Source organism: Uloborus diversus, chromosome 5 (genome assembly GCF_026930045.1).
Source record: "Uloborus diversus isolate 005 chromosome 5, Udiv.v.3.1, whole genome shotgun sequence".
Classification (NCBI taxonomy): domain Eukaryota; kingdom Metazoa; phylum Arthropoda; class Arachnida; order Araneae; family Uloboridae; genus Uloborus; species Uloborus diversus.
In genome coordinates this window covers 129,448,254-129,520,342 of record NC_072735.1, presented here as the reverse complement: position 1 = coordinate 129,520,342, position 72,089 = coordinate 129,448,254, and the positions used below count along the sequence as shown (strand labels likewise).

Genomic DNA, 72,089 nt, shown 5'->3' with positions numbered 1-72,089 from the left:
GAAGGAAAAAAAATAAATTATTGACATTTCTGGAAATGTCAGGGAATTACTTCCCAATTTTTTGATCTGATAAGATTTGGGCAAAAATGCTGAAGTACAATAAATGTACGCATTCCAGACATGCGAATTTTCCTCATAAGCGAGAGAAAGAAAATTCAAGCTCAATTTTTGAAGACTGAATGTTATAAAGTTACAAAAAAAAAAAGAAATATTCATATGAAAATCATAAAGTTCTTATTTATATCTTATGTGTACATTTTATTTTGCTTCTTTTGAAAAAAAAAAAAAAAAATCTTAGCCATGCTTAACTAGAAATTACTAGTATTTTCGGCAATGCATCCATGGCCTTATTGATATTTTAAAGGACTTCACTGTGCATTTTTTTTCTATGAAATGAATAATGTTTATAAAAATTTAAAGTCGAAAAATTTTTGCTTTTATTAGACCTCAAGATTCAGAAAATTTTCAAGTGGCCAATGGCCACTAGACTCAAAAAACTTGGTGGCCACCAGTTTTACCGGGTTTTGAAAACAGCGCTGTAGTACAAGAATGGGGGGGGGGGGGGTTTCAATTTGTATTTTTTGAAAACAAATATTATGAAAGTGATGTTAAAGGAATGCTAACAAGAAATATAAATTATATTAATCATGGAAATATAAGAGGTATTGGGTGAAGGTTGGGAGCTCCTGAAGCAAATGATTCATTCCACCCATTTTAAAGTTTCATAAGAAAAAAATAACATTAAACCAAAAATAAAGTAGTGTACACAGTACCATGGTCCCACAGTGAAAAAAAAAGTATTTCCCATAAAAATAACAACAAATTCCTTTAAAATCTTTTTGTAAATCATTGCAAACGCCATGGTAGTAAAAATCAACATGCACTTTTCAGGTAACTAGTTTAATGAAAAGAATTAACTGTAAGAAAACTAGCACGAATGGAATCGAAAAAATATTAGATAAACATATGATTTGAATTTTTTCAATAATTAAGATTATTGTTTTTTTTTTTTTTTTGGCATAAATATAATTAACTACAAACCTTCTCCGGTAATAAACAATTTGGCATTTACCAAGAATATATTTCCAAAAAAATAGAAAAACATTCTTTTTGCATTATTTGAACTAAGGGTATGACCAAACATGGCGACTACGATCCATACGCAGCATCTCCATGTTAGGATGACTATAAAGGAAAAACGATCAAAGGACTGGCTATTTGGCTTATATTTTAATCTGATACGATTGAAGATTAAAAAATTACAACAGTTATTCGAATAAATAGAAACTAGCCTCCGTTGTTTAAACGATTTTCAATGGAACGTATTCCTAATATCGATTGCGAGTATTAGCGTCCACATCACAGCAGAAATATAAGATATAGTTTATAGAAGTATAGTTTTTTTTCTTTCTATTTTTAATGATGTATAGGATTTTTAATGAAATACAGGACTTATGAGACAACATGGAACATTGTTTATGGCGAAGGAATGATAAAACGGGGCGCACGGGGGGGGGGGGGGGCTTTCTGCAGTCAATAACAAGTTGCCTTTTCAAGTTTTAAATTAAATAATTTGTCTTCCTATTTTGCCGATTTTTTCAGAATAAAGGCTGTTAGAGTTAGTTGGAAATCAAATAGGATCAGAACGACCTTCAAGGGTTTATGTAAAAAAACATACAAAAGGTTTTTTTTTTTTTTTTCACTTTTAAAGAGCCAAAATTTGCAAAATATTTTTATACTTTCAGTACAAGATTTAAAGTAAAACATAAAACTGTTTTAGAAAATGATCAATAATTAATCCTTAAAAAACTACAATTAAGACAAAATAGTCAGTTTTTAGCACAAAAGTGTCTAAATCAATTAGAATTAAAAAAAAAAAAAATGCTCTGAAGATAAAATTTCGCATTTTTTCCAGAAAATAATTACGAATTACCCGGGGGGAAAAGGGCACATTTTGCGCTGTTATCAATAGTTTGCACTGCAATGAAACATCCAATGTCATTTTCGGAAACTTGGGCTCTTAAAAAGTCTTGTGTATTGCTATCTTCGGAATGACCAAATATGGCGGCTACGACAAAAATTAAGAAATAATTTTTGAATTTGTAGTGGGGAAAACAATTTAAAAATAATGAATCTTCTTGAAACTACAATTCAGTTGAAAAGTTTTTTAGCACATTTGCGTCCAAAGCAATGAGGATAAGATTAAGTTTTAAGAACAAAATTTTTCATTTCTCAAGAAAATTACATATTTAAAATAAATTAAAGAAAAAAAAAACAAATTGCAGCACATTTTGCGTTGATTTCATTAGTTTGCAGTTAAAGAAAACATCCAATTCTGCTTTGTTTTTGGAAACTTAGGCATTTAAGCATCGTGTCTACTTCCATCTTATAAATGACCAAAAATGGCGACTACGTTTCATTTGTAGCTGAAAAGACTTTTCGGTTAAAAAACGATTTTTTTTTTCTTTGGAACTTTTGAGGGGCAAAAATAGCGTCCGCAGTCCTTTTTTATTTTATTGACAGAGTCATTTTGCCTCAAAACTTTTATATATTTTTTTTCAAAAAACATCGATGAAAACGAAGAATTAGAACTCAAGGTGCAAAATTCCCTGGGAAAAAATAGGAAAAAAAAATTTTTTTGGGAGGCAAAATTTGAAATTTCCCTGACATTTTTAACTATGTCGTTTTCCATGACAATTCCAGGTTTTCCGGAGCATATGAACCCCGTTTAATAACCGTATTTTCCTGTGTATTATCAGCGGGCGGCCTATAATCTGCAGGTTCTAAAATGGGCCTGAAGAAAAACAAAGTTTCGTATAATCGGAGGCGGTGTATAATACGATGTAAAAAAATAAAGTTTGAATTTAATATACCATTTGAGCAACTAAACTAAAAACGTGAAAAGGTAATTACTTTGAAGAAATAATCAAAATTAATCTGAAATATAATCTAAAATACAATGATTTCTTCTTGAAATCATGGTTATAGTACGCTAATTACTTGAAAAACAGAGTCATGACAAAGGAGCAAACGCTCTAATCTTGTGCAAATGGCTTCCTAATTCACTGTACTCTTGCTTTTTTTACATGGCCTAAATCGCTTAAGAGGAGCATTCAAGCATCGTAAAATAACCAACATACAGGCAGGCAGTGAGAAAGAACATGCAAGCTTTGTAAAATAAACAACATTCAGTCGGAGTACGGTCTCGATCGGTGAATCCTTATAGTACTGATGCATTGAAATTCTTTTTTTGGGACCTAAATTAAAAATAACCCCCAAAAAAAAGTTGGCGACTGTAGAAATTTTTTGGGGTCGCCAATTGAGAAAACTGAGTCGCCACGTGGCGAGTGGCGACCGTAAATCTTGACCTTTAGCTTTTATTGGTTAAAATTTTTTTTGGAAACATAACAACATTGAAATTGTGGCTTTGCTGAAAAATTACTTGGTGTGTTTGAGATTTCAGTCCTTTTGTATTCAATGTATTTAAATTTTTAGGTTGTCTTAACGTAACCCAAATATGGATTACAATTATTGATAATTTTTTAAGCATGATTTGGTTCATAAATTAGGTTTACTTGCATTAAAAATGCACTATATTGGTATTTAATAATGTAAGTTGGCATTCATTAACCTGGAATTTTTTCCAAAAGCAACTGGAAAACCTGGAAATGTCAGGGAATTTCATTTTTGAACTTTTGTGGCAACCCTGATCAGTATGTACTTTTATGCATAGCTAGATAATGTAGACGCACACCCGCACGCCATGCTTGGATACATTTGCTGCAAATATGTACTTTGCTCAAAAATTTTAAATCAATATCAATATTAAACAATGATCATCTTGAAAATCAGTAGTTAAATTAATGAAATTAATCTCTTGCTTTCATGGATCAGGGGTCTGTCCAGGATTTTTCACAGGGTCTGTTTTTTCTGAAAAATCAAATAACTTTTTGAAAAATCAATTCATTTTGTGAAAAATCAAATAATTTTGCAAAAAAAAAAAAAAAAAAAAAAAAAAAAAAGAAAGAAAGAAAGAAAGAAAAATTTTGTAAAAACGAAAGTTTAGACTCTTGAGATGGTGGAAACTGCATCATTGACACTTAAGTTGAGTGTTTTCCCTCTTTTCTGTTGAGAATATCATTTTTGAGTGTTTTTCTAGTATTTGGGGAGGGGGGGGGGGAGGCATCGCTCACTGGGAGATGGGCACCCCTCAAGTATCAATATTTATATCTACCATTCTACATCATGTTAAATTATACCAGAAATGTTATTTGTATTGTATTTAAAATAACTGTAAGAAAAAAAATTCAGTCAGGGGTTCAGCATTTAACTTTTTAACCCAAGACACTGTTTAAGAGAACAGAGTTTCGTTTAAAACTTATAAATTCCGTGATTTTTACAAAAATAAAAAAATATTTTATTTGTTTACCTCTTAACTAAGCATAGGAAAATTCGAAAAATCAGATTCCCATAGCAAATGCAAAGAGATTGCAATTCTCAAACTCAAAGTAAGATAAGTACAAACTCTAAGTAAGTATAAAAACAACTTGTAAAATAAATATTTTTGATAAAATTATTTTAGAATTGCATTTTAGAGTCCTATGATAAATATATCATTAATATCTGGACACAGTTGAAGCAAAAAATGAAATAAAATAAAATAATAATAATAAATAAATAAATAAAATAAAAAAAAACCCATTGATTCAGCATTTTAATTATTGATTCATAAAAGAAAATGGAATTCCGCTTTAAAAACTTGAAATAAGCGCCCCACAAAAATAAAGAGCCTTTTCATTTATTTGCATCCTAATAAAACGAAGTTAGCTTGAAAAAGAGAAGAAAATATGATTCTCATATCGGATGTAAAAAAGATTGCGTTTTTTCAAAATGTAGGCATCTATAGAAAAAAAACGGTAAACAAAAGAGTTTATTTAAAATTAATTATCCTTTTTAGCATCGAAAAACCAAACCCATATAACTTTCTCCCAAAATAACAGTTTAACATGGCACCACCAGACGCTAAGTGGCGATTAGTTTGAGTTTGGTAACCCTATCTGAAGCAATCACATCCCCCCCCCCCCTACTATCCTTTGCAGTTCTAAGTTCATTTCGCTGTATATTATTGATTATTAAATCATGAGTGGGGAGAAAAGTGGCGCCTATTCAGAGAATGTTGACGCCTTTTCAAAAAAATTTACAACAACACCGCTGTGTAAAACAAACAAGCAAAATTATAAACCAAACTGATTTTCAGCTGTTAATTTCTTTCAAAGAAACCAACAACAGGCATTATATTTGTTTGGCCGTAGTAATTATTTATGGCGTGCAGGAGCATCACAAGAGTTTTTTTTTTCTTTTGCAAAATTAGAAGATTTTGTATAAGTTGATTCCTCTAATTTAACTTTAAAAAAGGTTCCAAACATTATCGTTTTTACTCAGGAAATATGCTGTATTATTTCAATTTGAGATTTGTTCTTTCAATAAACAATTTGTGAAAGATCCGTTTTTGTTTATCAGAATTTTGTGAAGGGTCTGTTTTGGTTGACCGGGATTTTGTGAAAGGGCCGTTTTGGTTGATTGGATTTTTGTGAAAGGTCCGTTTTGGTTGATCGGATTTTTTGTGAAGGGGTCCGTTAACAGACCCAAATTAGCTCTGGCCAGACCCCTGTGGATATATGATTGAAAGCAAAATAAGCATTGTATTACTGAAAATTTTACTTCCCCACAAAAAATTGTTTTAAACCTGTAGAAAGTTTTGAGTTGTGTACATAAATACAGGGCCGGATTAGTCATAAAGCAGAAGTAGCAAATGCTACGGCCCCTGCGTTTCATTTTGAAAATCTGTAATTAAATTAATGAAATTAATCTCTTGCTTTCATGGATACATGATTGAAAGCAAAATAAGAATCATATTACTGAAAATTTTACTTCCCCACAAAAAATTGTTTCAAACCTGTAGAAAGTTTTAATTTGTGTGCTTAGATACAAGGCCGGATTAGCCATAGAGCAGAAGTAGCCAGTGCTACAGGCCCTGCGCTTCTGGGGGCCCAGTGCCATGAGAAAAAAAATCCTGAAAAAAAAATTAAATTACTTTCCTCTTAACACTCCTCTGTCTATCCCTCTCGTGATTTAGATCGTTTTTCTCAGATAAAATAAATGTTCATGTAAATTAAAAATCTTATTTTTTCATTAAGCATAAACGCGTAACGTATACGGGATAATATCATTCTGTCCATTATCATCGATTTTGGGAGGGGGAAGGGACTTTTTATGTCCTTTGGAGACGGTAAGAGCCTTCAAACTTACTGAGAATCAGGGCCCAATTAAGATATTGGGAGATCCTTTGGCCAAACACTTTTTCGGAACCCCAGTTTTGTCAACCTTTACAACTTAAGACATTGGCAGAAAAAAAAACCATTTGGGGCCCTTGAAAAGTGGCCTATTCAGTAATCAGGGCCTGATGAGAGTAATCATTACTTTAGCTTCATATGTGTGTACTTAGTGGGTCTTTCCATGCGAAATGAGCAAATCAGCTGTGGCTGACATGTCACAGATTTCAATGAAAATTTTTATTTAGGTAGACCATGCATATCTATGAGGGAATGTAAAGTATGGAAGTTTAAAAACGGTTTGTTGCTTTGTTATTGAAATTAGAAGTTGATGCTTATGCTAAGTCTAAATTTTCAGAGTGCATGGCGGGACAGTTTGTGACTTAATAACTCCATAAGTTATAAACGTACACTTGAAAAATAAATATCTCCATATTTTACAAACAAATCTCTATTGGGAAATAGCAAAGTAAAATTTATTAGGATCTTTTTTTTTGAATCTGAGATATTAACAAATATTGAAATTTTGCCAATTTACTTCAGATTTCAATTCACTCTTCCAGCTCTTTTAATGAAAAAATAACAGTAAAAATGATTCAGATTGAAAAACTATCTATAACTGACTATCTGCTCTAATTTCGTAATTGTTTATAAATTTCTTGATGACGAAATCGTACTTTAAAAAATCGAAAATTTCCGAAAATTTCAATTTTTCCTCTATTTCAGATGTTTTTTTTTGAAGATGAGGGAATGCTCTAAATTTACTCAATTTTTTTTACATAACACATTGAAGTGTCTTTTAGATGCTACTAAATTTTAATCATTGGTATCAGCGTATTTTTGTTGCTAGAGTAACTTGAACTAAGGTAAAATTTCATTAGTTACTTCTTTTTATTGTAAGTTTAGCAAAACTAACCATTTCTTTCGTGTTTCATTTTCTCAAAAGCATGTTTATGAAGTACTTGCTGAAATGTTTCCTTAATTATTGTGTTGAATTTTCCTCTCTATTCGTGACATAGGAAAAAAAATAGCTCTTAGAGAACATACTAAGTTTAAAGATATGGGCAGAGGACCATCTCGTCTAATTCACAATAGCATTTGAGATTGGGCTGTGAGTTTGAGGAAATTTGTTTTATCCATGAATAAGATATTTGACGAAATACACTTCATCTCCTTTTGGTTTACAGGGGTCTAAAAATGTCATTTTTCCGATTTGTGAGGGGCTATAATCTATAAAGGGTACACAAACACACAGCAACAGTTACATATTCTTTTTAGCATGGTTCCAGTAATTAGTTTTTGCTGTATTTCAGCTTGTGTTTCCGTCCCCTACACGAGTTATCCCCCTTTGAAATGAGTAAAATTTTTACATTTGACCTTGAACTTCAACCTGTTGCCATTATTTTAATTATTAACTTATAGCTACGTAACTCAGCATGTAAGACTATCAACTTATGCACTTTAACATCAAAGCTTTAAATTAACTATCATAAATGTAATTCAAATAGATTTTGGCCAAAATGCAAAAAGTCCTTTTTCTGACTACGAAAATCCCTTTTGAAGACCTCTAAAAATCAAAGGTCCAGTTGAGAGAAAAAATAAAAGTGGTTTTAAAACATCTTTCACATGCAGCTTTAAGGGATATGAATTTCAAAAAAAAAAAATTTTTCAATGGTCGAGCGTACGCATTTGTCAAATCTATATGGATGACCCATAAAACACAAAGAAAATTTTATTTTTCTGAATTTTATTTTAAGTATGGAAATTGAAAACCAATTTCGAATTTCTTCAAGCAAATAGTAGAAACACAGCTCTATATTCTTGCAAAATTTTAAAGTTGTCTGAATTTTCCCTCATTTGAATTTTTGTGTCTTTGTGAAGGAGAAAGTCATTATTTTACAAAATGTCACTAAGTTTAAAACTGATTTTGAAGACAAAGGAGTTAAAATACAACTTCAAAAGTAAGGTAGTTTTTTTATGATACTAAGCACATTATTGGGTATTAATTTCAGCAAAGCTAATGCATTCCTTAAAGATTGAGATTGAAAAATAAAATGCTTAATTATGAGAAAACTGAAATATTTTTAGTTTTTGAAACTCGGTTAAAAGTCAACTATAATAACTTTGAAAATTTTACTGATAACAGATTAATTATTCTACTCCATAGATTGCAACAACATATAGCTTTTATGTTTTCATTAAATAGTTAATAAGATACAAGCCTTCAAAAATGCAACATTTAGCATTAATGAGAAAGCTGTTCAATTTGACCAATTTTCAATCGCATGTAACTATTCAAATAAAAAATATTAAGCAAAAATATTTTAGATATTTTTATACAGACATAAAAGGAACCTGTATACCAAATTTCATAAAAATCTGTTACCATGCGGCCACCACTTTTTTGTGAATTTTGCTCATTTTGTATGGAATGACCCTAGTGATAAAAACTATTTTATGATTACAAGTCAAACTTTCATTTATTTAGATTTTGATTGAGTACCGGGGCTCCACTAAATTCAATGGACTTAGGCCTTAGCTTGGTTGGCCTCTTGCGGACCACCAAATGACTTATATTTCTACTTTTCTTTGATTAAAATATCGAAGCGCAAGTCATAGCAAAATGTAAAAAGTAATGGAATGGCGGAAGATGTTTCAGATTGCATAAAATTTAAATAGGCAAGGCCGCCACCAGGTGCATTCGTTTGGGGGGGGGGGGTGTTGAAACTGATTTTGCCGACTGACTTCAAACTTTTTGCCGACAGCAGTGGCAGAACTAGAAAAAACAGGGTTCGTACGGGTCATGGAAATCCTGGAAAGTCATGGGAAAAAAATTAACAAATTTCAGACCTAGAAAAGTCATGGAAAATTAATATTTTCATTATAAGTCATGGAAATTTATTTAAACTCATGGGAAAATGTCTTGAGCAGTAGTAAAGAACAGTAGAGAATTAAAATTTAGAATGATTTAACCGTATTGCATGTAAAAACTAATACTTGAAAATTGAACGATCTCAAAAACAAATCTGAGTTTAGGAATCCTATTGCATCCGCTTCTGTAACATTTTCCCGCCTTTTTTTGTAATGTGATTTTACTGCTGGGACATCCTTAATTTTGAATTCACCATTATTTTTAGAACTTGTTTTATGTTATATTCTGTAGTAGTGGGCTTAGTATGTTCCAGATTTTACCACGCCCACTAAAAAAGTGCAATTGAATTGCATCCAAGTTTATTTCAACCACTTTTAACTGTCAGAGTTTATCTTAATTTGTGAAAGCTTTAGAAAATGAAGACTTTAGTCAGGCGATAGAACGTACAAATAGGGGAATTCTAATAGTCAAACAGTAGTGCCCAACGTGAAGCTCTCAAAATTGATCCATGTGGCCAGCTGTGATATCACTGGTTCAGAAAAATGAATTTACTGACTAACATGACTTTACTTCAATGAATGAAAATACTGTCAAATTACATGGATGATTAGAAGCACTGTTGACACCAAATGGCAATTCTTTTTTTAAAGTAAATTTGCGATTGGAAACTAAGTAATAACTCATTCAATTCTGTCCCATTCATTACTATTTTGCCTTATTTATTAAATTATTAGGCATTTAAACATCAGTATATTGCATTCACTATATTTTTTTTTCTGTAACTTAAGTTTATATGCTAAAGACAAATTATAGTTTATTAGGTTCTGCTGTGTGCACTGATATTTTTTTAGTCAAGTAAGTGCTTTGATGAGGTAGTGGCATTCATGTAAAAGTTTTGCTAATGACCACTTACAAAAATTGGCAGGTTTGACATTAAGTAGTACCATTCTCTTCATTTAATGAGGTCATGAAAATTTTTATGAAGTCATGAAAAAGTCTTGGAAAAGTCATGGAATTTTTTCATCCGAATTGAGTATGAACCCTGAAAAAAGTTTTAGGGGAGGGGGTTGGGGCACATTTGAAAAAAAAAAAAAATGAACTGATAAGGAAGAGCGAGGAGGGAGGGGGGTCCAGGGGTTCTCCCCGGAAATTTTTTTAAACTTGTAGTTATAAAACGCAATTTTGGACTTTCTTTGATGTTAAGTGGAAAAAAGGTACAGGGGTCTGAGCAGAAAAATCTAGAAATTGAAGTCGAAAAAACAAGATTGCAGGCCATTTTAGTGACATTAGGGAGAGGGATGGAGCTCAGGGACTGTCCCCTATCGATTTTGATTTAAATAGATTTAAATCACATCCTCCTCCCCCTCCAAATTTTCAAAATGAAGTTTTAAAAACGTAATTGCTGACAAACTTTGAATATTTTACGTGAAAAAAATTATGGAGTTCTTCCCTGGAAAATTTTTCAAAATTATGATCCTAAAAAATAAAGCAATATTTTATATTCAGGGGCTATTCCACTAAAGTTGTTTGTAAGTTTAGCTTAAGCAATTTTCCATATTGTTTGGCATTTGGGAGGGTTCTCCAAGAATTTTTCTGAAACTGAAGAGCTGGAAACGAAATTTCAGATGCGCCATAAGGCTTTCGGTGTTTGTGTGTGATGTGGGGGGCTTCGGAGGAGTAGCATTTTGAAGATTTTTGAAGCATATTTTCAGACGAACCAGAAAAAAGATTTAAAAAAAAAAGGAAAGAAGTAGCGTGTGGGTGGGGGGAGACTTAGCTGAACAATGAGCAGTAACTATTAAACATTTTTAATTCAAAGATTTCTTTGTAAAAGGAATTAAGATTTTCTCCTAACATTTTTTTATTATAAAGATCACTTTGTTTTCACAAGTTGTGGTCTTTTCTTCTCTTCAATAACTAAGAATAGTTTTTAAAAACATTCAACTTATCATCTCCCTCCCCTTCTAGATGCGCCACTAGCCGTCAGGAAAAGAGGAATCATGGAACCCTTTCTCTTTCTTTAACGTCACGAAACATAGCCTAAAAGTGTAAGGCCTTCAATTTCGAAAAACATTTCCCTCCTCTTAGGTCTTTGCACTTGAGGCAAAACTGCGCTTTAGAAATTTCAATACCAAAGACTCTGTGGAGACATTCCTCAATCAAAAATTAGCCTCAAACGCATTTTTAAGATTTCAATTTAAGAAAATTCCGAAATTCTCGCTTTCCCAAAATAGTACAGTAAAATTAGCTCAAAAAATAGCCAAACCTAAACATCCAAAAAAAAAGTGAAACCTGTTGTAAATTACTTCTTACCCTTCCAGCAAGAAGGGGTAAAAAGTCCCAGCACTTTGCGCGTCGGGTTTTGGGGGGGAAGGGGGGGGGGGCGAAATAATCCTCTATTTAAATAAAAATAATTTCTATTACTTAAAAAAAATTCTCAAACCTCGCAGAAACCACTCTATAATAGTAAAACAATAAACTCTCACAGCAAAAAATTCTAATTAGCAGGGGTGCACAGGTGGGGGGGGGGGGGGGGAGGGGAGTCCATGGAGCAGCTTTGCGTCATTGAAATTTTTAAGGCAGTTTTTTCAAGGGGTATTTCTTTTTTAAGGACTTTTATTCTGGATGGGTACTCCGCCACACTTAAGGGGTGCGCCATCGCTTTGAGGGCGGGGGGGGGGGGGGGGGTAACCCTGAATTTACATTCTAAAATCAACTATTGCAGTGAAGTTCACGAAAAAATTTCCCTGACTTAAACTTTTCCAAAGTACAAAATGCCTCACAATGATATGGTAATGTCAGAATGATAATTCTAAAAGATCTAAGCGAGCTCAGTAACCAAATTATTTGTGACAGGAGTTATTAAACTGTTTAGATCGCTGGAAAACAAAATTCCTGTGCAGCATAAAAAAAGTCCAAATTGACCAAAGTTTCCCTACTTCTTCCTGATTAACTTACTACAACTTTTCTACAATCTTTTGCCATCTCCGTAAGGGTGGGACAAACCGGAATTGCCAATAGAGGCAAAACTAATGAAAATAACTTGAAAAGTGCAGCAAATCGTTTTTATTTTTATTTTTTAAAACATTTTCTTGAGAAATGAAAAATTTTATATTTAAACTTCACCTTATCCTCATTGCTTTGGACGCAAAAGTGCTAATAACTTTTCAACTTGTGTAGTCTCATAAGGATTTTTATTTTAAAATTTGTTTTGCTACAAATTCAGAAAATTTATATCTTAAATTTTGGCGTAGTCGTCATGTTTAGTCTTTCCGAAGATGTTGGCGTGCAAGGCTCTTTAAGTGCCTACGTTTTCATAAACAGAATAGAGGATGTTTATTGCAATGCAAACTGTTCAAAATTATGCAAAATGTGCCATTTTTTCGGATAATTCTTAATTATTGTCTTTAAAAATACAAAATTTTATCTTTAGAATATTATCTTCATTGCTTTAGATGCTAATGTGCTAAAAACTGACTATTTCATCTAAGTTGTAGTTTTTTAAGGATTTTGAATTTATTATTACTTTTATGCAACAAATTCAAAAATCTATTTATAATCATGAATTTTTCGCGTAGACGCCATGTTTGGTCATTCGCATGATGGAAATAGACAAGATTATTACTTACCTAAGTTTCCAAAAACAGAATTGGATGTTTACCTCAAAACAAACTATTGAAGACAACATAAAATGTACAATAAATCATGTTTTTTTTAATGATTTTCATGAAAATTGTAAGTTATCTGCACAATTGTATTAGATCCTCATTGATTTGGAAGTTTGCTATAAACTGAAACATTGATCTAAAATGCAGTTTCCTGCCTTCTCATTTACTAATTTATTTGTTTATTCATTTAAAAAAAAAAAATCAAAAACCTATTTAAACTTAAATTTACCACATTTAAATAAATATGTATTGAATAATTGTTTCTCATAGCACGCAGAGTTCTATTTGTTTTTATGAAAGTAGGGAAAACTGCCCCCCCCCCCCCTATGCTTTAAAACTCTGCGACAATAGCCGACACTAAGCTTTTCGGGTCAGTGGGCGCTGGCCCGTTGGAAAATTTCCGAGTCTTAACCTTTACAAGGGACTTCTGTATTTTATGAAAACTTAAAAATAAAATTAATAATAATGCTGCAGATTATTTTCAACTGCCCAAAATAGTGTCGCAGACTGGCTAGAAAGATTCTGCTACTGGGACTGTTGCATTGTTTTTGACCTTGATATTGGAAAATTGAATGTATAAGGATGACTTGGCATAATTTAGTTTTTCAGTAAAAACATTTTTTAACAGTAAAAAGATGGTGAGCATTATTTACGTCGGAAAGAAAGTGATCCATAATTCCCCAATGTGACCCTGAGCATTGAAACCATTTATTTATAATGCATTTTCAAGATAACATGCTTTATATTTTTGTATAGATTGTGCATTAATTTCAAGTGTTCAAACTACACTTTGTTAATTTTCCTGCTATAAAATTTTATTAGTTTCCAATTTGAAACTAAGAGTCTTTTAAGAACAAATGAATGCTTTTGTGCTAAAAAGTAAAAACATAAACACTAATGTTAAAAAAGCATAAATATTTTATACGTGTGTTTCGGGGTACAAGGAACTCTCATTTTTTGCAAAAAGATGTGAACTTATGAATATTATGACATTTGCTGAATCCCTTTGCCCGAATAAGATATTTGTGCGCATAGATTTGCACTTTATTCCTGGAATGTTAAAATCTGGCCTTTTACTATTATATACATATGGGGATGAGCAGGGAGAAAAATGCTTACGACGCCTTTTCAGAGGAGTTTACAACAACATCACAACACCACTGCAAAATAGCTTTGATATGACTAACAAGACAAATTATTTAAAACAAAAGTGACTTGCATCTGTTAATTTTCAAAGAATCAAACAACAAGCATTATTAAATGAATGAATTATTCAACGTTTTGATGCACAAAATTGCAAATTACTGCAAACAGTGTGCAGTAACTTGCAATTTTTGTGTGTCAAAACGTTGGATAATTCATTTATTTAATTTTCAGCACAAAGGGATTTATCCGTTGGTAACAAGCATTATATTTATTTGGCAGCAGTAGTTATTTATCGCTTGCAGGAGTATCACAAGAGTGCCATTTTCTTTTTTTTTTTGCAAAATTAGTAGATTTTGTATGATCCCTTTAACTTTGTCGCGAGATCGATTGGCCGCAAACATGAGAACATATGAAAAATACTTGAGTATAAAATAAAACTCTTTTATTTACAATTTAAAAACATAGACGTCGTACATCCTGCATCCAGCAGGAATGCAAGTAGGAGACAGAATCTAGCAAATAAGCGACTCGCTTATAAATAAATGTTTTTGCTGTTGCCACTCACTCGGTGGCTAAACTTTTCAGGCTAAAGTAAAATTACATGCAAATTCGACTGAATATGCAAAAATAATAAGTCCTCTACAATACTCCCCTCTGAGTCTCGAACAGTCAGGGAGAGACGAATCTATCCGGAAAGCGAACTTGTCGTCCAGAACACGTTGTCACTGGAACAGGAGTCGGAGTTGAAATATCCCGGCACAAATCCTGGTTAAGTAAGTATGCCGGCTTTAACCTGTCGATAGAAACAGTCTTAGCCGAACCTTTCACAGATATTACAAAGTCCTTGACCATCCGTTTCACCACTGGGAAGGGTCCGTCATACTGCGGCTGAAGAGGTCGTCGCACCGCGTCATGTCCCAAAAAGACGTGGGTACACGAGTCCAAATCCTTGGGGATGAAAACGCTAGGAATACCATGTCGTGACGCTGGGGTCGGACGAAGCGATCCAATGATTCCTTGAAGGTGTTGCAGAAAAGTCGGACTCCGAACCGGCAGTTTCAATTCCATGGCGAAATCTCCAGGCAAACGAAGTGTCTCACCGTAGACGAGCTCGGCGACTGAAGACGCTAAATCTTCCCTGTAGACTGTTCTCAATCCGAGAAGCACTGAGGGTAGGGCATCTACCCAATGCCGTACTTGAAACACAACTAATGACCTGTTTTAATGGACGGTGCAGTCTTTCGACTATGCCATTGCATTTCGGATTATAAGCTGATGTTCTACATAGTTTAATTTCGAACAAATTTGCAAATGATTTAAATAGCGAGGATTCAAATTGTCTGCCCTGGTCGCTAGAAATGACTGAAGGAACACCGAAATGAGCAATCCAAGAAAAATATATAGCTTTAGCTACCGTTTCTGCGGATATATCAACTATAGGAGTAACCTCCGGCCAACGCGTAAAGCGATCAACAATTGTCACGCAATAAGTATAACCCCGACAAATTGATAACGGCCCTATCAAATCGACATGAATATGTTTGAATCTTCCGTCAGGAAGCGGGAAGTTACCATATGGGGATTTAGTATGCCGGTGAACCTTAGTTCGCTGACATACTAAATAAGCCTGACAATATAATTTGATGTCTGCTTTCATACCTAGCCAAACATATTTTGCAGCTATTAATTTTGTCGTAGCGCCTATACCAGGGTGGGACAAATTATGATATGAATCAAATACTTTTTTACGAAAAGAGTCAGGAACAATAGCTCTAATGTTTGAAGTTGAAATATCACAAAGTAAAAATTTATCCGAATTCGGAACCGGAAATTTTTTAATTTGCAGCGATCGGCTTTCACTTGCGTCATTCAATTTTTTTAAAAGCTCCGAATCTTCCAACTGTGCGTTCGCTAGCGATTCCATATCAATAGTAGAGGGGATGGAAATTTCTTCAATGCGTGAAAGCGTATCTGCCACGATATTTTCTTTTCCCTCGATGAAACAAATGTCTGTAGAAAATTGTGAAATGAAATCAAGTTGGCGCCGGGGGGAAGCTTTTGAATCGTTTTTCTGACTAAACGCAAAAGTGAGAGGCTTGTGATCTGTATAGATCACAAATGGGCGCGCTTCTAACATATATCTGAAGTGTATTATTGCACAATATACCGCTAATAGTTCTCGATTCTAGGTTGAATACTTTTGTTGCGTTGAAGTTATTTTACGCGAAAAGAAACCTAATGGTTTGAGACCTTGGGGAGTTACCTCATGCAGAGGTGCTCCCATTGCAAAATCACTACAATCTGTTATTAATGCTAAATTTGCATCTATTGATGGGTAATGAATGTAAAAGTGTAGCACTAGCCAACCTGATTTCATTTCACAATTTTCTACAGGCATTTGTTTCATCGAGGGAAAAGAAAATATCGTGGCAGATACGCTTTCACGCATCGAAGAAATTTCCATCGTAACCCAAAATCTACAGCTAGCAATTTTGTGCCGTAAGTCTTAATATTTGAATTATTCGCAGCGGAAAGAACAGGATTGCTTACTTTATGACTTTTAAAATGAAATCGAGGCACACAGCTGACATCACTACCAGTGTCAACCAGAAAACTTGAACCGGTATTTACATCATTTATGAAAAGTCGGCAATTTAAATATTTCTGTACGGTTAACGCCGCATCAACTGACAGCTTTATTCATTTTTTTTCTGGTTATAACTACACGGGGGTCTACACTTTGTAGCGTTATCCAAAAAAGTCTTATGGTACTAACAACAATTTTCAGAATTACCGGAGTTACGATTAAAACTTTTACTTCTTGACCGCGATTTAGAAAATCTCCGAATTTCGCTCCGGGATCTGCGAACAGATAATTTCTTAACCTGCTCAGTTAAACCCTCAATTAGGTTTTCCAAACGAGAAATTCTAGAATTTTCAGCTTGCGAGGAGGGGGAATTCACTACCGATACTGACGGAAGAGTCACTACCTCAGAAATTTTATCAGCCATAAGAGCTAACTGCGATAAACTTTCAGCACTAATTGCGAGAATAGCCTGCATATTTGAAGGAAGGTGACTTAACCATAATTTTTTCAAAAAACTATCATCTAGTTTATGGTTTCTTAATTCCCGCATATCATGCAAAAGCTGTGAAGGTTTTTTATCCCCTAGAGTTAAGTCTTGTAACAAGGTTTTAATTTTCTTATTTTCAGAATGCTCAAACTGTTCAATTAATTTTTCTTTTAACTTAGAATATGGATTTTCCACTGGCGGCGAATAAACTATTTCCGAAACATAGGTTAAATATTCAGAATCAATGGAAGCAATTAAATGGCTATATTTCGTATGCTCAGTCGTTCAGGGTTCCTACGCTCCTTCAAAACTCCTCCAATACTCCTTCATTTAGGAAATTTTCTTGAAGGGCCCTTCAAACTCCTTCATTTTGGTTTTAACTTCTTCAAAACTCCTTCTATTGGCAACTAACTTCGGCACAAGGGCCATTTTAATGTAGTAATTTCGTGCATTTATTTATTTTTTCATAAAGATGTGATTTACAAATTGAACATAGTTAAGTCATAAAAGTTGAAGGTGAAAATTTTATTAGAAGACTAAAACATTTCATAAGTGAAGTAAAACATGCTTAAATGGTGCTTGGCTATTTTTTCAAGCTTTATAATTATTGTTTTTCCCTCCACCACACTTTCAACAGCTAGAGTCAGGTTGTCTAATTATTATTTAAATATTTAAAACTACATAAGTAGATGTACAATATTTAAGTGATTGTATTAAAAAACAATTGTTTAGTAAAATTGCAGTTAGATATTGTTAAAAGGGTCATCCACAAGTGATGTCATGCCTTGAGGAGGAGACGGGCTCATGAAGTTGAGACAAGGGAAAGAGAGAATGTGACAAAAGTGACATCACACAGTTATTGTAACAATGTGTTAAAAAAATATGACATGTAACGAGAGGGCGAGTTAGGTGAAGTGTGACACTTTGTGATAAAGGGAGAAGGGGTCAAATATGTTGAAAAAAATTGTGATATCATTTAATGATAACCCATTAGTACTCCTTCAAAACCTCATTTTACTCCTTCAAAACTTCTCTAAAACTCCTTCATTTTATTTCTGAAATTGAGTACGAACTCTGTCGTTATATTTGCTATTGAAAAATTTGCTTCTAATTGAGCAAAATACAGTTTCACATTCAATGGTGAAAAAATCGGCATTTTCATACCAATCCTATCAACGCTAGTCTCTACTTTGGATTCAGTCATTTTACTACTAGTAACCAAGACAAACAAAATGTAAAATCACTCACGTTGGTTGTCCGCATTCAGTCCTATAATAGGTCACCACTGTCGCGACGTCGATTGGCTGCGAACATGAGAACATATGAAAAATACTTGAGTATAAAATAAAACTCTTTTATTTGCAATTTAAAAACATAGACGTCGTACATCCTGCAACCAGCAGGAATGCAAGTAGGAGACAGAATCTAGCAAATAAGCGACTCGCTTATAAATAAATGTTTTTGCTGTTGCCACTCACTCGGTGGCTAAACTTTTCAGGCTAAAGTAAAATTACATGCAAATTCGACTAAATATGCAAAAATAATAAGTCCTCTACAGCTTTAAAAGATGTTCCAAAAATGATTTGTTTTATAACACAGAAATATGTGTGATTTTGTTTTATGATTTGCTCTTTCAAAAAACAATTTGAAAGATCCGTTTTTGTTTATTAAACTTTTGTGTAGGGTCCATTTGGTTGATCGGGATTTTGGGAAAGGTCCATTTTAGTTGATCAGATTTTTGTGAAGGGTCCGTTAACGGATCCAGATTTCCTCTGGCCAGACCCCTGACATGCAACCATGTTTACAAAAAAATTCGGAATTATCCCCTGCTAAAAGTTTAGGGCACCCTTATAGATAGTGTTATCCGTTTACAACAATCTAAAATTAATATATATTTATGTACTGACATCCGTGAGTATTCGGCCCATTTTTCAAATTTCATTGCCCAGTGCTGGATCTATGGGTTGCAAGGCTCCGCGTGGCAACTTCTAGGGAGCAGAAAATGCACCCCATTTCTGTTTTTTTCTTTTTTGTTCAAACTAATTATAAATCTTGAGGGAAGATAGGTAAGGGTGTAGTTTACAGTTTGGGTCCAGTTAAGAAAAATTGTGGGTCCGGCACTGTGCGCCTAACTACAGTGGTTTTTGTCGATCGATACACACAGCAAGTGTGTAGGCAGTCATATAAACTTACTATATTGTTGCCTCAGAGCAACAGTAAGATTTCTTAGCGTTATTTCTAGGATTAGATACCTTGTACTGTTGCTTTGAGGCAACACAATATACTTCTTATATAACTTTATTTAAATACTATAAATATTTCATTTTTTTAATTTTTTTTTTAGTTAAGCAAAGTACTGAAGAAGTTAGAGCATTGCTTCTGCATCAATATTTTTAAAAGACAGGTTTGTGTATATATTTTGAAAACCTAGTTCTACTTTTTAATGATAATTCTTTGCTATTGGTTTTATAGTGTTTTCCTCAGACAAAATAAAAACAGGATGCTTCTTAACTACCTTGCGATTGCAAAGTTCCACGGTTTCATATTGAATGGACAGGATTATTTCACCAGGATTGCAAGGCGGTTAATAAGAAAGCCCTCTGATGGCACATGTGTACTATTTGATAAAGACATTTATGATTTTTTTTAAATTTATCTAACTGAATATTGTGATCATTATTTCAAATTGAGCATTAGGAATTTTTTTTATTTTGTTAATATAATATGAAATGTAAATTACAAGTTTAAAATTGTGTGCATTTTACCCTAATGAAGGTAGAGAAAAATATGCCAATTTGTTTTTAAAAAGTAGGCTCACACACTGTGCCATTTTTAGGATGTCTAGGGAAAATACCGTTTCCATATCTTCTTAATTAGAAAAGTTCTATGCATCATAATCTTATTTTTCTTTTTGGCTGGTAATTTTTTTCCTTGAGTGATGATAATTTAGAGATGAGAGTGATAATTCAAGAAAAAAAGGCAAGCTTGATTAGGTAAATGCAATCAATTAAATAGCAGAATCTATGTTTGAGAATTATCATTTAATTTTTAAATCTGTTCAATATCTGAATGCAGTTTAATGTTCAGAATAAAGTTTTACCTATAATTTTACATGCAATTTATTTTTTTTTCCGAAATATCATGTTTCTTATTTTTAGTAATTGGATTGAACCTGAGGTAATTTAATATTTATAAATTTGAAAGCATTCAGTCAAACACAGAGAGTATACAATGTTATACATAATATTTACTTATTGTACGTCCCTTTTAGACAAAAATATAAAAACTATAGCAAAGAATATTTTATTTAATGAGTAAAATACGACAGCGACCAGTACAATTATTAGCATTAAAAAGAGTTATTGTACTGGTATAATAGACTTTGTTGTTTTTTACTCATTTCTTAGTACAGAGGTTTTTTAACTTTTTTTACATATATCATTTAATGTTTACATTTTCAAAAAAAAAAAAAAAAAAGTTATTGAATTATTGTTTTTCTTGCTTGTTGTGACCACATTTTGTTTTTGAGTAATGTATTTTAAAGATGCTTTCATAAGAGGCTTAAAAATATTTAAAAATTCTTAATTGTTTCTTTTAAATTGACAAGCAGCCATAATTAAAAAATATTTTAAGTTAATTTTGAATTTTGCTTCTGTTTATTTGTTTGTTTTTCTGAATTAAGTTATTCATCCAAAGATGGAAGATTTTTTTTTTTTTTTTTTGTGTTTTCATATTAGTAAACTATTTTGACACTTAAATTGGGATCAGTTTTCACTTGAAAATTTATGCAAAAAACCAACCAATATTTTTACAATTAATTAATTAGTTTTGCATTGAATATTCAAATAAATTTCATTTTGAAAATAGTTGCTGAATGCGTTGAAATATTTTTAAGTTGAAAAAATATTCAGTCACACATATTGCATCTTTGGATGGAAGTTTTTGAAAAATTTTTGATTGTAAATTAAGTGATTTTTTCTGAACTTATTTTCTTTTTCTTTTCCATTGCTTCTAAATTGCCTGGGTGTGGAAATGGATGCTCCATGCTTCGAGTTCCATTCATCGCCTGTATACTTTGTGAAAGCATTTTCTGAAACTTTATAGCACATAATGATTTTTCTATCGAAGTTTTTTTCTTATAATTTTGTTTTGTTTTGATGAAATAAGTGAAGAAGTGACAACAGATAGTTGTTTTAAAGAAGTGTTATAAAAATTCATTAAAGTTCCAGTGAAGTTTTCTACAATTTCATAGCTGGGAACAACACAAAAATTGAGAAAGTAAGTATTGTTATTATCATTATTATTATTATTATTATTTTTTTTGCAATTTACATGCATTGTTGAAATGTGTCAACTGTTTTCTATTGCCTAAATGAAGGAATAAAATTTTTGTGAGACAAGTTATTTTCTGATTTCTTAACCAGGGATGCTCTTTTTTCTTAAGGGCCATGCAGTCTGCAACTTGCACCCCCCTGTTACGGCACTCATGTCTAAACTTACGACAAAATTCAAATGCTGTGGAAAGTTTGAATTGAAGAGTTTAACATTTTCTTGTTCTTTTTTATTTTAAGAAACTGCTGAATCATTAAGATGTTAAACCATTGAAATGAGTACAGACCCTGAAGTGTATTTTTTGGGGAAAAAAGTAGGAAATAAGGAATCAAAAATTAAAAAAATAAGAAAAGTAGAACAAAAATCACTTTAAAAAGTAGGAAAAAATAGGAAGAGATAGGACTACACTCCCATCAAGAGGAAACAAATTTTACATAATTATTCCTAAATTTTATTTCTAATCTACTAATAATAAAGCTGAAAGTCTCTCTGTCCGGATCTCTCTCTCTGTGTCCGGATCTCTGATGCGCATAGCGCCAGACCGTTCTGCCGATTTTCATGAAATTTGGCACAAAGTCAGTTTGTAGCATAGGGGTGTGCACCTCGAAGCGATTTTTCGAAAATTCTATGTGGTTCTTTTTCTATTCTAAGTTTAAGAACAAAATTATCATAAGATGGACGAGTAAATTACGAAATTATCATAACTTGGAACCGTAACATGGGCACAAGCCAATTAGCGAGAAAATTCACCATACATTATTTGTAAATATACAGGTGAACCAAAAGACCTTTTAATTTTCTATTACAGGCAAAGCCGTGCGGGTACCACTAATGTAAAATAAACTAACAGTATTTTTTATTTAAAACTCCCAAAAATAAACTAACACTACTTTCGAAGTATTAAACGGATGTAATAGAAGATCGAATCTCAAAAACAAAATGAAAGAAACAAGCAGACATCATCAGTATGAAAAATAAGCTGGTGGAAACAGAGATATTGATTACAAAAATCTTTACTAATAATAAAGCTGAAAGTCTCTTTGTCTGGATGTCTGGATTTCTGTCTGTCAGGATCTCTGTGACGCGCCTAGCGCCTAGACCATTCGGCCGATTTTCATGAAATTTGGCACAGAATTAGTTCATTGCATGGGGGGTGTGCACCTCGAAGCAATTTTCCAAAAATTCGATTTTGTTCTTTTTCTATTCAAATTTTAAGAACTTTTCACCGAGCAAATTATCACAACATGGGCAAGTTAATTACCAAATTATCATAACGTGGAACCGTAACATGGGCAAGCGTAGCAAATTGGCAATTCATCATCCATTATTTGTAAATGTACAGGCGAACCCATATGTCCTCTTAATTTTCTACTACGGGCAAAACCGTGCAGGTTCCCACTGGTATGAAAATAAAACCCAAGCAAAGAAACACCTTTCAACAATACAGTAATAAAATTTTTAAGTGTGAAAGAATAAAATGCAATATAACGATCGCAATAAATAAATAATTAAATAACAATAATAATTATAATAAAATAAAACAAAAATTTTGGGTGCAATAAAACCATTTTTGTTAAAGATTTGTTTTGTCAAAAACGAAAACACTCCTTCGAGAGCATCCATTTATAATTTGAAAATACTAACACTTTCAGCTCATGTTGTCATAAACTATGATACAAAAAGCAAAGCAAATATTAAAGTAGTTTTAGTTTAAAATAATCAGTAGCTGACATGCATTCTTGCATAAACAGGGGCAGATGTTTAAATTTGAAAAATAAGGAAAAAGACTGAAAATGCAACACTAAAATATTTTTTTTTAATATGGGACACAAAATTTATGATTAAATAATTAAAGCTAAATAAATAATGAAATAAGTAAACTAAAGGGTTTGTATTATGTTATGTATTTTTAGTATTCAACATAAATTTTTTTCAGGCACGTCATTTATGGGGGTCAGTGTGGTCAATAAAATGTGCATTCAGTATACATTCTTCGCTAGCCACCCCCAGGGGAAAAATCAAAATGACTGGCCAATTTTAATACTAATCAAGCAAAAAAAAAAAAAAAAAGAGTATTGTTTTATTGGTTTGATGTTTGTCTTTCCTCCTTGTTGTTCCAAAATTTTTCTGACGGGAAAAAAAAAGGAAAAATCCATGCATGGTAAACATAAAATTTTTGTGAAAGACAAAGATCAGTTACTAATGTTTTTCTGTTCATGAAAGGGAAATCACTTAGTTTCTCTCAATCCTCACCATACAATAAAAATATTCATTCAGAAATTGAGAGTGAGGGGGGAGCACCTGGCATCGAATGCCTGCATATATCTCTTCCTCCCCCCTCCCTTTGATGAAGCACCTTGATTATAATAATAGATAGTAGATATGCCGCATCGGTATAATTGCTGCATCCCGAAAAGAGAGTTTGAAAAAAAAAAAGTTCAGAAATTTCGCATTGTCATAAACGCAACACATAAAAATGATGAGCAACTCCTCGATATTGATGATATATCAGAGTAGAAAATACCCATTAAAAAGAAAAAAAAATACAGTACATATTTGCTTGTGGCTTTTTCCCCCAACTTTCAAAATGTGAAGAAATAAAAACGGAATCTCGCATTTAAATTGGTTTCACATTTTTCTCCAAAAATCGGGAACGTTTTGCCCATCTAGATTTTGCTGTGTGTGTGTGTGTGTGTGTTTTATATATATATATATATATATATATATATATATATATATATATATATATATATATATATATATATATATATATATATATATAAGCAAAATCTTTGCAAGGAAAGAAAATGAAATTTTATAAATTTTGTAATCATGTTTTCGATTTAGAATGACAAATAACCATATTTATGTATGTAAAAGTTAGTTTCCTCGATTGCTTTTGAAGTGGTCCGTTTTTGCGAATTTCTGTTATTTGTCGTTTTTATTTTATACTAACATCAATAAAATATGTACAGTGTACAGGTTTTTCATTTTTTGCTACCTTACGTTCATTTTATGGTTTTAGATTGCCCTTCTGTTTAAGCAGAGCTCCATTTCACTTGTAATCAACTATACAAAAAATTGGTGAATAGGAAATTTGGCTTTTTCTGCACTTTTTTGAACAGTCTGCCGTTTACATTAATTAAAGCTTCTAATTGACGGGTAAATAATATACAGGGTGTCCGAAAAGTCCTTGACACATTTTAAAAAATCATATAAAAGCAACAAATTATCTTATGAATATGCAGTTTGCCCCATAATACTTTGCAAGTTCAAGAGTTATTTTTTTATGACATCATAAAAAAATGTAATAAAAGATCTAGTGCTATACTCTCCGGGTAAGGCAACGAAATACGTTTCGTACTTTGTATTTTATACAAAAAAAGGTTGACATTGCTGTGCATAGTTAAGCATTCAATTATTCTGAAGTTACTGTTTGTAAGCTGTCTTTGAGGTTGTTGAAAGTGCTCTTCATAAATTGATATATAGCAATGTATGAAGAGCAAAAATAAAGAAATATGAAAAATATTTAAACGGCAGTAGTATTTATTAATTAATATTTATAACTAATTACATTTTTTTTATGATGTCGTAAAAAACTCTTGAACTTGTAAAGTATTATGGCGCAAACTGCATATTCATAAGACAATTTATTGCTTTTCTATGATTTTTGTAAATGTGTCAAGGACTTTTGGGACACCCTGTATATTTGCATCAGAATGTGCCAGCATCTATTTCTTGATTGTTTCGGTAAAATTAGTGGGACTGAAACCGGGGCGATAAAATAAAAAAAAGTCGATCATAAACGCCGCAACGTCAAAAGAGTCACTTACGAAAATTTAACTTTTAAACATGCTGATGCCGCGGCGTTCCTATCAGAAATTACTGTGGTCAGTCAATGAAAACCTCAGGATCCGCTTGTTTCTTTTGCTTTTCAAAATTGAAACATGCAGAAAACTATCGGTGGGGCATTGTAAAAATAAGAATCAATGTACAATTAGAAGTGCTATACTAAAAAAAGAAAAAAGTAGGGAAAAAAAGGAAAAAGTAGGAAAATAAGGAAAGAGCTCTAAAAAGTAGGAAAAATAGGAACTCTTCGGGGTCTGTGAGTAGCTTTATCTTGGATATAAGTCAATTCATGTCTTTTTTGACCTGTTTTTACAGAAAAAATCAGAGGAGAATGCAAAAACTTATACATAAGTCAACTCCTTATTTTACTTTATTACTTCTCACGTCTCATACTGTTAGAAAAGAAATCAGTAACTTTTTTGCCATTATTAAACATTTTAGATTTTAAACATTTTAATAAAATGCAAAATGAAGTGCAATTAATATATTTACAGAAATGTGCAATTTTTATTCTCTTTTATGAAAAGTTTTTGCTTTTGCTTTTTAAATGTTTTCTTTCAGGTGTATGTGTGTTGAGCTCTTTTCTTCATTTCCTTTACGTATTCATGTCTTATAGAAATAAGAAAAAAAAAAGGTTGCGGTTTGTGCATGCTACATTAATATAACAGTTGTATGTAACTACAGTTAAACTCGTTTTGATTTGACGAGAACCGAGGTTCAACAGGGAAATTAGAAGGACTTAGTACAATGTAAAGTCTATGGAAGCATAACTTGCTTAACGAGCAAACCCTGCTTGCAGTATTTGCCCCCCTGAGCAATATTTTTGCAATTCATAAAATTTCTATTGACTTCCAGCTCAGCTTATATGTTCTTAGAAAAAAATCCTTTAACATTCGGAAGTCAACCTAAAGTTTGACGAGTCATAAATCCTGAGAACAAGTGATGATGGCTCTTTTTTAAAATTTGTGGACTAGAGAAGAAATTGAAAGATTATCACTTCTAAGATATTGTAGCTCAAAAAAATAATAAAAGCAACAACGATCATGATAAAAGTGAAGAATTTCAATCTGGATAACCCTCAACACATTCAGTTGCCTTTAATGTACTGGAAAACTTCAAAATTTTTTCAAAGGTTGGGGTTACAAATGAAGTGGACATTTTCCAGTTTTGACCATTTGAGAAAATATTAATAATGTAACTTTTAATAGTTATGCCTTCTATAATAATGATGTTTGTTGCAAATTAAAAACATTTGGATTGTCAGTGTTAAATGCTGTTTGTTTATTCTTTTCAGATTTTCTTATATTGCTGGAATCATTTATTTTCAGTTTAGTTCTGAAACAGAAGAATGGCTCAAGAAAATGCTGATGACTGTTATTTTTACTATTATTCTTCATGCACTAAAGTAAGTCACTTTTTAACTTTGTTGAACTTAAATTTTTTTTATTATGAAATAAAAGATGTTTTGGTGAATCTATGCTCAAACACATGGTGTTACTATGGGTACCACATTACCTAAAAGAAAGCAAAAAAATAATAGTTATAATATTTAGTTTTTATACACAGTGTCTCATTAAATGTTTTAGAACTTCTTAGAGGGGTAGGATCAGGGTTCTCCGATATATATCGGATGTTTATTTTAAAAATATCATGATATTTTTGATATTTTCAATATTCATTTTTTTAACTACCTACGGTATTTTCAGTATAAAAATTGTATTAATTAAAGTAATATTGTTCATTTATTATTAAAAATAAGTAAAAAGTTACATACTATATTTTTATGATGTATGCATCATTAATACGTCAAAGTAATATATTCCTTTTTTATTTTTTGTTCATAAAATTAAAAGTAATGCAACAATTTTAATTCATATTAAAAGTGCCTAATTAAATATTAAACATTGGTCACAAAAGCAGAAAATGACTTACGACTTTGCACCAACAAATGAATATTTTTTATTTCTAAATCATTTTACTTCAAAAGTAGCTAACAGAAGAAAAATGAGTAAAACAACTAATGCTAAATTAGCTGTTAATAAAAATGTTAAATGAAATATTAAATATAAATAATGACAGAAACCTTACTTTTTTATATTCACATATTGTAATAAGGATATAAAAGAAAAGGAGTGTTTTGAGAATGCATTTACTATTTTGAAAACTTTAGTTTGTACTGATTGAAAATATCGGACATATATCAAAATATCCTATATGTATCAAAATATCGGATATTTTCGATATTTTCAAAAATATCATATTTTTGAACCCTGGGTAGGAAGCAACCTGACAACTTGAAATTATATAGCAATGCGGGGTCAAAACTGCTTTCCTGACCCGAGAAGTTTGAGTTATGCTATCAGGAGTATTTCAGACTGTTTGGAGTTCCATGTGCTGAAGATATGAGGTGTGCATTGTAGCTGGTTGGAAAAATGTTGAGCACTTACTTAGACTTATGCAACTTTTGCTTTTTTACGTGTATTATTTAGAAGGTTTTTCATGTACGGCCTCTTTTCTTTTTCGTGCTTTTGTGTATTGTACATTACAGTTTTAGAAATGCATTTCCGACCCCGCATTGGTACAGTAAAACCCCTTTAATACGGGCGGCACTAAGGGGACAGATTTTTTTGTCTGCAATAGAGGGGTGTCCCCAGAACAGGAGTTTAATAATGTTATTTGCATTAGAATCAGAGAATTGAAAATTGTCCGCATAAGAGGGGTGCAAGTTAGTAGGGGTTTTACTGTATATGATTTCAAGTTGTCAGGATGCACCCTACTCCTCTTAGGAGTTCTGTAACATTTAACTGAGACCCCCTTTAACCCTGTACACAGTAGCGGATTTTAGGCCCCCCTCCCCAAAGGCTAAATTAATATAACTTTCTTTTTTTTATTTTATTGACTTCTCTATATAACATGAAGAAATGTTTTACTGTTAAAGTTTAAAAGAAGACAAAAGATACAAATCTTATTTGAATGAAAGCATTTTCGTTTGCTAAAGAAGTAATACTGGAGTCGGAGACCAGAGCGGCAATTTAACTTACTGGTTTGAAACTCAAAGGAACACAGTACCACCATTCGTCTATTCTTTCTTTGATGGAATCAGTAATTGACATTTCGGAAAAAATGTGTGAAGATGTGACTAGAAAAGCGCTATAAAAAGTTAAAATGGTGAGGGGGGGGGGAGCTTTTCAATTTCTTGTGCCCCCTCTAAAAATTATTTCTGTATCTGTCCCTGCCTGTACATTATTAATTGGAAGAAGAACAGTATTTAGAGTAAATTTATGTTGATTTGAAGCAGAGTTTAAATTATTTTTTTAAAGAAAAGGGATTTTAAAAAATACAAAATCAAAAGGTACATAATTTTTTTCAGCATAGAGGTAAGAGAGGATGAGGTAGTTTTTCATAAGGAGAAAGATGTATTTACCATCCATATCATTTTAATCAATATTCACTCAGTTTTTGTTAAAAAAAAAAAATCTAAAGAAGCAGGAATTTTAAAAATAACTTTATAACTAAATTATACTAATTGTAATTTGAAATGATATCAGAAAGGAACATTTCAAGCAACTTTTGAAGGTAAATTATTCTCACGATCTGCTTTCACGAGCTCAAATGTTTCAATGAATACGTACACGTTCAGAGTCATATTAAAGAGCTTATGTGTAACATTTTTCAGGGAAAAGAGTGCCCCTTTCGACACTGTGAAGCGGCATTAGGAACTGAGACTGTTTGTGTCTTGTGGAGAGAAGGAAAGTGTTTCAGAGCTAATTGTAAATTTCGTCATATGGAAAACAGAGTAAGTTTTTTATTTGTATTTTTTAATCAGACCTAGATTTTTTTGTTAACAGTTGCATAGCTAAAAACTATCATTTCAAATGTTTTGCTTGAACTCTTGTGATTGATTTTTTTTTTTGCATCATTTCTTTTCTGTTTTTTTTTTCTTTTCAAAAAGTTTTATTTGACGTAGATTTTATGATTTTACAACTTTTGACAAATTTTAGGAACTATTCTTTGTTCTGAAAGCTGCTTTTAAATAAATGAAAAAATATTTTTGTCCAAATTTAAGCCAAAAATTCATGTTATGAATTTATTTGTATCGTAAAACATTTGAAAAATGCAGAACATTTTTATTCAGTAGTTTATTAAAAATACTGAATAAAATACTCCAGTGCATTATAATTTGTGTATTTTAAGTGGAAGCAGTTATAAAATTTTGATAATTTTGATAATAAAAGTATATATATAAATTCTTAAAAACATGAAAGTACCAAAATATGATAAATATAGTTATTTTTCATCCTTTTTATTGGTATGATAATAAGTTAAAGAATTTTATTAGTTCATTTATGTTTTTAACAGATAAAAAGAGGTCTAATACCATGTTTCTGGGAAAATCAGCCCGGAGGCTGTCGTAAACCACATTGTGTTTTTCTTCATCAAAAATCAAGATATAAAGTTGTAAACGTCCCTGCAGAAAAAAAGAGATGTAAGTATTATTGTCAGAAGGTTTTGTGGTGTTTCACTTAAAAATTACCCATTGAAGTGCATTTGAATTTGTGTCAGTTAGTCCTATGCAAGTGCGACATAAATGGAAGACAAATAGTGTAGGTATCCAAAAATGTAAAGAACAATTTTATTGTACTCTCAAAAGAAAAGCATATGCCTTTTTTTTGTAACATTTTTATTTGTTGCAAGAAAAATATGTTAAAAATATAACTTGCAAGATTCAGCATATTTCAAACCATTTATTTTGCTCCTACTTTATTTCAAAACATACCACTTATATTAATATGAGGTATCAATATTTAAATAAATCAAATAAACTTAAAAGCATCTATATTGTAAGCTTTATGTATGAAATCTTTAAATAAAAGAAAATATAAAAAAAAAAAAAACAAATATGCTTTTCTTTCTCTAGAGGGCCATATTGGCATCAACAATAGTTGAATGAAGTATATATATATATAGGAAATGACTTCAAGCCACTGTTGACATTAGGTGTTTATTAAACAAAATATACAACACAAAATATAGATAAGACATACAGGACACATATATTCCTTGATGAAAGTCTTCACCTGCCTAGGTCATACTTTATTCGGCCTTATGCCACGACATCAAATGATTAAATCGGTGGCAAGCCGAGGAAATAACCAAGCATTACAATGTCTTTTGATTACATGAAGAAATACCTGAGCAATCTTATGATTACTTGAGGAAATACCATGATTGCATGATCATACATATGAATGTCTCAATGCAGTTGATTGTTGGTGGGACTTGAAAAATGAGTCCATTTTGTCTAAAATATTGTGCTAGTACTTCCAAATATATTCTTGTTGCGACAAGCTGTTGTTTTAAGCAAGTCCCTTCAATATTTAGTTTGGGGCCAAATGCTGTAAGAAGTGAAAAGTTGTCATCAGTTGTCTTATTCAGCAAATAAACATGGCACAATTTATAATTCGATGGGTTTAATGCTTTTAAAATGCAATGGAAAAAATTACCTGGGTTAATGTGTTGAAGTTCATGTTGGTACATGCTTATAACAAGTAGCGGTGCAACAAATAGTGATTTGGCCGAGTACCAAATATTTGGCCACAATCAAGGCCAAATAGGTAACTCATTTTTGTCTAAAAGCAAAACGCAGGCTGCATTAATGCATATTTTTGTGTGGTTAATAGTTCAAAATGCATTATAAAAGGTTTAAAAATGATTTGGAGCAAATTGTCAAAAATTTGACAACTTACTTTAAACTTAAAAAATATCCGGCCAAAAAATTGCCAAAGAGAAGATACTTCCTTAGCAATAGTTCTTAAAGATCCGAGTTCTATATTTAAGCTTAAAATAGCAATTATTTTGGAAAATAAGCATTGTTCTTTAAAGCTTCTCAGATAAATAAGAAAAAGAAAATTTTAAATAAACTGAAATGATTCAGCATGAAATTGCGTCTCATAAATTTCTTTCATTAAAAACATTGACCAAATAGTAAACTAGGTGGTCAGCCGACATCGAATATTTGGCCTCGTCCGAATATTTGTTGCATCACTAATAACAAGGTTTGAAAACCAGTGGATTACTTATTCAAGCTTGTTGGCATTCTAATCTAAAGATAGTTCAGTGATTTAATCTGAAATCATGAGCGTACAAAAGTCATTTTGAGTACTAATAATAGAGGCCTAGTCAATGCTTGTAAAGAAAAAAATGAGATTTCTAACTTCAACTCAGTCAGTTTTGGATTCATGATCATTTCAGTTATTTGATTTGTATTGTTATAAGCTCGATTTTGTTTCTTTCAGTGATACTACCTGAATCCATGTCTCATAATGCTGCTCTACCCACTTCAAAAGTACCAGAAATAAGTGATAGCTTTACTCCAAGCTACAGTCCAAAGCCTGAATCAAATGAAATCTCATTAAGTTGCTCAGATAATGGAGCAGATGACATCTCTTCTATGCCTGTAGAACCATTTGTTGTCAGTTTTGATGAAGGTGAAGGTCAGTTTATTTCCTTTTTCAAAAATTGCTTGAGGTTGTTTAGTTTTTATAATGCTTTTACAAAATAATAAATTAGCTAAAACTTAAAAAAAAATTAAATAAATATCTAAATAAAAATAAAAACCAATGAATGTGTATTGATGATTGTTTCAAAACAAAGAACCTTAATGAAATAATTATTTAATTATAGTCATTTTTTGCCCTGTTATTCAATTTTAAGGACAATTGAGAAACTGTTTTGTAGTTTTTCAAACATGTTATCATCTACATGTTTTACTCAAATGCAATGAGATGCTTATAATTATTTACTGACTTATTAGTTTAGTATTGATCTTCAGATGTTTTGCAAAACTAATTTAAGGAATGGTTCGCTTAAAATAAATTATGTACTAAAAACTTTTTATTATTATTATTTTTTTGTTTACTAGTGGCACCCGCACGACTTTGCCCATAGTAGAAAATTAAAAGGTCTTTTGGTTTGCCTGTATATTTACAAATATTGTACGATGAATTTCTCACCAATTGGCTTGCCCATGTTATGGTTCCACGTTATAGTAACTTTGTAATTTACTCGTCCATCTTATAACAATTTTTGCTCATGAAAATGTTCTTAAAATTGAAATAGAAAAAGAACAAAATCGAATTTTCAAAAAATCGCTTCGAGATGCACACCCCTATGTCACAAACAAAGTCTGTGCCAAATTTCATGAAAATCGGCCAAACGGTCTAGGCCCCATGCGCGTCACAAAGATCCTGACAGAGAAGCTTTGAGCTTTATTATTAGTAAAGACTAAATGAATGCTTGACAAAATCTTGAATGCTAACGAAGGTAAATTTTGTGAATATTTCTTAAGTTTTTAATAATGCATGAAAAAGGAAAAAGGAAGAATAAAAATTATTCACATTTCTTATGTTCAATATAGAAAAGGGTTACTGAAAAATATTGGATCCAATTATACTAAAAATTCTAAAAACAAATGTTTATTAATTAGTATCCTTAATTTGATGAAAGTGACCTTTTATTCAAAAATTATCTGTATAGTGTTTAATTTTTTAATGTAACTTAACACTTCATTCAATATTAATGCTTTAGAAAAACTTGTATTTCTTCTAATAGAAATTCTTGCGTCTGAGATTTAAAGCATTTAAAAATTATGCAACTTTAATATTTTCCAGAGAAAATTCCAGAAGTGAATGAACTTCTATTTAAGTAATCCTTGAAATATTTAAATTGAATTTTGTTTTCACATTTTATTTTATGTTTGCTTCCGTTTTCAGAATCTGATTCCGAGTCAGTTTGTAGTACGCCTATGAAGTCTGGAGCTTCAGATTCAAAATGTATGAATTCTAGTACTGCTAAGAGAAATTTGTCATCAAACTTTTCAGGTAAACCTTGAACACGAAAAAAAAAAGTTTGAAACTTCAGTGGAAAAATATGCTGTATCAATATGCATTGGAATATTCTTTTATTATTATTATTAGATACATCTGAAGATTTTGGCATCAAAACTTTGGAGCAGATACGGATGGAGAAAATACATAAAGAATCAGAACATTTTTATAAATCAGGTAATTTTTTAACTAACCTATGATAGGATATGTTTAAAAACTTTGTTGCATAGGAATTTTTTTTATTGCTTTAACTTTATATTACTTTAGAATAGCTCACAAATGATATTATTTATTAGTGATATTGTTTTCATTCATAAATTATGTCATGGATTATTACTTTTTAAACTCTCCACACTACAAATGTAATTTTATTTTTGTTAAAAAATATTTTTTGAAGCTTAAAAAATGTTAGTAATAAAAAAATAATAATTGATTTAAAAATTGCATTTCAGTATTCAAATGTAAAAATTGAAGGCCACGGCAATTTTCAGAAATCTTGCCTAAAATGACAATTTGATTTAATCACATCATATTACTAAAAACTCAAATTATAGTGTTTAGTTATCATTAAAAAACATAAAAAATGAAACCACCTACTGAAAAAAAATTAGCATCAGACAGCCATGTCGTATATGTACCCAAGGAAGAAAACGGCAAGAAATGCGTCATTTCTGTCCAGCCTGTAAAGAGAAACCAGAAGATTGTTTTAAGCAGTTCCACAAACAATAAAATATTATTTTATTTCTTGAATTTCAATTAATTTTTGTAATATTTTTAAATAAATTTTCTGTTTGTGCAAGCCGGCATTGATTTTTTTGTTATTTTCCCAGAAGCCATCTCTCGATATTAGCACTGATATATTCCGAGTTTAATTGTAGCTGCATGAAAATGGCTACTAAATAAATATGAGAACTCGTAGTTGTCATCAGAAAAGGACGCAATTTATGAGTTATCTTTTAGTTCGTAGTTTAAGTATTTATTAATTTCATTGTTTAAACCTACCCCTGCTCTGAATATATACTCCTTCAATTTTAGGGGAGGGGGGATAGTATTTTAAAATGAGCTATTTTAATGCAGTTTCTTAAAAGAGTAACTTTATTGTTATTTTGATAGATATATCTTCAGTTTTCAAAAGTGATTTTCCTGAATTCATGCTCAATAACAAGGTCAAGGAATAAGATTGAAATCTCAATTTTGACTCCCTCCCCAAGAAAAAGAGAGAGACTTTTTTTGTAAATTCATAGTTAAGAAAAAAATTCAAGAACATTTATTTATTTATTTCAGCATTTAATAGTAGTTTTTTCTTTTCAAGTTAAAATAGCAGTGAAATAAAGATTTTAAAAATTTTCAAGAATGAAATTACAACAACACATTTTCACATGTTATTAAAAGTATACCTGACATAACTTATGGATAGCTAGAAATTTTTATTTTAAAAGGACATGCAAATTAATATGCATGTCCTCTGCAGATGATACTTCTGGTAACAGTTATGGCAATAAAACGCTTGAGATAAACCGACCAACTTTGCACAGTGGTTCTATCAATAGCTACTCAGGTTAGTGAAATTCTCAGTGAATTTTCTTTGTTATTAAATGTTTAAAAATGCATTGAAAATTTCATTCATGTATTTTTAATAAAAATGTTTTTGAAGAAATCTTGTAAAAAAATATAAAATTTATATTGCGAAAAGTATGAAATGTTCAGTTGCTGCAAACTTATTTTAAGTAGTGAAAATATAAATTCTAAAATTTCTTTAAAATTATTTGTGTAATGTAAAATTTTGTGTCTTTACATAAATTAATTGTTCTTTCTTCAAATATTTTCCTTAAGTGTATGATTCTCCATCGTTAATTGCCAAGTCCAAAGTGAGCCAAAATGGAGGTTCCTACAAAACTGAATGCTATCCTCCAGGTAAATAGTTACATTGATAATGTTTTTTTTTTTTTTTTGGCCTCATTATATTTAACATGTATTCAAAATTAATTGCATTAATTTGAGCAGTCATTTCAAAATGACATTTCATCTTAAATAAAAAGTATGAAGTAAAAGTAAAAATTGCAAAGTATTTTTTGATATTTCATATTTTTATGTTTAGGTGTTGCCATTAATTATATTTAGCTAAATATATTTCATTACTGATATTTTTTAAAGATAAATTTTACAATGAATATAAGGTTGCATGCATTTTTTTTTTTTTGTAAATTACCCGAGTTCCTACTGATGTCTATTTCTTTTTTAAAAGTATATGAAGCTCCACCAGTGATTGCAAAGACAAAAATAAGCCAAAATGGAGGTTCATACAAGGCAGAGTGCTATCCTCCAGGTAAACAGATAAAAAATACTTCCTTTTTTTTTCAATTTAATTTTTAAATATACAATAGTGTGCAAAGGTAAAGATCACTCATAGAAAAATCAGATTTCATGGTATTGCAGGTTTATATAATAGTAAACCAAAATCTTTAGTCAAACGTCTTGAAAGAGTACTCAAACTGATGATAGCACTGTTCGACCAAATTATAATTCAAAAGGAAAAGCAAAAGCTCACCTTTTCATTCCTGTGTCCAACTTCCTTTTGTTTCCGGGGCTCTTGAAACTCCTCTGAAACTGTTCTGTAACAACACTTGGTAATCCAAATATTAGTTATGTAATAGTGGTAAATCACTAATGCATTTAATTAACTAAGTAATTTATTCTATTAACACACAAACTAACACACAACTACAAATGAAATCACAACACTTAAACTAAACAATTATTACAGACAAGACATTTTGCTGCTACACTAGAGCGTTCCTTTTGATTCTCTGGAAGTTCTTTTTCTATATGGTCACTACTGGTGCCGCAGCAAGTCTGGCCTTGACTCCGCGATTGTGCAATAGGGAAGTTGCAACCTATTAAATGTTCATATTTTGGCTATTGGATATTGTTAATCGACCCTCAAAACTAAAAAATTCACCATTGCCGAATTTTAAAACACCGTGGTTGATTTTTAATGAACTTTTAAAAATCCACGCTCAAAAGTGCGCGCTTCTGAAACGTCACGAGACTACGTCACAGGGCACGAATGGGCAGCCTTCCGCCGAAGATCCCTTGTTTTCGCTAGGAACATTTTGAGCGCGCTGATATTTTTATTTTTTAGAAATTCAATAATCCTTTTGAACACACTATGGAGGCCGGATTCGTTAAAGCACATTCTAAATAATCTTCCTCAAGTAACACCAATGAGATATTCGAATATTTTCGAGAGGATGAGAGGTTTAATGTTCCAGAAACGTGAGGAGTTCAATGCGAGGAGAAAGCCTTTTACGTTTCGTCTTCGAAGTCGAATGCGTGACCTTCGCTTCTCCCCTATCGGAAGAGAGGATGACGTCACTTCCTATGCCATTTGACGTCACAAGTGCTTGAACTTTAAAAATTAATTTAAAAAAAACTACTTATCGTATCGCAAAATTTTTTTCACCTATGATGTTCATACATGTTACTCTATCATATAAAAATAAAATTGAAAAATCGAAAACTTCCCTATTGCCTGTGAGAGATCGCTTTTGCAATAAGTACCTTTTGCAGACAGAGCAACTCTAATTCTACTGCAGGAGATTGTTGGATATTGAGTGGCCATCCTTCTTATCACGCGATCATCGCGTGCACTAGTTTTTCTTGGACGACTGCATCTCTTAAGATCTGTATAATTTTGTGACGTTTTGAATTCTTTACAGATAGATTGATGGGTAGCTGTGTTGCTGAAATTTAATTTCAAACTTATTTTACGTTCAGAAAATCCAACTTCATATATAGGGCTTCTATTTTTTCTACAGTTAAGGAAATTTTTTTTATCCATTACAACAATTATACAACAACACTGTATATGAAAAATCTGATAACGAACTACTGATAAACGAGATGGGCAGTTTTATTTATAGTAGTAGAAAGTGTCTGATGCTATCAACGCATGAGATGACACAGCCACAGGGGAAAATGGTGATATCTGTTAAAATACAAGAAAATGACCACTGGTTTTGAACTTTTGCACAGGACTCATTGCACTAATTTAGAAAAACAGAACTGGCTTTAGATTCTATATACAGTGAAATGTATTTTGTATAAAAACGCTTAACATGGAAAATTACTCAACACAAAATGATTTTGTAATCAAGACAGTATGCTATGCAATTTAACACTCCCCTCCCCTTTTGACACACAAATCAAAAATAATGTTAACTTGAGGGGAAAAAAATCTGTTTTGATCTTCAGTGGCATGTTTGCTTTTGCTATAAGTCAGTGCAGAATTAATTTACGGAAGGGTTGAACTTCTGTGAACTAGTTCCTCTTATTTCACATGACCCGACCTTTTCTTCAGTGTATTTCTTCCACAGTAGTCTGCCAATATGGAGACTGAGCTGACAGTTGATGAAATGTTTGAGAAAGTCTCAACATTTCCAAACATTCCTCCACTATCATTAATAAATGGATATATTGCTGTCTGAGCAGATGAGCATGTGTACAGCATCCATTCTGATAAACACTTTTGGAGATCGTTCATTATCAAAATTATTCCAATGAAGAGTCTGGCAATAGTATCAACAATGCAATTCCTTTTCTTTTCACTTCAGAAAAAGGTTAAAAGCATGTGCAGTTATTTAGATGCACATTCAATTTTTTTCCCCTCTGAATTCACACGTGTATAACTCAAAGCGATAATAGTTTGATGAGGAGCTGCAACAGCAAATAAGTTTTTTTTTCTTTTTTTTAATTTTCTGAAAACAAGTTTTGGCAAAATCTACAGCCTTTTTCTATCTACAAATTTATTTCCTTAATTGTGTTTCTATCTTTACACATTTAAAAAATGGTTATGTAGAGAAATATTTTTGAAATATTACATATTATTTTTTCATTCGGCAATAAGTGCATGGATGAACTTTAATTTAATTTCTTTTCCACAGAATCTGATTACATTTCTGTTTCTGCAAGTGAGCCAGTTGGTAAATATTTTTCACATTTTTTTCTAGATTACTATCGTACTTTAACTTATTATAATGTTTTTAACAATCATTTGATTCTTATAGACAAATGCAAACTGGCTCCAAAAAATGAACCAACTCCTAATTCATTTGAGCAAGAAAGTATGTTTTGATTCAATTATCCTTGTTTTTGTTATTTTTTTTTTAATCTTCTGTTTATACTAATTTTAATATTTATTTAGTTTTAATAATACCTTGAATTGAAAATGAAAATTTGTATGTGAGTGGCTGATAGTAACAGTTTGATTAGTAGCCTTTTTTTTTTTTGGAATAGTGGTCACTTTTTTTACTCTTAATTGCTGAACTATTATATTTGAAAATTTGTTGAAATTAATAATCTCAAACACATTAGAGGGTAAATCTTGATTTTGATTATTATTATTTTTTAAAATTACTTACTTAATATGCTTGGTCTTTGTATTTTAAGATGGCAATTGGGTGGTGATAGACCTATAGTTTTTTAAAAATTGTTCAGTTGTCCTGTGGATAGTGGCGACTGGTGGTAATATTGCACTTTACCTTGATGTTTTAATGATGATGTAAATTTTCTCTAAAGAAATATTTTGTGTTTTCAGGTAGAAAGTAGAATTTTCATCAGTTTAACAATCTAATGTAATTTTGATTTATTTTAGGTGATTTAAGAGGACGTCTTATGAAGAAGCGTGAGTTCCCATCATATTCTGAAAAAGGTGCTTATTACTTTCTTATTTCTATAAGACATGATAAATCTGCTTAAAACACAGATGGGGAAATTTTGAAGTGCTCTGGAATAACAGTTCTGTCAAATATATTAGCATATCATTTCTCAAAAAATACATAGGAAAGATTTGCTTTCAAGTTCTTATGTGTTTAAGTAGAACTATGTTTGATATGAAGCGTTTTCTAATGAAATTATGCTAGGTTATTATAATTTTAATATGATCATTGACATAAACAAGTTCATTAAATTTGTAGGAATTGTTTATAATTAATGCTTAATAATTGGTTTATATTTCTTGGTTAGAATGAAGCTGGTATGATTATATAGTAAAAAATGCATTAAACATTGTGCTGATTAGTTAGGTTCATTCTTTCATCTAATTGAGCACGTAATTGTTATGACTTGTTGTTTCTTTGTTGGAATGCCATACACAGAGGTACTCAATGAGATTCCCTGCCCTGCACTACTTGCAGGCTTCTCAGTTACTAACCAAAGCTAGGGAGTCTCTTGCCCAAATAACAATTCTTATCACTTACTACTGCAGATGCTATGGGTTCAGATATAAAATCTGGTCCAATGGGCGCCCATTGCCTACTCACTCTCCCACCTTGTTAGCCGAACTGATGCAGATCTGATCAAACACCCGTAAAAGATAGGTTCATACACAGAGGTATGGATCTAATGTAAGGGGTGTTCGCTCAATTTAAATGTCAATTTTTTCTTGTGGTTCGCACTATCCACAATGTATTTGACAATACACTTTCAAGTAGTTAATGCCATGATTCATACCACTTGCAAAACCATAAGCTGTGCTCATGAAAATGTTTTCAGAAAACTCCATAAAAACATTGCTTATCTGGCATTTGAATCAGGAAATAGTGATATGTTTACAAAGTTGGTTCTGGAGCTGTCTTAATCATGTTATGAAAGAATGATGAACTCTTACTAGTGATACGAAGTATTGGAAAAAAGTTTTCTGAATATTTCTTGTCACTAGTATTGTTCATACTGATACATGGTAAACACATTTGTAAAACTGTAAGTAAAGTTTCATGTGCATGATGCTTTAAAATTTATGGAACTTAAAACATATTGTGCTTTGAATTTAGATGGCTTATTATATTCACATTATATATCTATCAATATTTAATGGCTGACGAACTATTTAGCATCACTTTTCAGATTATATTTTCAATCTGACTTGATTTCTTTCCTGATTGACATAACAAATATTAATAGTAAAATGGTTTTGAACTTTATGGGAAGCAGAAAACTATAACTAACTATGTATTTTTTGTGAGCATAAGATATGTTTGAATCAAAACTGAATTTGTGCATAGTTCATGTAAATGCCTGAAGCTTTAATTATTTTTGACCCTTGAAAAGCAACATTAATTGCTATACCGATGTTGTAAATTGTAATAATTTAAATATCGCAAGGAAAAGAAGAAAATTTCATAGCATAACATTGTGTTTTTATTATATTAGTTAGTAGTGGTATTATAAAAGGGACTTAACAGATTGGAAATATGACAGATAAAGATTGTTCTTATTCAGAAGTTGAAATCTGAGTTGATACACTCCTCCAAAACTGCTTCGATACTCTTTCATTTAGAAGAACTTTTGGAAGGGCCTTTCAAACTCCTCCATTTTTAGTTTAAGACCAAATAATCTTCTACTGTGACAGTCATTCTAAACAATCAATCAATTTTCTTCCTTTTTCAATTAATGAAATAATACAAGACAGTTACTGTGAAAGTCTAAAATCTGGTAAATGTCAACATTCACATGCCAAAGACATCGGCAAAGAGACCAAATATATCCAATGAAGTTAGACGCTCTCCAACTTCGGTCTTTCACAGCAACATGTGCATGTATTTTGGTGCATCTGTTGTTTTTTCCGCCACTTCACTCCCAGTAGTGAAAGTGAGTTTGTCAAACTCTTATTTAAAATGTTAAAAATATTTAGGTAGATGTAATAGATTAAGTGACTGGGAAAAACAATTTTAACGCGGTAAAATTAGTTCTTCAAAACCTCATTTTTCTCGTTCAAAATTTTTATTTTTAAAATTGAATATGAATTTTGTGAAATATTGATTTTCAGTAATAAATATTTTTAAAAAAATCACAGATAAAGCACCACATCCAGAATCATGAATGAGTATTAGGAAATAATTATTTGATGTTGATTTTAACACAATATAATGTAGCAAAATGCAGGGTTCGTACGGGTCATGGAAATCCTGGAAAGTCTTGGAAAAAAAATAAACAAATTTCAGACCTGGAAAAGTTATGGAAAATTAATATTTTCAATATCAGTCATGGAAATTTATTTTAAGTCATGGAAAAATGTCTTGGACAGTAAAAAAGTAACAATAGCTAAAAGAGCGCTAGAAATATTGTGTGATTTAGTAATATTGCATATAAATTGAACGATCTCAAAAACAAATCCGAGTTTTGAAATCCAATTTCATTTGTTTCTGTAACAGCCGCTTGCCTTTTTTTGTAATGTGATTTTACTACTGGGGCGTCACTAATTTTGAATCCATCATTATTTTCAGCACTTCTTATATTTTGTATTCTGTATTAGTGGACTTGCACATTCTTGATTTTGCCGCGCCCCCTCAAAAAGACTAATTCAATTGCATCCAAGTTTTTCAACTACTTGTAAAAAATTCATTATTAAATTTATCAGAGTTTATCTTAATATGTTGAAGGCTTTAGAAAATGAAGACTTTAGACTGGCAATAGAACATAGAAATGGTGGATTTCTAATACTCTAAAACAGTAGTGCCCTACATACAGCTCGCAAAACTGATCCTCGTTGCCAGCTGAAATATCTGGTTTAGGAAAAGGAATGTACTGAAAAACGTGGCTTTATTTTAATGAATGCATATACTGTCAAGTCACATGCATGATTAGATGCACTATTGACACCAAAGATAATGTTTTTATGAATTAAATTTATTTTTGGAAACTTATAATGACTCATTCAATTTTTGTCCCATGCATTACTATATAGCCCTATTTTGTTAAATATTTGTTAGACATTTAAACATCAGTGTGTTGCATTCACTATTTTTTATTTTGCTTGAATTTGTATAATAAAGACAAATAAGAATAATTAGTTTCTGCAGTGTGTACTGATATGTTTTCAATCACAAGTAAGTGCTCCAATGAGGTAGTGGCACTCACGTAACAATTTTTCTAATGCCCATTTCCGGAAATTGTTAAGTTTTACATTAAATAGTACTATTCTCTTCGTGTGACAAGGTCACGAAAAACTTTATGAAATCCTGAAAAAATCTTGGAAAAGTTATGGAAATTTTTTTATCCAAATTGAGTATGAACCCTGAAAATGGCAGATGCTGTTGTGTTTCACTTTAAAAGATACTTTTTGTATTTAAATTCAAACTGAAAACAAACAATGTTCATTTCATGTACAGTATAAGACTCCAAATTCGGAATCCCAAAATCCGGATTAACCGAAAAATTAAACTTTTTTCCTTAAATTTTTTTTAAATAAAAAATGTCCGTCTTTTTTCAATTTTAAAATTGCTAACGTTTGGTAATTGCTTGTTGAAAACACAGTACTTTCAGTTCAGCCTTTTTAAAACGTTTTTTCCTTGCCACATATATGTGTAAATATGAGATTTACTGCAATTGTATAGCAATCAACATCCGCTTTTGGTTAACAATACTTTTCCCCCTCATAAGTGTGCAGTACAAAACCTATGGAACAGAAGCACAAAATTAACTTTAGTAAAAATATGATTTATTTATTTTATAAATTGACGTATTGCATAATAATAAACAACATCAGTGGACTAGAGGCCGCTGCAAATTGTCTCAGACTTTTGTTTTAGCATAATAAATTATACTCTCATTCAGATTGATCAAAAAATAAAATAAATTTTGCACAACATTAGCAAAATCAAGAAAGTTGTGACAAATACCTCACAACAGGAGAATTTTTCGCTATTTTTTGAGTCAGAATCCAAAATCTGGAAAATTCCGAAATCCAGAAGGGTTGTGGTCTTGAGCAATCTGGCTTTAGGGTCCCATACTGTAATACATTTAAAAAATATTTTAATTGCCAAACATTTTATTGTTATTTTAAACATGACTACTAGGAAATTAAATTAAAAAAAATATCTTTTATGTAGAGTCGTCGCCCCCAGCAAAACGAGTTATTTCTTTCAAGAAACAAGAAAAGAAAGTTGAAGGTAAATTTTTCTCTATTTAATCCTTAACATGTTCTTTCCTAATGATTATTTTGGTAAAATTAATTAAACAAACTTTTAATTAATAAGCAAGAAGGATTTGTTTTAAAGATATTCTAATTAAACTATGAAAATAAGTATTAAAAAAAAGAAAGAAAAATGAAGTATTTGTTTACTGTTCATTAAAAAAAATTAATTTCACTCTTATGTATTCTACTAGCTGCGTTGCCCGGCTTTGCTCGATCTACCTTGAAAATAAAAATTATGTCAAGTGACGTACATATATACAACAATTAGGCTTTAATAAAAGAAAAAAAACACCATGCAAAATTTTCCTTCCAAACAATGACGACAGATATTAAAATACTTTTAAGAAAGTAAATTGAGAAAGATGGATTTACAAAGCATAATCATGGAAACACAAAATAAAATATGTTTAAGAAATGAAAATGAGATGAAATGGAGAGAGCGTAACCGTGGAAACACGAAAATAAAATGGTTAACAACTTGAATGGAGATGAGTTTTCGAACTTGATTTAAAAAGGCTCGTAACTTTTTTCCTTTAGAGAAAGAAGCTTAATTTTTCGGCCATAGGTCGAGATAGACCTGGAGTAAAAAATGTCGCTTTTTTCAATGGTGTCAAAAAGAAAACTGTGGGACAATTTCATCCCTTTTTATTGATATCTTTACTAATAATAAAGCTCAAAGTCTCTCTGTCTGGATGTTTGTGACGCGCATAGCGCCTAGACCGTTCGACTGATTTTCATGAAATTTGGCACAAAGTTAGTTTGTAGCATGGGGGTGTGCACCTCGAAGCGAGTTTTCGGAAATTCGATTTTTTTCTTTTTCTATTTCAATTTTAAGAACATTTCCCGGAGCAAGATTATCATAAGATGGACGAGTAAATTACGAAATTATCATGACGTGGAATGGGAGAGAGAATGAACATAGCCAATTGGCGATAAATTCATCATCCATTATTTGTAAATATACAGGTGAACCAAATGACCTTTTAATTTTCTACTACGGGCAAAGCCGTGCGGTACCACTAGTATTTAATGAAGAAAGTAGTGCCTAAATTTCAGCTAAGCCTAAAAAAATTAGAGCTGAAAACACAAATAACTCCCTCAGTAATTAAGTTCGAGCATTGAAACAAATTGCATAGAACATGGAAAATTCTAATCTTTCCAATGATAGGTAATATTAATAGGTGCAAGTAATTTCATTCGGGAATTTGTGTGAAAATTGGACCTAAACTGGAACAAAAAAAGAACTATTCATTGAATTTTTTTCGAATTGGTCTGCAAACCTTTTCAGGACTTAAAGGAACAAACTAGAGATGTACCGAGTAGCACTTTGGCCGAGTACCGAGTTCTCAGCCTTTCACGACTCGGCCGAGTTACCGAGTACCAATTATGTTTTAACAAGAACCACCGACACACATGTGATGAATTTTGAACTTATTGGAATAGTAGTATAGACCTCCTTGTCCATATAATAGTTTTTAAAACTAAATTCCTGGTGAAATTTAATTACGCATTATATGAACAATTTTGTTTGTCAAAAATTTTACCAAAAAATGATTTTTAAAATTAAAAATTAATAAATAAAAGGTATGATTTATCAAGTTGGCATTAAAACAAATTACAGTAAAATCCCTCTAATGCGGACACTAACAGGACAATTTTTTTTGTCCGCAATAGAGAGGTGTCTGCAGGACAGGGGTTTAATAATGTTATTTGCATTGGAACTGGGGAATTAAAAATTGTCCGCATAAGAGGGGTGTCCGTTAGGAGGGGTTTCACTGTATACCAATCAATTATAGTTCTAGTCCGCCAAACATAAATATTTTTTTAAAGCAGATAAAACAACTGTGCAAGAACACTGCAGACACATGTTTCCGCCCCCCCCCCCCCTACAAGGAACGTCTTTTTCAGTGCATAACATATGAGCTAGAGAAGGTAAAGACATTCAACCAAAAAATCCAACTTTTGTCGGATGCCTTTAAATCCACGAGCTCCCATTTTGTGCATAGAAAAAGGAATTCCTTGTAACTTCCAAAACACGTATCTGCAGTGTTCCTACACTGTGCTTTTAACATTGTTTTATTTCCTTTAATTTTTTAAGCAAAGGTATTTCTATATTTTTTATAACTAATTTTTGTTTGTATCAAATATCCATTTTTAATATAAAAATTCCATATTTTCTATACTTTCCTTTTTTGCATAATTTTTAATAAATAAGTTTAATAAACTTTGGGGACATTAAAAGAAAGATTTATACCATTGAAGCATTACAAACTTCATTATTCTCAAAATTTAAATTTGACTTATAAATTTTAATTGTAAATTATTGCAGAATACAATGCTTGCTTTTTTTTTTAATATAAATTTTGGTATCTGTCTTGGACAATATTCAATTTTTTGCAACTACTCGGTATTGGCCGAGTATCTGATCAGAATTTGGCCGAGTACCGAGTACTCGGCAAATTGGCCGAGTACCGAGTAATTACCGAGTACTCGGTATGTCTCTAGAACAAACTGTGAGAGTTTCAGCAAAATCGGCCGAGTAGTTCTCGAGTTTTGCGAGTTTAAAAACACAGATGCTTTTTGGAGACTTCATTTTATACTATGTAGAGATGAAAGGGAGAAGTTGAGCTTAATTCAAAAAAAATAATATTGGATGTCAATCAGTTTAGTCCTTGGAACCCTCCTACACGCCCTTCAAGGTCCCCTCCGTAATCACTTCAAGAGTCTCTATCACAGGTTTTCTGAGTTTGACGCAGAAGTTGGTAAGTGTAGCGCATCTCGAGGTTTTTCTCCATCTTGGATCGTGATGACACTACTTTAACAGAGGTTCATGGAAATCGATCTGCTTTTTTACTCTCCGCTTTCTGCTAGGGGACTGGACAAAAAAAATTATCAGTCCTTTGGAAGGCTCCCCGCTATCACGCTCTGGTTGTCAAACCCCCCCTCCCCTTCACTGCTCCGTTCTCGCTACAGAAATTCCATCCAATTACTTTTTAAGGTTTGCTTCTGATAATTCATGCATACATTCTTGTGAGCTATTCAAAGCATTGATTATTTAATATGCATGCAAGAACGTTTTGTGGGATCCACATTAATTTTTTTTAGTATCTTGTCTTAAGAAAAACTGTTTTCAATGAAATATCCTTCAAACCAAATGTGAAAGAGTAAATTTTGACTTCTTTAAATCTATAAGATCGTAATCATATTTGCCTTCCTTTCCAGATTATTTCATACGAGTTGAACGCTATCATTTACTTGATCATAATTTAAATTTTGTTCCTTTGTAATTTTTATTTAGTATTAGTTTCTGTTTAATTAAACCCTTTATGTCAACTCTTATTTTTACATCATTTTCTCAATACTTTTCTTTTCTTAGGTCCTTTAGACTTCAAGATCAAAACGTTAGAGGAAATTCGAAAAGAAAGAGAAAATAAACAGGGTAAACAATAAAATTCAATAGAAAGCTTCTTTTTTTCAATAACATGTAAATTACGTTCTAATTTTTTTGCAGCTTAATATTTGGCAATCAATATCATCTATTATAAAATGTAGGGGATATTAATATATACTGATTTATAGGGGATTATTTTACAACTTGTTTTATTACAAATTACAATTCATTATGATATAAAGAGAATTTTGGTGCTGTTCTTATAGAGCAAGAGCTGACCCCCAAAACGTAATTTATCTCTTTTATGGCGGTTGGGTGATTAAAATAATTAAAAAAATGTATTTAAAAAACTTTGGCTCTGATCCCCCCCCTCCCCTCTAATTTTGGGTCACACACTGCATGGGTGGATAAAAGGTCAAGATAAAAGAAAAATATTAACATGATAAGTTAAATGGCAAAAAAATATATAATAACATTAAATTAATAAGAAAAAACATATAGCAAATTCCCTCCCCCCAGCTGTGTTGGGGTGAACGTGGTGCCCCCAGGGGTGAAATATCGATTGTTAAACTAAAAAAAAGATTAATTTCGTAGGGGGAGGGGGGGGGGAATTTTACAGGGTATTTGCTTCATTATTTTGATTGCCAAAAAAATCCCTCTCCCCCAGTAATTATGGGTCAATTTGTCAAAAAAAAAGTTTTGTTCCTCTTTATTTAGTCCGAGTACAGTATTATTCGAACTTTTGCATGACCGCTTTAAGTTGCAAAAAAATGTGAATATTTATTCGTTAAAAAAAAATGTAGCAAATTCCCCCCTCCCCCCACCTGTGTTTGGACGAACGTGGTGCCCTCCAGGGGTGAGTTATTGATTGATTAAATAAAAAAAATGATCACTTTCTGGGGGAGAATTTTACAGAGTATACATTTAATTGTTTTAATTGCAAAAAAAAAAAAAATATATATACCCCCCCTCCCCCCAGGAATTATGAGTCTTTCACAAAATAAAAGTGATTTCCAGGTAAGATTGCTATAACGATTTTTTTTACTTGTAAAATTTAATGCGTTAATTCGATGCATTAAATGAATTTAAAAAATAATTTGGCAATAAATATAGATTTATTTACCTTCAGCGTATTGGTTGTGATAGTGTCTATCTAATTTGATAAAAAATTTCCTGCAATCTCGATGATATCAATCTGCTTCTGTAAGAACTCAAAAAAATCTAAATCACAGTATTTCAATTTAAAATGTTTTAGAATCTTTGAAACTTTCTTTATTTCTTCAAGTAAAGTTTCTTTCAAAACATTCAATCTCTCATCTGGTGGCTTGCTACACTTAAAAATACCCTTTTAATCACTCATAATGTAAAAACATCAAAATAAATTTGTTAAAAAAGGATTATTTAATGTTTTCAGTTAAAGGATGCTGCAGTACAGCGTCCTCCGAAAAAATAAAACCAACACCTATATAACGAATTTACTGTGTTGGCTATAGTAGATCACTGCCGAAACTTTCCTCTAAACAGCAAGAAGAAATCATCACAGGTGTCTACATTTCCATCTCGTTTTTTTCATGCTGAGCACAGAATGGTAGAAACAGATGTACGGACGCTGAATTGCTTCCTTTTATTTTGAAAAATATTTCAAAATTTCTATTCTAAATTTAATTTTTTTTTGTTGACTAGACCCTATACCTCAAAACTCAAATTTTGAATTGGTAGCCAATGGCTACCAGATCCTCACAAAATGGTAGCCAAATCTCAAAAAATGATAGCCGAACTTTATTTTAATTTAAATTTTTTAATTTATTTTATTCCGTTTATTTATTTAGTATGTGTGTATACGTCATTGGCGTAGCAAAGAATGTTTCTTACAAAATAATAATTAAAAATAAATAAGTAAATAAAAAATATTTAAAAAAATAAATAAATAAAAAGCGAGCTAAAAATAAAAAAGGAAAAGATGGTTGAGGAAAATTTTTGGAGGGGGGGGATTGAACTTGGGGGAACGGGCACCTCTGCCCAGATATTATTTAACACATCTTTTGCAAACTATAATCTGCATTAATTTATCTTTAAGCAAAACACATCACGATAAAAAAATAAATAAATAAAAAAGATTATTATTATTATTAATTTTTTCAGCTTTCAAAACTTCTAGAAACATCATAGCTTTCAACCAAAACACGAATTAGTTCCTTTATAAAGAAAACAACAAAATACCAAAAACTTGAACAGAATGTAAAACCTAAACCATTTGCGATTCTACAAAAATATTTTTTTGTTTTTACAAATGCATGCAGAATTTTATAAAAATCGAAGCCTGAGTGTCAAAAAATGAATAAATAAAAGAAAGGTAAACAATATAAAACATAACGAAAAAAAAAACAAAAAATGAAATAAAAGATCCAGCAGAAGAAAAAAAGAGTTTCAGCCGTATTCTTTCCACCTTCTTCTAGGGTGCCATTTTTTTTTATTATTTATGTGTTTTATAAATACGATTGTACTTCTCTTTATTTATTTTGGAACACACATTTTCCTCTTCTAACTGGTGAAAATGGACAATCTACAACGTGGCGCCATTTTGAAAACGCGGCAGCGCAGGACGCCATTTTGAAAATTTCCGCGAAACTTAAATATAACAACTTTTTTAAGGAGAAATAAAGTAAATAAACGGATAAGTCCTCTCCTCCAGTAGGTTTTATATTTTAAAAAGAAAAAAAAAGGAAAAACAAACAATATGATCAAAACAAAAAATCAAAAATCTTGCAAAAAAAAATTTTTTTAGCGATATCGTTTTTACCTTGTCTCGGTGCATTTTGACTCAAAGGCGCCATTTTTGTTTATTCATATGTAAACCAAATGTACAAGATTAATTCTTTTCAATTCTTTTTATTTTGGAAAGGACATTTTCGTCTTAACTGGTAAAAATGAACAATAACAACACGACGCCATTTTGAAAACGCGTAGTTTAAAAATACCGCAAAACGAAGAAATAGCCATTTGTTAAGGAGAAATAAAGTTGAAAAATGAATTTAAGATCAAAAAAGCATAATTTACTAAATTGGTGTATGAAATTTGTCTATTTTTACGATCGCGTTTAAAGAAAGCCGAGTTTTCGAAATAGAAGTTTTGTAACGAATTTGCCGTCGTGATTGGGATTTTTGTTTTCTATTCAGAACAAGAACACATAGCACAATTAGCCACAATTGGACAATGCTCACCCCCCCCCCCCCCCCCTTCCCTCCTTCATCCCCGGCGATCCGATAGCCAAACTTTTAGTGGACAAAAGAATTTGGGGAAAGGTCATATGTCAAGACTATCGGTCAGGGAAGGTTGCACTGGCGAATGGTAGCCATATTGGCGACTGAAGTGAAAATAATGGTCGCCAAAATTTGAAAATTGGTCGCATTTGGCGACCGCGAGTTTTGAGCTTTACTAAACCCGTAATTACTGGGGTTTTTTTTTTTTTTGCAATTAAAGTAATTAAATGTATACTCTGTAAAATTCCCCCCCACAAAAGTGATTTTTTAAATTTTATTTTAACAATCAATATCTCACCCGTGGGGGGGCACCACGATCACCCCAACATAGCTCGGGGGGGGGGGGGATTTGCAACGTGTTTATTTTTAACAAATAAATATTTTCAAATTTTTTTTTACAATTTAAGCAGTCATGCGAAAATTCGAATAGTATGCGACTCAAACCAAATAAAGAGGAACAAAAACTTTTTTTTGACAAATTGACCCATAATTACTGAGGATGGGGGAGGATTTTTTTTGGCAATCAAAGTAATGAAACAAATACCCTGTAAAATTCTCCCCCACAAAAGTGATCATTTTTTAAATATTTTTACAATCGATATTTCACTTCTGGGGGGCACCACATTCGCCCCAACATAGCTGGGAGGGGGGAATTGGTACGTGTTTTGTGTTTTTTTTAACGAATAAATATTCACATTTTTTTTACAATTTAAGCAGCTATGCCAAATTTCGAATAATACTGGACTCAGACCAAATCAAGAGGAACAATACTTTTTTTTTGACAAATAGACCCATGATTACTGGGCAGGGGGGATTTTTTTTTGGCAATCAAAATAATGAAACAAATACCCTGTAAAATTCCCCCAAAGAAAGGGATAATTTTTTTTTAGTTTAACACTCGATATTTCACCTTTGGCAGGCACCACGTTCGCCCCAACATAGCTGGTGGTGGTGGGGGGGGGGGGGAATTTGCTATGTGGTTTTTCTTATTAATTTAATGTTATTATATAATTTTCAGCCATTTAACTTTTCAGGTTAATATTTTTCTTTTATTTTGACCTTTCATCCACCCACGCAGCGTGACCCCCAAAATTAGTAGGGTCGGGGGAGGGGGGGAGGGTTAGAGCCAAAGTTTTTTTTAAAGACATTTTTTATTATTTTAACCGGCCACCCGCCATAAAAGAGATAAATCGCATTTTGGGGAGTCAGCTCTTGGTCTATTCATGTAATTTATTTTGTTGCTATAAGTCAAGACTTCATTTGAACCTCCTTTAATAAAAGTATGTATTGATTACAATTTCTGTTAGTTTAAATACTTCATCATTTCTGAATATTTTTAGTGAACAAGGTGAAAAGTTTTATGAAAGACCCTTTTATTCACAAAAGAGTAAAACTTGCGCATCAAGAGGCAGTCAATTCTTCATCTGATGAACACAAATCATCGAGTCTGAGTGACACTCAAAAAGTTTCTGGAAGACTGAAAATCAAAAGATTATCTACTGAATCATACTCAAAACTAACTGCTGAAAGTGATGTTGCATGTAAGTTTATAAACATATTATTTTGGTAATCATTTTACCTGAAAAAAAAAGAAAAAAATCTCTGAAATTAGTTTAAAAATAGTTAAACTTTTAAAAATGTGGTGAAAATTCGATTGGAAATTGTGTGTCCTTTGCTTTTTGGTACCCCTCCTTCCTTCCCCTCAATAACTTTCGAGGGAATAATGGATTTTAATGAAACACTTGCTGTTTATGTGTATTCCCTGTTAATGCATTCAATTACATCTTATAGTTTGCTATTTACTTTTTCAAAACTTCATCTTATTCCTTTTTAAAACTTTTTTATTTCAGCTTAAAAATACATATTCTGTAAAAGCTCTTATTTTTGCAATCATAATTTTTCCCAAAATGAAGATAGTAGTGATTTGATCTCAGCTTCAATGAGAGGATATCTGCCTCCAGCTCGGTTATTGGCTATTTCAAAGTGACAAGTTCATAACAATTACAAAACTACAGCCTCTGGATGTTATAACTGGGCTGTCAATATACTGCATGTACTTCTGCCTTAACTTAAGAGCGGTAACTTACTGCTTAATGACAATACTTTGCTTGAAAATTATTAAATTTTGTGTTTAATATTTACTAAAATTGGCATTGCAGTGAATACTGATTAGTTTAACTTTATTATTCCTTACCGAAAAAAGTACTATCTTTGAATTTTTTAAATAAATTTCTTAAGATTCTGTTACAAAAAAAGTTAAATGTAAAAAAATAGCAAGTCTTTTGAATTTTGTTATAATGCAAGTGAACTAACTCTATTTGAAAGATAAATACAGACTGTAATTACTATAGTTAGTGATTTGATAATTTTCTAATGACAGCTCTTGACATCTACTTAAAATTTATAATTACTACTTAAAATTTAGTCATTAATTTTTAGAGCTTTTTTAATACATTATTTTCATTATTTAGTGGATGAATTAAATGAGAAAGCAAAAGATACAAGGCCTCAAACAGTAAGTTTTTATAGCTTTACACTCATCTCTCAAATTTAGTACTGTTTTGCCTGTTTAGTAGTATAAAATAACACTTTATTTTTGTGTGTGTGTGTTTTTTCCACAATATTTTCCCATTCACATAAAAAATTGTTAATCCATATAAACTAGCAACATAACTATGCAGAAAAAAAATGCACTTATGCTTAATTGTTGTGTTACAAGTAAGTTCTAATTCTTTGGGCAGAATATTACCATGCACAACCTCCATTTAACTACTGCAAAAAATAAATAAATAAATAAATAAATAAGCAATGCATGGCAAGCTTTATACCTGTGTGTTAATGAATGGTTTTGCCAGCAAGTAAGTGTCCAGAGTTTTGGAAAAAATCGTGAAACTTGCTTTTACATATTTGGATGAATATCATCCTATCTTGCAATACCTTCCATTTTTACCTTCTTCAAAAAGACTTTGCTGCCATTTAAATTATTGCTTATACAGTCTTTTTTGAAACCTCAAACAGTAATCTGAACAGAAATTTTCCCATACTTCTTTATCTGCATTGCAACTGTAGCCAAATCAACTTTCCATTTTTCACTAAAGGTTTGTCTTTGGACATTCACTCGATCCATTTGAATTGAAACTTATCTTTGATGGGTTTATATTAGCATGCAAGGGTTGAAAGATGGATGCCTGCCACTTTTGTCTCTATTTTATTGAACTTGTCCTTGTCCCAGTCTTTAAGATGCACTTGAATCCCAAACCTGCTTGGATGATTTTGAAACAATTACTCATTTGTTGCAGTTTTTTTTTTTCAAGCCAGTCAAAAGTGCCAGCCAGGGTTGGAGTCAATTACGAGGGAATGTAATCGATTATGATTAGGGATTACGAACACAAAAAAAGGGAAATTACGCACGTAAATACGATTATAATTATAATCCTCTGACAAAACATTCTGATTATAGCAGCAATTTGATTATGGAGAAAATGTAATCAATTACGATTATAATATGCCGGTTATGATTTTGATTACAATTACAGACTCATAATTTAATGTTTATATGTCACTCATTTGTATCAACCATGTAATTGTTGAAAATTATGATTTTTGATGTATAATATTAAAGAGATAGGATTGTAACTACCATGTAGTATTAACTTAAAGATTATTTATTTATTTTGAATTATTGCGCTGCTGCAGGGAAGGAGCAACATATGAATGATAAAAAACATCTAGATAATTTAACCTGCATACATTGCACAACACTGCAATGACTACATTGTATACAGATACACATACACAGTTATTAAAAAAAAGGAACCTTGTATGGTTCTTTATGCAGAAAAACTACAATATAATAAAATATGCAGAAAGTGTAAATAAAAAATACGGAACTAAACAATTGAAAATTTGAAGAAAAAAAAATAAATGCATTTGAGTGAAATTAATACTTGTCTGTTTTCCTTCTCATTCTTTGAGAAGTGAAAAAATTTCCAGCAATGCTAAACATCCATTGAACTGGAGCAGATGATGCAGAAAATGAAAAATAATTTGGTAGTATTCTTTTTAGCAAAAGGGTACGTATGAGTGATAGATCCCTACAACTCTACAGGATCAATTTTATGATCATTTAATAAGCTATTTGCATATGCTTTAATTTCATTCTTGAATCAATCACTTACTAATGAAATTGAACTTTTACAAGTGCTAAAAGGTTTCTAAAAAATTTGATTGGGCATAACACTTTTTGCTATAATTTCCACTTTTTGTCATAAAGCATTTTTGGGCATAAATGAGTATTTTATACATAAATGTTTCAGATGAAAAGGATCATTGAAACACAAATGCAAATTTGGTTTTCTTATGACAAAATCTTTTCAGCCATTCACCACTTAACTTTCTCATGAAAGTATAAAAAAACCAAAAGCTTTTTGTTGCACGAAACTTAGTTGTACTTTTGATATCATTGTACTTTTTCTGATAAAACACGATTTTGAGGCGGCAATGTGCTTCACTTGTTTGCCTAACATTGACAGACGTCCCTGTCAGAGGCGCCCACTGGGTACTAATTATACTAAATACTTAAGATAGGTCTCCATTTATGACTCTCATTTGCAAACAGCGATGATCACTGAATAGCTTGAAGTACTTTTCTATGTTACTATTGAACTATGTTATCTTTTTATACGATAGTGAAAAGGCAGCTTAAATTTTTCACTTTCAGAAAGTCAAGATTACAGGATTACAAGGCTAACTTACAATTTATTTTACTTAGATTATGATTATAGTTACTTCTGAAAAACCTGATTATGATTTCAATTACAATTATGGGAGTATCACATCGACCAATTAAGAATATGAATGCTCTGATTAACGTAATCAGTGATCACTCCTAGCCTGGTGCCAGCCTCAACCATCCAGTTTTTGTCATGGGTGCACCTCAAAACTCCATTTGAAAATTTGTGTGCATTTTGACAGCATTTTCCACTTAAACATAACCATTGGCCCATAAAATGGAGTTTTTTTGTTGTCTACAGTTTATACCAGAGGTTCCCAAACGGTGGTTCACGAACCCCTGGGGGTTCGCGAGAGGTACGAAGGGGGTTTGCAAAAATAATACTGTAATGGCAGAATTTTAACATGCTTGTTTGAGATGAAGTCTCATGTTCAAGCGATCAAGCAAATTTTGTTCAACAGTTATTCATTTGTCTTTCACACATTCGATGCCCTTAGCATCGAAATGTTAGCATACTTGCTGACACAGTTTACACTTAGAGAATTACACAAGTCAAAACGCGGGCTTTACCGCTGCCATTAAGAATGATAGTATTGTACCCATGAAAAGAAAAAAGCTCCACTTTTGAATACCTTGTCCTCAGATGACAGAAAATAAAGGTGTTGGTTTTCTCAGTAGCTTTTGATCGGAAAATCGATTCAATTTGATTACATGGAGCATCTCAAACATCTTTAATTGATTTTTGAAGTTTAGTTTCTTAACCATTTGAGTGCAACGACGAGCCATTGCACTTCATTTGTGGTGTGCCAAAAATGCATTGAATGCAATCACGCTGTTATAATTTACACACTGCATACACTATAATTTTCTTCAAGCTTTGTTGTTTAGAAAAAAGGGCTAGAAACCTAATAATTTCATAGGAAGTAGGTAAAATAAATTACTTCAAAAAAATTTTGTGGGGAAATAAATTACTTCAAAAAAATTTTGTGGGAAAAGCTTGTCAGTGTGAGGTTTGATTTAAAAAAAAAAAAATCAACAGAAAGCAACCATATGTAAATAAGGAATTAATGAAATTTGTGAAAAAATTTCTTCTAGTATTAAGTGAGCTAAATATTTTTTTTTTTGTAAAAATTATTTTTGTGTAATAATTAGAATAAATTATAGGCATTTCTATTATTTTTCAATATACGTATTTTATTCCTCACTTATGGCATAAGGACAAGAAAATTCTACAGCATTCAAACGCTTAATGTAGGCAATGAAACTGCAGAACTCATACTCCTCTTCAAGAAGACATAAATTCAGAGACCTATGTAATTTTAATGAATGAAAAAAGACCATTTAGTTAATCTGACACAGTTCTTCGAAAGGTTTTTTTTTTTCGAAGAATAATACTTTTATTGACTTCTGATTTAGCAAAAGAGATTAATGTATCCCTGTGTCAGAAAAATATACTTTAAATTTTAATAAATTTTGGACTATGTCTCTATGTGAAGAAGGATTTTCATCATAAAAGGAGATCAATTCTGAAAGAAATTGAAAGCTGAACCTATTGTAAGATTGAAACTGTCAGATGTTTGAGCCTAACTTTTAAACTTCTTTCTACCACAAATATTCCATTTTAAAAACTTTTTGAAATTGACTGAACTTCAAAAAGAATTTTACTGGGTTCATTAATTTTATGGTTTCGCATATATACATTTTCAGCTATGATTTTAGTTCATAGCAATATTTGTAATTCTGCATTTTGCAATTAGTTTTTGTTCTTGTAATAAACTATGGAGCAGCATCAAACTGGAAAAAAAATCTCTTAAATTTTTTAGTGTGTGTGTGAGTTTTTTTTTTTTTTTTTGCTATTAACTTATTACTTAGTCCCCATGCGATTCGCCAACTTTTTTCAGATGTGGAAGGGTTTTGCATAGGGGAAAAGGTTGAGAACCGCTGGTTTACACGAAAATTAGTTTTAACATTTTTGCTATTGATGGTGTAATTCTTTTAATTTGATTTAACTCAGAAGTCATATTGTTTTTGCAATCAAATTAAATATTGTTGAAATTCAAAAATTTACTTTCTCGGTGTGAGGGGTAATCTTAATCTAAACTCTTAGGCATAAATCAATATCTCTTCGGCATAAATAGTTATGAAAGAAACTTTATCCCAAGACTGCCTGAAAAAACATTGGGCAGTATCAGCATTTTTGTATTTCATTCTTCTGCATTCTTTTATAACTACCTTATAGTTTTGCTAAAAAAGAGTTTTCTGTAGTTTACTTTAAAAGAAAGAGTAATGACAAGGTCTAACTGCAGAAGGGCATTTTTATGAGGTTTGCATGTTGCATAGAATTTGAAAAACTAAAAACAGGGTTTGTACGGGTCATGGAAATCCTGGAAAGTCATGGGAAAAAAATAAGCTAATTTCAGACCTGGAAAAGTCATGGAAAATTGAAATTTCCATTGAAAGTCATGAAAATTTATTTCAGGTCATGGAAAAATGTCTTAGACAGAGATAAAGTAACAGTAACTAAAAGAGCATTAGAAATCTTGAGTGATTTTACAGTATAGCACATAAAAGCTATTAAAAGTGACAAATTGAAAGATCCCAAAATCAAATCTGAATTTTGAAAAATCATTGTATCCACTTCTGTCGCAGCCGCTTGCCTTTTTTGCGATGTGATTTTACTATTTGGACATCTCTTATTTTGAATTACTGTTATTTTCAACAATTCTTATGTTTTATATTCTTTAGTAGCGAACTTGCACATTTTTGGTTTTGCCACGCCCACTCAAAAAAAAGCAATTTAATTGCATTCGAGTTCGATTCCATCACTGGTAAGAACTTGATTTTTAAATTTATCACAGTTTATCCTAATTTTTTGAAGGTTTTAGATCTTTAGCCAGGCGATAGAATACAGAAAAAGGGGAATTCTAATACTCTAAAACAGCAGTGCCCAACATACGGCCCGCAAAACTAATCCATGCGACACTCTGCTACGTTCAATGTCAGAAATCACACATGTTCTGGAATTTCTGAATCTATTAATTTATATGCATTTGAAAATGTGAAAATAAGTAAACAAAACAAGTGTTTTTGAATCAGAAGATTGATTCATTGCTGTATGGTTTTTTTTTTTTCAAAAAACAATTTCTGGTTTAGAAACATAAAGAACTAAACATTGTGGCTTTATTTCAAAGAACCAAAATACTGTCAAGTTAGGTGGATGATTAAATGCACTGTTGACACTGAAAGGCAACTTTTGAAGCAAATTTATTGAAACTTAGTGATGACTAATTCAACCTTTGTCCCATTCATAATCATTCTGCCTGTTTATAAAAAAAAATTAGACATTTAAGCATCATAATTTTTGTTTCACTGCATTTTTACCTTAAATTTAAATGATGAAGACAAATAAGAATACTTTAGTTTTTTAAGTATACACTTATATTTTTACATTACGAGTAAGTGCTTCAATGAGGCTGTGGCATTCATGTAGACATTTTGCTAAAGCTCATTTCCAAAAATTAGCAAATTTGAGATTAAATAGTGCTATTCTCTTCGTGAACAAGGTCATGAAAATTTTTATTGAAGTCATGAAAAAGTCTTGGAAAAGTCATGGAATTTTTCCATTCAAATAGAATATGAACCCTGTAAAAAAGGATTTCAAAAGGAGGTAAACTGGTTTTATACCAAAAAAAAAAAAAAAACTGCTTATAAATAACTTGTGAAGAAACTCGTTCAATCAAAGAATGTAAGGCTTTGGTAAACTTCAAGATTCAACAAAATTGCAATACTAAATATCCTAATGCAAAACAATATTTCACTATTTTCACAACTATGCTGCTGTTTTTGATATCAGCATTTTTCTTGAAGACTCTGCTACTATTTGCATTGATGTTGCATTTTGAAGTATTTATGTTGTGAGAAAGCATTTCCTCAGTGCACATCTGTTTTATCCTCCAGTAGTAGATATTTTCTAAGCAATATACATTTACTTTTTTTTTCTTCTAAAATTTCACAGCTGATATCCCTTTTTCCATTTTTTTGTTTAGATTCTTCATGAAGTTCAAAATATTGAGGATGATCAAACTAAACTAAGTCATATTCCTACTTCAAAAAAGATAATATCTGCATTCAATGGTATGCATTTTTATTTTCTATGATAGCAATTTCAAAATTACTTAGTGTGAAATTTTGAGCAAAATGTTCAATTGCTTTAAATGGCTATTAATTTGTTAGAATTTTGTTGTTTCTTTAAAAAAAAAACAGTCAATTCGCGATAACTCGAATCTAAAGGGACCAATGAAAAACTTCGACTTATCAGAAGTTCGACTTACCGCTTGCTTCAGTTTTCGACATTTTAATATTAAAAAACCACCAAATATTTTAATATGTACATATAACAGACAAAATTACAGAACTTAAAAAATTTTAAGTACAATATGCAAAGTTTAATTTAACAGTACAGTACAACAAAAGAAAACAAGCTAACTCCTTTCCACATGGGTAACTTCTTTATCGCACCATTGGCTCAACAGGTGCTTTTCTTGCTTTAGAGGTCTATTGTGCAGGAATTGCAAGTGAAGCTGGATTAATTTTTCTCTCAGTCACTTCTTTTTTCATTCTTTCGAAATAAATTTCTTTGACAAAACTTTGAGTTAAAGGAAGTTAACTTCGAGATATTAAGAATAATTAGAATGGACTTAACGACAGGATAGAGACTAAATCTTCGAGTTATCGCAAATTGACTATAAGTCTTGCTGTTTTAATGTATTGAAGTGGTTATCTTGTGATTATTTCTTGGTAAAATCATCAAGTAAAAAAATTTTTCAGGTAAACGAAAAAATGATTGCAGTTTAGCTGCTAAAAACAAGGTACTGAAAACAGATTCTTCTGTTGTGAAAATTTCTTCAGAAATTTTAGAGGAATCAAATGCATTTGAAACTGAAGATGATTTGTAAGTCATTTTATTTTTGTGTCACAAACATTGTTGCATATTTGGCCCTGTATTGTTGTGTATTTATGCCCTGTTTCAATACTTTCTGAAGAGGTTGTGTTCACTAAGTTAGAAAAATGAATATAACCTCATTAAGTTCTGAATATTGGAGCTGTTTTGGAAAGTGCAAATTGCAGCTTTTGTAACTTACTTTGCTTCTTTTTTAACATTTATTAATGTTTTTCCTATAGTTTCAGGGGTGAAAAGTCTCCTGGAACTGCACGAGACTGCTCCCATTTTGAAATCTTGCTACATTCTGCTCCCAAAATAATTAAATTTACCAATTTTGCTTCAGCTTGAACTGATAACAAAATCAAAAGTTTTGTCTTCAAAAACATTACTAAGTTGAGCATAGGATGCCAAAGGTTTTTACATTCTACTCCAAAAACTGAAAGTTGCTGATTTTGAGCCGGTCAGACACCAGAAATAAAAGATCTGAAGTTTCATTTTTTAAGGTTTTCCAATCAGAAGAGCTACTTTTTCTAAATTTAAGCAACATAGTCGAAAATTCAGAAGCCCAGTGGCTCAGTGGTAGTGCTTCCCGCTCTCACCCCCAGGTTCTATTCCCAAGTCGGGCATGGTTGGCTGAGCCGTTCATCCCTTCAGTTGGTTGATAAAATGAGAACAAACTGCACTTGGAAACCAAACACTGGGGGTTCCGTGTTAGGCTAACCACCTAACCGGAACATTTGCCTTACACCCTAGAGCCCCTGGTCAGGAAAACTGAACTGGGCACAGTAGCCTTGGCCCTCACGGGCTGTCATGCCACAGGGTTTGATTTAGTTTTAGTCAAAAATTCATAAATTGTTACCTACATTTTCATTACAATTCAGTGTCCACTTTGCCTGACTTTGGTGGAAGCCTCCCTTTTCAGCAGAATGTCCCCCTCTCTCGCTTTGCAATTCATTTCTCCTGATTTTTACGTATTTTCAATAGTCTCCGTTCTAATTTTATTTTCAATAAAGCATAGGATGCCAAACATTTCTACATTCTGCTCCATAACCAGAAAATTGCCTTTTGTGCTGACCAGAGGCTGGAAAAAAATAACATTTTTGTTTTTAAAGCCTACCAAAAATGTTTTCCAATTAGACAACAGTAAAAAATTCAAAACTGTTCCCTACCATTTTTTTCATTACAATTTGGAGTTGCCACCTTTCCTGATCTTGGTGACTCACTCCCCTTTTTTAGCCAAATCTTCCTCTCAGCCGTTTTAAAATTTATCTCTCCAAATTTTTTATTCTTAATAATTTCCAGATTTCTATAAATTTAGATTCATGTTAATTAAAAAAATTTTTGGCAACCAGTCCTATTTCTTGGTGATCGTTTGTTGTAATACTCTACGTTGAGTTGATAAAATTAGTGCAGTGAGATGCTAATTACTGCAGTACTTAAAATCCGTACCTTGAGAAATTTCCCTTCAATTAGCAGCATGAAATGGGCAATGAATTGAAAGAAATGACAATTATAACTCCAAACATTCACATTTCTAATTTTCAATTTCTTATTGCGTTTTAAATCTTTTAGTGCTAGAATAATTAGAAAAACGAGCATATAGCATTAAAGCAATTTTTACTGAATTCAACATGTGTGTTAGCGAGAATCTTGAAGAGAACGAGGGTCTTTAAGGGGAAAGAGGGCATGGCTACAGGCCAGCTGCTTAATATCATCTAACTTGTATATAGTTCTGTGTTCGTTTGTGTCTGTGGGTAGTTGTAGGAAATAAAACGATGTGAAAGGCAGTGGAGTTGTGGTCTTTGTGCTCTTGTATCAATATGGTATCAACAAATTTAGCGGATTCATTTTTTTGTGAACAATGTGTATAGTAAAATTACTTCTTGAACTCTTGGAGCAGAAAAGAATTTGATGCTTCAAAGACAATTTTAACAAATTCTTATAGGAGAAATTATTTTTTTCCATTGATTTTGTCCACTTTGACCTTGAAAGTAGCACTATATTAGAGGGAGTTTCCTCTGTTTTTCAACATCGTTTTGTAATATCTTCTGTTCTACTGGTTGAAATGCAGTTCTATTTGGTACCCAAGCGGCTTTTAGCCATAAAACTCCTTATGTATTAAAAAACGGCAGTTTCTATTCAAAAACTTGGACTATGTGTTCCTTTTCCCTCCTTTACTGTGCCAGTTAAATGGTGTTTTCCTTGTTTCAGATCAATACTTTGTTTTGTTCTATTTAAATGTTTTCCATTGTAATTGTATTTTAAATGTTCTTTTTCCAGAAAAGTCATGCAAGCTGACATAGATGCTATCTCCAAAGAGGTTCTATCACCAGTCAGTACTGATCCTTCAGCTACTCAAACTCCTTCTGACGTGGAAGAAGATTCCACAAATAGATTAGACTTGAATACTCAGCCTTCCAATAATGTATCTAACAGCATATCACTGTCTGAAAGTACAAGGGACATAGAAAAAACAACAGCATCTGATAAACAAGAAATCGACAGGAAGATGTCTCGTTTAATATCTGTAGATGAATTTGATAATTTTTTGAGCGACACTGACGTTAATTTAGATGAGGAAGAAGTTTCTTCCGATAAAGGTGCCGAAGACATATTTAAAGAATTTGAGCAGTTGTTGGAAAGCTGAGACTATAGTTTCAAAGGATTGTTAGTTCCAAGTGTACATATTATAACTGCTCTGCATATTTAATTTATGCAGCTCAAAGTCCTACGTTTATGTGTCCCAAAAACCGAGATCACACAGCATTTTTAATTCTATAACTTAAATCGAAATCATTGTTTTCATGTGAACAAAGAAAAAAAAATACTTTTCCTTTTTACATTCAGTGTAAAATTAATAGAATGTGACTGAAAGTTGCCAAACTGTTTGTTACTGATATTATTAGAAATAACACATATACTCCATCATTTTTTTCAATGTTGCATTTTCTTGGTACAATGTTACATACGTCTTTTTCAATTGCTCGACAACGTTTTTCATTTTTTTTATTTTGCTGATAGTACATCATGTTTCTGCATATGTTATAAAAAATATTTTCATTCATATTATAATTCATTTTTTTAAAAGTTGTTTAAGGTAGTTCAATTGTTAATTGTTTTTGTTGTGTTTCTTACACTTATTAAGAGTTTCAATTGTTCTCATTATTATTTATAAATTTATGTTTCTGAAAGTATGCATTTTAAAAGTTGCTAAATTTGTTTAGTCAGTTTGTTTTTCTTTAATACGTAATATTTACATATTAGCCAAAAAAAAAAAACTTGCATCTCAAATTGTCTGTAATATATGTACTGTTTACATATTAAAAAATAAACAATTGCTTCATATCGCAAGTATTGTTAAAAGGTATTATTGATTGTAGGTACTTTTGTTGTACTTTGAGAGACTTGTTAAAATTGACTTCTTTCTTTTATTTAAAAAGCACAATGGAACAGACTTCATTACTTGAAACCTCTAACTCAACTCTTTTTTTCTTTCTTTCTTTTTTTTTTTTTTTGCATCATTGAAAGAAAAAAAAAATAATGCTCATAAACCCATGCTTACCTCTATTATACAAAGTTAGTCATTAATTTTGTAAATAGTTATTGCTTATGGTAAAAATAAGAAATTAAAAAAAAAGTTACTATTTAGTTGCCCTAAAAATTATGTTACATACATATTACTGCGGTAATGATGTTTCTTAAAAAAATACTTTATATTTCAACTATGATATTGAATACACAGCTGATGGAATAATTATGTAAAAATTAAAGGTAGAATGGTTGTGATCAAATGAAATTGTATGCAGTCAATTTTCAAAAGGGAATCTATTACATCTTGATAATCTCATCTTTCATTGATGTACACAGACAATTGCAATAATTTTTCAAATTGGTAGTTGTTAAAAAAGTCAAAATGCCTTTTTCAAAAATTAAATTTACCTTAGAAACTCGTCTGAAACAAGTATTGAATGATTTTGCACATAATCTTTCTCTTTGCTAGCAATAGCAAATACCTTCTAATATCAATACTAACAAGTTTAGCTGCACAGACACCAATTTCATGTGCTTTTGCTATTATACTATTGTTTTAAGCAAATTTCTGTTGAGTTGAAAAGCATATTAAAAAAAAGTTTGATAAAAAAAAAATCTTTTTTTTTTTGGTACATATACTGTTACTTTTGGTATTGTTAATTGAAAGTTGTTGTCAGTTATTACTATTTTTATTGTATCATTACCAAACTTTTAAAATTATATGTAATAAGTTTGTTGACTACCTTAGCAAACAATTTTTACGTTGCCTTTTAAGTTTTTATATGAAAGTTGTCTTGAAGTTAAAAATTGTATTAAGTGAGCCACAGCTACTCAACAGATAACGTTTAAAAAATTTGGTTTTGTTAATAATTTTCTTCCTTTGAACGTAAAAAGATCATTTTTTTTTAAAAAACTATTAATGACATTCTCATCATCAAAGTTTTTTCGATTTTATAACTATCTTATTTGTTGTCTGATCCAACTATTTTATTTGTTGTCACATAAATAAGAAATAAGATAGTTAGAAAGAGTTATTTCAGCTGCAATGTTTAACTTTTTCCTTATGAAAGTAGCATAAAGTGCAATTTTAATTATGACTGATTCAAAATATGATTTCTATACCAAAGACTCTGCAAATTTGTTGAATGTTTCTTTAAAAAATTGTTATCAGTAAATAAAGACTAAAATTTTAAGAAAAAAAAACATTTGTTAAAAATTCGTAAATCTCCATACCACTTTAGATTTGCCTATATTTTTTTTACAACTTTGTCTAAACAGGGTGTGACAAAAGAATGTTGTTTATTTTATTTGTACAAATAATTCCCACCTTGGAGTAATTTAAGAAATATTTACATTAAGAAACTCTTGATCAAAGCTAGCAAAAAGCAAATCTAATCTTATGTACCGAAGTTTCATAGAATTGAGAGTTTGATTCTTTCATTGTAGTTGACAGTTTTTGCAATTACTGCTGTAAATCTAAAAGATTTTCAATTGCAAATTGGGCTTTGAAAGAACCTCATTCAAATATAGTGTTGTACTTAGGAGTATCAAATGTTTATTCTGTAAATTTCTTCCTACTTTTGAGAACATCATATTATTCCATACAATTTATAATTAAAAATAACCCGAAGTGCTTGTCAAGATAGACTAGATTATTCCTTTTACTTTTTCATCCAATGTGAGAGAAGAATTTATTGAAGAAGGAAGAAGAAGTGGAAAAAAAGAGTAACCTTTTAATGAAGGAAAATGTATCTCTAGTGAAGGAAGTGCAGCATTTTTCAATATGCAAATTCTTTTTTTTTTCTTGAAGTGCTGTGCATGAAGGGGAAAGAAACGTGCAAGACCAAGTTAGAATAAGTGTAAAAGGGTTTTGCATGTAAATGATAATTAAAAAAAACTTTTGTTTCATATTGTGAATGTGATAAATACACTTTATTTAAATTTAACATGCAAGATTGTGAAGCCAAACAAGAAAGCGTACAAATTGTTGAAAATAAATCTACAAGCTCATATAAAAGCAAACACAATAAAACCTGTAAAGTTAAACACCCTTGTAAGTTGACCGCTATTTTCAGGCATATAATTAGATCTACATCATATAATTCAACCTCTGTAAGTTGTCTACCTGCTTAAGTTGACCGCTAAAGTAGGGCACCAAAAATGGTCAACTAACACAGGTTTCACTGTACTGCGCTTCAATGATGAAATAACATATGTTTCTTGAATGACGTTATCGCTACACAGAAGAGACAAGAAAGAAGAAAATTTGATGGGGGAAAAACAACTAGATGAACTAAAATGTATAGTTTCAGAATGTTCAAATACTAGAAAAAAAAGCCTTGCTACTGATAAATTGTACTCTACAAATTTCGTAAAATCTGAATCTGCAAATGCATTTCAAGGAAAGAAATATGTATATCATAGTATTTGATGAAGCTCTTGAACATATGAAACTAATTAGGACTTATTAGCAAAAAAAAAAATAGATTTGTAACATATGAAACTAATTTGCACTTATTAGCAAAAGAAAAAAAAATAGATTTGTATTTCATTTCCATTTGATAAAGATAGAAATAAAAGTGTTTAGAAAAAGGAAAAACTAACTTCACAGATGAAGAAAATAGCTGTAAATGATTTAATTGAACGTGTGAGGTCAAAGAATAAAACAAAATAAGATCAAGAGAAAATTTTCAATATTCTTCGAGTATTTCACATGCCATTATGATTCATTAAATTTTGAAAAATGCACCAGTTGTGGCCATCAATGCCAATGCATTTTGAATCCTCCCAGAAGCTTTCCATTGATTTGAGTTTATTATCTCCCGTTGAAGCTCTCAGTCACCACCTCCTTGGTTTTTCTTAATCTTATAATAACATAGGACATATATATAACATAGGACTCTTTTCTTTTTGATGGTGTGTTTATTTGTCACATAAATTCTGTCAAACTGTTGCAGTCAGAACCCTGACCGTAGAATGTTTTACATACAATGTTCTGCAATGGAATTATAACTGGTTGAAAATGTCCTGCAAGATATATTCACATTGGAGGAAGCTAAGAAGCTTATGATGAACATGTAATTCATAATTTTGAAAAAAAAAAAAAAAAGGTATTTTCTTCTTGAAAATGTCTGAGGCTCTTCCTAATTCATTTGAAACCAGTGACATGAGAAATTTTTCAATAAGGAGAGAGGAGGTCGACAGAAAAAAACATACAAAAATACATCAGCATATATTGGGTGAATTGCTGCTGAAACACACCTAATACCTTGTTAATAAGCAACTTTTCAAGAAGATCCCTATGCAATAAATCCCATCATCATGTGTTAATCAAATATGGCATTTTCTCATGAATGTAAAGAACTTGTGACCACTGTCTTATCCAGGGCTGCAGAATCAGAAGGAAAATAACCAACTTTGATTCCTGGAATATTAGAGCCTTCATCTCAGACTCCTTTACCGCAAAATCAGTCCAACTGTGACTCGACGACTTACACTTGGAATCTGTAGCCCTAGCAGAGTTGGGCAAGGGAAAATGACAGACTCAAACTCTAGCCTTTGACTCTGACTACTTTACTTCAAAATAGGTTCATCTCAACTGCAGCCCTGGCAGAGTTGGAGGCATGAAAAGAAAATAGACTCTGACTCGACTCTTGAAATTTAAAAGCCCCCAACTCTGCCTCCTTTTCCCGAAAACTACTCCGACTTTGCAGCCCCGGTTGTACCTCTACCACCAGCAAAGCAACATTCTTTCCGAATCAGGGTGTTTGTCACACCCTGTACATTTGTGCATGAAAACTTATGTATATTGTTGGTACTTTTACTCAAATTTTCCTTGATAAGTGGAAAAAGTTATTCTTGAAAAGATTTTTAAAACATTATTTTACACTAAACCTTTTTTATATAGATTTCTCATAAAATTTGTGATAAAATCACTAATTTCTTCTAAAGCACTAATACTTTAAAATAATCAGAAAAAATAGTATAAATAAATGTAATGCACTTATATTTGTTAAAATTCAAAACCTGAATGAACAAGATGTAAAAAAAAAGTTCAGAGACCACTGCAGCAAAGAAGAAAGTTATATATATGTTCTTTTAAGTTATGCTTAGAAAACTAGTTTTCATCGTTCAAGTGTCGCAGTTGCCCAGATTTCATAACCAATCCATAATATTTGATTAAAACAATAATTATTTATAAAGCATCTCTTACACATGTTCTTATTCTATTTACCATTTTTGAATGTCTTCTTTTTTCTTTTTTTTTTTGCAATTTTTAATTAAACAATATCTGAATGTGGGAAACATGTTTAACATCATATCTCATTGACTTTTTTTCTGCACTTAACTATCTTATTTCAACTAAATACTTTGTGCACTGCACGTTGATGCCAAACATTCTGAATACTTGTAAAAATAATGTGATGTGATAAGTAAAGTACAAATTAATCATGATATTACTTATGCATTATATTACATATAAATAATTGCCATATAACTCAGGTGGTATTTTGATTTTGTTCTTTTCTAACTATTCAATAATGAATGCTGAATTATTTTAATAAATTAGTTCCTAAATATGTATATAAACCTTGTTATGTACTTACTGTAAAAACTAGTTTGCACTTTTTGATTAGTTTGTGTTATTCTAAATTTAAAATTTATTGTTTTTAAAAGCTACTTTCACTTTTGTACTAAGTGAAAATTTTTTAAAATATTGAATAATTGAAAAGTTCAATGGAACATTTAAAAGCAATGCTCTAAATTGTTGTTATTATGAAATGTAAATAATACAGTTGTAAATAAATTTGTTCTATTTCTTAAATCTGCAATTTTTATTGTTTCTAATCTCAAATTCAAAATGTGCACAGAAGTTATATGAAAACATATTCTGGGCAGGGTTCTTCTACTAGGCAGAACGATATTCTGATTTATCATTTCGAGTAAAACTTTTTTTTTTTTTAAATTTCCTTTAACAAAAAAGAAAGTTGCACATTATCTTCAAAATAATTTGACTCATAAAACTGTATCCTGCCTAAAATGAACATTTTGAAAATTGAAGTGCGTGGGTCAATCTCAGCACAATGAAAACATACTATATTTTGTTGCTTACAAACTTGTTAGACATGGCCTTATTTTTTTTTTTAAACTTTTGTAGTTGCAACCAATAAATAACACTTAATTTTTAAAGAGTCGTATCTCAAAAGTAATAATAGTGATTTTACACAATCCCCCCCCCCCTCCCACCAGTTTTAATTTAACAAACAAATAAATAAATCGTTCTTGCGTTAAGGCAAGAAAAAACAACTCTACAGTAGACGCACGCCGTGCGGATACATTCACCGCGTAGTTGCACGTCGTCCGATAATCGTAAAAGTTCTTAAATAAAAAATAAAGATAAGATCAATCTGAAACGAATAAATATCTTTTTACTACTAATTCGTTTTAAATTGATATTGATATTATTTATTTAGATTGTAAAAATTATTACAACATAGTATATACACCCGCTAGGGCTGGGCGATGTAGGAATTTCTACATCGTGATGCATCGCCACCCTTACATCGCGAAGTAGCGATGCATCACGATGTAAGTTTTCTTTTAAAAACTAAACTTGGTTGTTAGGGTTTTAGTTACAAAACAAATGCAAGGTATAAAAATTATGTATCATGCCAGATATGAATTAACAGATTATAAAGCAGTGCTAAAAGCGTAAGTTAGTGAAAAATATGGAAGACAAATTTTGAGATTACTACGAGCCTGTTTTTTCAATGCAAAAAGATGCAAGTAAACGGACGCAAATGCATGCATTACATTCAAAAGCTCACATTCTAGCATTAAAAAAAGGTTCCTTGTTATCAGTAGCGAGAGAGAGGGGCCGCACCGGGTGACACTCAAAGATGATTTCCTAGTTTATAAAAAAAATATAAATACTTTAATTCTGAAATTTTTCACCAACATTTTAAATTACATTTAATCCAACAAATTTAACAAAAATTAAATGCCCAATATTGCAGGGAGAGGAGGAGGTTACATTATATCATCTAGGACAAATTTTGCATAAAATGGATTCGCAGTCTACATATTTGTCTTCCTAGTTTTTGTTATGCCACAAAAATAAAACTGAGTTGTTTCTGAATATTATATAAATTTCATATTTATATAAAACATTTATTAAAAAAAGGGGGGGGGGGTGACACTACGAGTTACCGACATCTGAGCTAGGAGCTCCACTTCTTGCAACACCAAAATACATGTTGCATTTTTTGTTGCTATTTTGCTCTTTAATTTTTTTTTCTCTGGCAAGTGACTAATGACTAACTTACTAGTTCATCAACATATCTTTCATCTAAAACTAAGAACACATGTGCAATTCTAACGCGTTTTGGGAGAAATGAAGGTCTAACTCTTCGCACCTTCATTGTTAAACCAGATTGGATTTATACACTACTAATTATCATTAATGTGAAAAAATTAGAGATTAAAACGGCTGCAACCCTTGGACCGGTATCTGTACATCCATCTGTCTCTGGACCAGTCTATTGATATATCGGTTTAGAGAAAAATTCTAGAGTGGTTTAACGATATAGGATGCAAATAGTGCATGCTCAAAATAGTGAGGCTAAACTTTTAGAAACCATAAGGTTTCCGTTCTATTGTTCGTTATGTTGATGATTGCTTTGTTTTGCTTGGCCAAAACCATGCTGAAAATGATCTTTTACTTTCTACTCTAATTTCCATTGATCCTTGCATCCAGTTCACTATTGAAATGGAAACTGATAGTTCTCTTTGGACGTATTTATTACTAAAAATAATGACGAATTTATGACTTCGGTGTTTCGTAAGCCTTTTGCTGTTACACTACCTCCTCACAAATGCTCTTCTCATACTCCAAACCAAAAGTTGACCTCATTCAAGGATTTTGTGTTTCGTGCTTTGAACATCTGTTCTTCTTCCAATTCTTTAAATGCTGAGCTTCTTATCTAAAAGCAGTGGCTTTCGATCGTGGTTATTCTCCTAGAATTATTGATTCAATTTATAATAAGCTAATTAAGCCCTCTCATTCTGGCAAGGTTTCTGATTCCAATGTTTCCTATACTATTGTCTCGCCTTTATTATCCAAAAGTTAGTCATCAAGTTGCAAAGATTTTGAAGAAGTTTGGTTTCGATATATTTTTTTTCTCTTGAAAATAAGATAAGGTTTACAAACTTGAAGCATCCTATTGATTGCCATAGCAACTGGGGTATTTATAGCATCTCCTGCAAGTGTAGACTTGGTTACGTTGGACAGACTAAACGTGCTCTCAAGCACCGTCTGAAAGAGCACGAAAATTATGTTAAACATAAAGAACTTGCTCGTTCTTCCATCGCTCAGCATTGTTGGACTTCTGGTCACTGTTTTGATTTTTCATCTGCAAAGATTATTTGTAAATGTTCTTCGGTTTATGACCTCGATTTCTGAGATGCTTACTATATATTAGGAAAAATTCATATTCTCCTGTCAATGATTTTTCCAGCACTCCATTTTTTTCATGACATTTGGAAGCATTTTCTATAATTACTTTTTCGGTTTCTTCGTTGTCTCTCACACGTTTAGTTTCCTGGCTTCTGAATGGCTGTCTCTCCCACTTGCTCCAAGCAAGGGGTTGACATGCAGTTTGCTGATTGGTTGTTTGTTTCTTGTGCCCTGATTTCCTATTGGTTGGCACATTTTGGTATAAATACCGGTGTCCACGTGGTTGTTGTCAGTTCTCTCTAGACTTTCGGTTGTGTTGGTGAGCTTTTTGCCTGATGAAGAGGCTCCACTGTAGCCTTGAAATAACTACATGCTGTATTTTCTTCACAATTTGTACTTTATTTACGATGTTTTTTTACTTTAATTGTATTGTAGCACAAAGTTTATATGGTAATTTTTCATTTAAAAGTTGTTTCTGTTGATTTTTTTTTAAGACATCTGGAACACAATTTAAACAGATTAAATATTTCAAAAAAATAATTTCTTAACTATACTTACTGACAGTTGATTGCACTAAATCCGACAACCACGGACTTTCCGAATTTCGGATAGCTGCTGAAAATTTTAACATTGCGCATGAAAAAAACTTTGATCGATCGTATTTATGGATGTTCAAAAAGTTATGAAATTATTTTGAAATAATTACAGGATTAACTCGCTTAAATTTCAGCAGCTTAGTCCAAAAAACGATGTTTGAAGCAGGAGATAGGAACTTCACCGAGAAATAAAAATTCCGCAAATTTTTCCGATCTGTTCTTGAAAATTTGGACATTTTTCGGATTTTAGCTCAATCCTTTTAACTAAAAACTTTATATATATATAAAACACACACACATTCTGTGGCATAATTTTATATTATGTTCCCGTTAATTAAAGACTTAAATAAGAGCTGAATAGCTTGATCGGCAGAGCGTTCGCCTGGTAACCAGCAGGATGAGTGTTCGGCCCCACGTCCGGACAATCTGCATCAAAAAATTAGAGAAATATCGCGCATTACACTTCACTTAATAAAATGAGTAACAAATATGAGGGAATGTAATAGATAAAATGGAAACGCTCTTTGCTTATTCGCCGCTAGAGGGCGCTACAGTTGCTGGAGTGTTTTTGCTGCTCCTGAGATAAGTGATTTTTTACTGTAATTGTTTATTTTACTACTTTAGTTTCAGTATTTTTATTGTATTTTATCATATAATTAAGTATTCTTGTGCTTTTAAGTCTTATTTTTGATTTATTTGCTTTCTTAAAGTGTTTTTCTATTCTGTGTAGCTAAGCCTAAATTGTGCTGATTTCCTGTTAAGCCTGACTGCTCTGTTTAGGGTGTAACTTGTTTATTTTAATTTACTGCTTGTCTTAGGATTTAGTAATATTTGTATCTTTTACTTCCAATGCTTTCTAATTCTAATAATTAGCATTATTTCTCCAATTTTGTATTTTTGTATTGACTTTTTAAGTGTACCATTTTGAGCTAGAATGGGAGTTATATGCATAATGAAGGAGGTTAAAAGTGGTAAAGGGGACAAGTGGATTTCTTGTGACCTATGTCAGATGTTCTGCTTGTTTAAGGGGAAGGATGAGTCTGAGAAGG

The 72,089-nt window shown here is 31.5% G+C and overlaps 1 protein-coding gene across 1 annotated transcript; it reads left to right on the top strand.

The window, feature by feature from the left end:
* The first annotated feature begins 21,263 nt into the window (after positions 1 to 21,263).
* On the top strand, positions 21,264 to 62,104 carry LOC129223133 (zinc finger CCCH domain-containing protein 11A-like). The gene is made up of 20 exons (XM_054857699.1): positions 21,264 to 21,370; positions 26,568 to 26,678; positions 28,950 to 29,069; positions 29,633 to 29,759; positions 31,570 to 31,767; positions 33,046 to 33,153; positions 33,250 to 33,336; positions 34,631 to 34,717; positions 34,993 to 35,073; positions 35,405 to 35,485; positions 38,103 to 38,141; positions 38,226 to 38,282; positions 38,813 to 38,869; positions 43,047 to 43,106; positions 46,509 to 46,571; positions 51,124 to 51,324; positions 52,255 to 52,298; positions 58,562 to 58,649; positions 59,343 to 59,466; positions 61,738 to 62,104. The coding sequence occupies exons 2-20, from the start codon at positions 26,622 to 26,624 to the stop codon at positions 62,102 to 62,104; spliced, it is 2,046 nt and encodes a 681-aa protein (XP_054713674.1). The 5' UTR covers positions 21,264 to 21,370; positions 26,568 to 26,621.
* The last annotated feature ends 9,985 nt before the right edge of the window (positions 62,105 to 72,089 follow it).

Excerpts from the sequence above, each read along its gene's own strand:
- LOC129223133 (XM_054857699.1), top strand. The coding sequence starts at position 26,622 with ATGGCTCAAGAAAATGCTGATGACTGTTATTTTTACTATTATTCTTCA. Across the intron at positions 29,760-31,569 it reads CCCTGCAGAAAAAAAGAGAT|TGATACTACCTGAATCCATG; the intron begins GTAAGTATTATT and ends TGTTTCTTTCAG. Across the intron at positions 59,467-61,737 it reads TTTGAAACTGAAGATGATTT|AAAAGTCATGCAAGCTGACA; the intron begins GTAAGTCATTTT and ends TTCTTTTTCCAG.